We start from the raw sequence: 72,089 nt of genomic DNA on the forward strand, positions 1-72,089 counted from the left end.
AAAAGCTCCCAACAAGCAAAAGAAGAACGGGAAATATTTTTGGGTTTTCTTTTTAATTATTACTACTATAGCAGAAAAATAAACTACTACTATTTTTTTAGTTTTCTTAAGGTTTAACAAACACACAAGAAGAAAGCAGGAAAAAGAAAATAAACTAGCATGGATATTACAGTGAAAAAGTATGAGCACCGACATCTAGCAATGAGTGTGTGTGAATATAAATGTAATGTCGGTGAGAAATACGTACTCCCCCAAGCTTAGGCTTTTGGCCTAAGTTGGTCTATGGCCACGGTTGGCCTGGCGGATATCCATAATAATAGTTGTTGGGGTCGTACTGTGATGAGGAAGAATAGTTGGAATCATACTGATGTGCAGCGGTTATCGCCTGCTGAGCTGCAGCATGGAGTCGACCTGCCTCCGCTCTCCTCTCGTACTCTTCTACCTCCTCTCTGGTAATAACATATCTTCTTTTTGTCTGTGAATCAAAGAAGGCAGGAGCAGGGAGAGTAATACGGAAAACACGTCGTTTATAAAAAATTAAACGATATAAGAGAGGTGATTCAGGCCTCTCGACAAACTGGTGCGAAGCCATAGAGTCATAATCTAAATATGCAGGAGGCAAGTCCATATCACCCTCACGAATGTCTATCTCAAGAAAATGAGCTAAGCGGGTTGCATAAATTCTTCGAAAGAAATCTCCATTATGTCTATTATGATGCAACCTACGAGCTACAATGGCTCCCATATGATAAGATTGGTCTCCTAACACAGCACTCCTAAGAATGCTAAGATCAGGGACGCACATGTGACATGCTTCATCCTTAGCATTTATGCATCTACCGATGAAGAGAGAAAAATAATGTATATCAGGAAAGTGAATGTTCCCTATGGTAGCCTGCGTTATATCTCTAGATTCCCCCACAGTTATACTAGCAAGAAAGTTTCTAAATTCAGATTTAGGGGGATCCCTAACACTACCCATGATGGAAGTTTGCATGCAAGAGTGAAATCCTCTAGGTCCATAGTATAAGATTTGTCATAGAGATCAAACATGACTGAAGGAGAATTACGTGAAGATGAATGCCGGGGTACTGATCCACGGGCACCTATGGGACCGGCGGACCGGGTCCCTTTCGGGATACTAGGGTACTAGGGTACCCCTACTCTAGTACACCGTCAGGAGCCCCCGGGTCTGGGCCATACACGGTGCCGAGCGCTGTTGGGCCAGGCCCAAAACAGGGCACGGGCACGCGCGGCTTAGGTTTTCGCCGTATCTTACTCCGTATCCACCGCGCCCTCCCCGAACGGCACACGTTGAATGCGGCGTCGTGGGCGAGATCGTGGGTGGTTATTTTATTCGGAAATGCGGAACGTCCGCCCCCTCCCTCTTTATAAGCAGGAAAAACGGGGGCAGTTCGCACATTCGCCCGTTACTGCTTCCAATCTCAGAAATCTCTGCCGCTCCCTCGCCTTCCCAGAGCAGAGAGAGCAGCGCCCCGCCCCCCATCGCCGCCGGCATCACCAACGCCGCCGACCTCCTCCACTGCTTCCGCCATGGCTCCAAAAGCCGACAAGGGGAAGGCCGTGAAGTCGACCGAGGCGCAGCGGCTCGCGGTGCTGCGGAAGGAGCGGGCAGTTCCCCCCCCAAGCTTGCCGCGAAGGAGCTGAGGAAGAACTACTACCTCTTCTGGTCGGCGGAGAAATGAGCGCATCCGCGCACAAAGGTACTCCCCGCCGTCGCTTGGAAGAAGGCCCCGAATGGATACCCCTTCTTCGCTCTGTTCTTCTACTGCGGGCTCTGCCCGCCTTTCTCTGATTTCTTCTGCGACATCATGAATACCTATGGATTCCATCTCCTTGACTTCACCCCCAATGTCGTCCTGACCATGGCAGTTTTCGCACATCTCTGCGAAAACTTTGTCGGAGTCCTTCCCAACGTAGCCCTCTTCCGCCACTTCTTCATACCCCGAGTAGAGAGAGGAGAGCCTCTATCCGGCGGGATTGCCTGGATCTCAAGGGCCGACAAGAAGGAAACCTATCTGGAGGGAGAGTTCCACGGCAAGTGGGAGGAGTGGAGAGCAGATTGGTGCTGGATTGACGAAGAGAATCCGCAGCCATTCACCACCCGGCGCAAAACCCCAGTAGCACGCGGCAGCGACTGGAGCGACGTGGCCCCGGAAGACAACAGGCTGAGAATTGCCGTCACCAGGATCCTGCGCCTCAGGCTTGCCGGGCTTACTGTTGGCGCCGTTGGCGCAGACTTCCTTCGCCGCCGCATCGCCCCCCTGCAGGAACGGGGGAGGCCCACTTGGGAGTTCAAGAATGCGGCAGACATCATGAGGCTGCGGCCGGGCCTCAACCACAACTTCACAGTCTTGGAGCTGAACGCAATGCTGCAGGAGCTGTTCAAATATGACCCCCAACATCCCGAGGTGTTCAGGTTGCCGGGGGGCGTCGTCCCGTTGTGAAACAATTCCGCGCTCGACCGCATCCGTGCAATGATGCCGGAGTGCGACTCGCACGGGATTGTGCCAACTTGGCAGGAGCCTGCCGACGAGGTCGTGCAGCAGTTCTTCGATGACTTGGTGGAAGTGCCAGTCCGCCCCGACGAGAAGGACGGCCTCACCCGCGACACCACGGATGCGGAGTTGGCGCTCATCGCCACCAGGATGGAGGAGGCAGCGGCAGCCGCAGCCGCGGGCGAGTTCGGATTTACTGTGGAGGAGGCTGATGCAGCGGAAGCGGCAAGCCGTGCCGAGCGAGGGGAGGCCGCCGGCAAGAAGGAGCTTGCCGGGCGTGACGCCGAGCCGAGCGAGCCCGCCAAGGACACGAGCGGCTCGTTGGAAATCAACTCTTCTTCCTCCTCGTCTTCAGGCAGCTTGCCGCAAGCAGGGCCTCCATCCCCGCCAAGAAGGCGTCTCCTCAAGGCCTGTGACGTGGCGGAGCGGCAAGCGGGTCAACAGTCGCCGCGCCGCGTGACACGCTCTACCGCGGCAAACACCGTTGCCGTGGAAGCGCCTCATGCTGCGATGGCAACTGGAGCGGAGTCTTGCCGGACCACCGCTTCAGTCCCTGCCGCTACTCACGCCGCGCCGACAGCCGGAGCGGGGTCGTCTCAGCCTACCACCACCGCTCCCGCCAAGCGGCCAAGGGAAGCTACCCCTCCACCTCCTCACGCCGGGCGCGCGCTGGACTTCGACTTCTCCGCGTTCAGCTCCGGCGAGGAAGAAGAAGAAGAGTAAGCTTCTCTTGCGGTACTTATAGTTCTTCGATTCTTGCTGTTTTGTCTTGTTTCTCATTTGCTTTGCTTTGAATTTGTTCCTTCTCAGGATTCTGGCTCAGAGAGCAGCAAAGAGAGCCAAGGCCCCTGTGATCGTCATCGAGGATGAGCCCACTGCGACAGCAGGTGGCGTGCCCGAGACAAGCTTGCCGGACCCGGCGACTTTTCTCCAGGGCAGCCCCCAGCGTAAGTGTATGATTTACTTTCTGCTGCGAGGCGCGTTTGGGTACTTGTCTTTGCTGATATCTGCTTGTTGACTTGTGTAGGAGCCGAGCAGCCTCACCAAGAGCCAAGGGAGAATCCCCCGACAAGGGAGAATTCTCCGGCAAGGGAGGGCTTCCCGGTAAGGGAGAAGTCTCCGGCAAGGGAGGATTCTTCGACAAGGGAGAAGTCTCCGGCAAGGGAGGATTCTCCGGCAAGGGAGAAGTCTCCGGCAAGGGAGGGCACCAGCGGCCCCCCGACAGCGGAGACCTCAACTGCAGAACCTGGTGCAGGTACTCCTCTTGCTTCAAAACTTCCCTTGGGTTCTTCTTTTTCTGATCTTCTTGAGTTTTTGCTGGATTTTGCTTGACTCTTCCCCTCTTTCCGGCCATCAGATCCATCCGCTGCGGAGCAGATGGAAACCGAGGTCGCCGCCGATGAGGCAACCGGTGGTGGCGACGCAGCCGGCGCAGAGGCCGCCAAGGCAGACGCCGCGGCAACTGGCGAGGGGTCCGGCGATCGCACTGACGGCCCTGAGGCCGCAGGAGCGCCAGGCGCTACACCGACCGCCGACCCGTCCACCACTGCCGCAGCGCCAGGCTCCGGAGAGCCCCAGCCTGGCATCTACCTGAAGGCCAGCGACGATGTCTTCATCAATTTTCCCTGGGCATCAAGCTCCAGAGCGCCGGTCGAGGGGGAGATCTTCGACGGAGAAGTGCTTGCCTCCGCGGGGTTGACGCTGGTCGACGCACCAAGCAGCAGCAGCAACGAGCCCGAAGAAGAGCGGCTGCTGCGGAGGTTGATGTCGCTCTACCGCGCGCGACAAGCCAAGCTGGAGTCCCGCGAGGCGCTTGTCGCGAAGGCGGGGGCAGACATTGAAAAGCACGCGGAAGAGCTCGGGGGTTTCCACCGGGAAGCCCTCCGATCCCTGGCGGAGGAGCGGGAGCGGCTCGTTGAAGCACAGAAGGCCTTTCTCCTCGAGAAGGCCGAAGCCGAAGAGCGCCAGCGACTTGCCGCTGTGAAGCTAGCCACGGAGGAGGGCGAGCTGGCGCAGCGGAAGGTCAATCTTGACGCCCACGAGGAGGAGCTTGCCTCGCGTGAGGAGAAGCTTGGCGGAGCCCTCAAGCAAGCGGAGGACACTGCCGCCGCCGCTGAGGCCGCCAAGGAAGAGTTGAAGACGAAGGTGGCGCGGCTGGAGGCTGATCTCTCCGAGAAGGGCAAGGAGCTCAGCGCCGCCAAGGTCTCCAACGTGGATCTTGAGTTGAAGCTAACCACTTTGACCAAGACTCTGGACAACGCCAAGAAGCGGGAGGCGGCCTTGAAGGAGGAAATCAAGGCCGACAAGGCGCTGCTGGAGAGTGCTGCCACCGCCCAGAACGCCTTCAGGGAGACCATGACGCACTGGACGGAGAGCCTTGTGAACGCCGCCACGGATATCGACAAGGAGCTGGCGCAACTGGGGATGGAGGATCTCGGGTATCCCACCAACGACAACCTCCAACCCAGCGCCAAGCTCGTTCTGTTCTTCAAGGGCGTGGCGACGGCCCTTCAGCGACTCCGAGAGAGGATCCCCAAGCAACGGGCTGACGAATCGCGCAGGGTCTGCGCAGGGGCCCTCGAGAAAGTGTTAATGAAGGTGGCCTTCCGCAATCCTGGCCTCCGCCTCACCAACATCCTCAGGACCTTGCCGCCAGATGCTGATCTGGAGGAGCTCAAAGCCCTTGTCGCACCCATTGTGGACAAGGTGAGCGGGATCAAGAGGGTTGAAGGCGATCGCGTGGATTAGGCCGCCCATTTCTTCTTTCCTTGTCGCTGTTTATCATATTATGAAAACAGTCTGTTAGAGCTATGACAAGCTATTTTTGTAATATAACTTTGTTCTGGGTATTATTTGCAATGTCATTCCCTTTACTTGACTCTTTGCTTTGTATGCTTTTACCCTACGCTTTTAGGGAACTTGCCGGTGCAGGCACCTTGGCCGCGAGCGCTGAGTGCGGAAACGTCAACAGCCTGCTGGCGGTGCCGCTACCGGCAAGAAACCTTATCGCGACTAGTTGCAGCTCACTTAGGTTGTCGAGCGGACTCGAAACAAAGTAAGGGCGCTAGCAGCTCACTTAATTTGTTGAGCGGACTCGAAACAAAGTAAGGGCGCTAGCAGCTCACTTAATTTGTTGAGCGGACTCAAAACAAAGTAAGGGCGCAACTAGCTACGAGTTGGTTCCTCCGCGCACAGGTTTTCCATACAAAGTGCGGTCGTTCAAGGGAGATAACTCAAAAATTAAAAAATTTGATTGCTCAAACTTTGGCAACTTAGCTTTTCTGTTGTTTACTTCCCGGCAAGGCGAAACTCTCTTGAACGACGCCTGGTCCATACCATCATCTTCTCCTCTCCTCTCCCCCCCGGCAAACTTGTGGGCGAGGGGAACCTTCCTTTCAAAAGAAAGAAGAGATAATACAGATATGGAGCTTTACGGCTCATTAGTGCTTACCGTGGAGTAGGTGCTGCACAAATTGTCAGATCATATATGCCAAAAAATAGAAAGCATAAAATCGACAAAATGCGCAGGGCACTTGAGCTTTATTTATGCACGGGTTCTGCGCCCGGCTTTGTACAAAGGATTACATGCAACAGCGGCAAGACTTGTACAAAAGGTGGTTGCCGGAACAGGTTCCGGCAACCGCGCCTTACGGGTAAAACTTACGGAGATGCTCAATGTTCCAGGAGTTGCTCACCGGAATTCCATCTTCGGTCTCAAGGCGGACAGCACCAGGCCTAGTGACTCGTTTCACCCGGTAAGGGCCTTCCCACTTCGGCGTCAACTTGTTGGAATTCTAGGCGGACTGAACGCGCCGAAGAACAAGGTCGCCTTCCTCGAGACTTCTGGCATTAACTTTGCGGCTATGGTAGCGGCGCAAAGCTTGCTGGTAGCGAGCGGCTCGCACAGCAGCCTGAAGACGGTCTTCGTCAAGGAGCAGTGTGTCATCTTGTCACAGCTGCTCTTGCTCAAGCTCATCATAAGCGAGCACTCGAGGTGACCCGTATACGAGTTCCGTGGGGATAACTGCCTCTGCTCCATAGACTAGAGCGAAAGGTGTCTGGCCAGTGGCTCGATTTGGCGTCGTCCTGATCGACCAAAGAACCACCGGCAGCTCCTCGATCTAGTTTCTTCTGCACTTGTGCAGCCTGTCGAAAGTTCTGGTCTTGAGCCCGCGCAGCACTTCAGCATTTGCCCTCTCCGCTTGACCGTTGCTTCTCGGGTGAGCAACAGAAGCGAAGCAGACCTTGGCGCCAAGATCTTGGACGTACTGCATGAAGGTGCGGCTCGTGAATTGTGTACCGTTGTCGGTGATTATCCTGTTAGGGATCCCGAAGCGGCAAACAATCGACCTGAAGAACTTGACGGCTGACTGTGTGGTCACCTTCCTCACTGGTTCCACTTCCGGCCACTTTGTGAACTTGTCGATTGCAACGTACAAGTACTCAAAGCCCCCGACAGCTCAGGGAAAGGGGCCGAGGATGTCGAGCCCCCAGACCGAAAATGGCCAGGATAAAGGGATCGTCTGGAGAGCTTGAGCTGGTTGGTGTATCTGCTTGGAATGGAACTGGCACGCTTCACACTTGGTTACTTGTGTAGTTGCATCCTGGAGGGCTGTTGGCCAGAAGAAACCTTGCCGGAATGCTTTGCCGACAAGTACTCTTGTGCCAATGTGGTGACCACATATGCCTCCATGTATCTCTGCCAACAGCTTTTGTCCATCTTCCCGGTGAATACACTTCAATTTCACACCGTTCGGTCTTCTTCTGTATAGTGTCTTGTCGACAAACTGGTACATACTTGACTGCCGGGCCACTCTTTCCGCTTCTTCTTGCTCTTCGGGAAGTTCTCCTGTCTGAAGGAAACGGACAATCTGCTGCGCCCAAGCTGGAGCCTGCCGCTCGACGACAAGGACTAAAGGAAAATTTGCTGCTGCGGGAACATCCGCTTCTACGGCAAGAACCTGCGGCTCTGCCGGAGCTTGACATTCCCCGACAAGCTTGCCGGAGCAAAACTTGTCGGGAGCCTCTGCTTCAACGGAACAAGCCCTAGGGCTTGCCGGAGCATCTTGCTCCTCAGCACTCTTGGTGTTGGTCTCAGCTGCTGCGGGAACATCCGCTTCTACGGCGAGAAGCTGCGTCTCTGCCGGAGCTTGACGTTCCCCTACAAGCTTGCCGGAGCAAAACTTATCGGGAGCTTCTGCTTCAATGGAACAAACCCTAGAGCTTGCCGGAGCAGACTGCTCCTCAGCGCCTTCGGCGTTGATCTTAGGGACCTTCTTGGCGGCGGCTTCGGGAAGCTCTGCCGGCAAATAGTCACCAGAAATCAACTTCCTCTTCTTGCTCTGTCCAGTTGATGGTGTTACAGACGGTTGAGTCAGCTTGAGCACAAAGATCCCTAGTTCCACAGGTAGCTTAAGTGCGGCGCACTTTGACAGGCCATCAGCAATGGCGTTCTGAGCTCTTGGAACATGTTCCATTTGTAGGCCGTCAAAGCGCTCTTCTAGCTTTCTCACTTCGTCAACGTAAGCTTCCATCAACGGACTCTGATAATTCTTGTTTACTTGGCGGACGACAAGCTATGAGTCACCCCTGACGATGAGCTTCTTGATCCCAAGGTCTGCCGCGATCCTGAGACTGGCAAGCAATCCTTCATACTCTGCAGTATTGTTTGTTGCTTGCTCCTTGGGAAAGTGCATCTGGACTACGTACTTGAGGTGCTCTCCGGTGGGTGCGACAAGCAGCACACCAGCGCCGGTGCCTTGCAGCGAAAAGGCACCATCAAAGTACATCAGCCACTCTTTGCTTGCTTCCTTGACGGGGATGCTCGTTTCTGGAATTTCTTCATCTGGTGTTGGCGTCCATTCTGCTATAAATTCTGCCAATGCTCTGCTTTGGATAGTTGAAGTACTTTCAAACTTGAGGCCAAAGCTTGATAGTTCCAGCGCCCACTCAACAATCCTGCCTGTCGCTTTTGGATTCTGTAATATCCTCTTCAGCGGAAAGCAAGTGACAAATGTGATCTCATGTGCTTGGAAGTAATGGCGCAGCTTTCTTGAGGCCATGAGAAGGCCGAAAAGCAATTTCTGCACACCAGAATACCTTGACCTAGCCCCCTGCAGAAGGGAACTGACAAAGTAAACTGGGCGCTGCACCATTTTCTTCTGTATCTCCTCTCGCATCTGCGCAGATCCATCTTTGTCGGGACCAGAGCTTCTCGGGGAAGCCCTCTGCTTGTCGCTGGATGCGCTTGCCGTGGTTGCTGGCTCGTCATCTGCCTCCCTCTCTGCTACTAACGCAGCACTAACTACTTGATTGGTTGCCGCTATGTACAGCAGCAACTTCTCTTGTGGCCTAGGTGCGACAAGTATTGGAGGGGAGGACAGGTATCTCTTCAAGTCTTGCAGCGCAGCCTCCGCTTTCGGAGTCCATCTCATTGGGCCTGCCTTTTTCAATAATTTGAAAAACGGCAGGGCGCGCTCAGCAGACCGAGAGATAAACCTGCTGAGAGCAGCCACACAACCGGCAAGTCTTTGTACATCCTTGACGCGCTTGGGTGCTTCAATCTGCTCAATGGCCTTGATCTTGTCGGGATTGGCTTCAATTCCCCGATGAGACACGAAGAACCCGAGAAGCTTGCTGGAAGGAACTCCAAACGCACACTTCTTTGGGTTGAGCTTGAGGCTGATCTTGCGCAGATTTGCAAAGGTTTCATCCAAATCTTGAATCAGAGTTGCCCTGTCCTTGCTCTTGACCACTATATCATCCATGTAGGCTTCCACATTTCTGTGTATTTGCGGCTCGAGGGCGACATCGACTACTCTTGCAAATGTTGAACCAGCATTTTTTAATCCGAAAGGCATTCGTACGAAACAGTACGTGCCACATGGAGTAATAAATGCGGTCTTCTCCTCATCCTCTTCTGCCATGAAGATCTGATGATATCCTGAATATGCGTTAAGAAATGAAAGCAAATCACATCCGGCTGTGGAGTCAACAATCTGGTCAATGCGCGGCAAAGGAAATGGGTCTTTGGGACAAGCTTTGTTAACATCGGTAAAATCGATACAAAGTCTCCATTTCCCATTCGCCTTGCGCACGACTACAGGATTGGCCAACCACGTGGGATGGAGCACTCCTCTGACAAGGCCTGCTGCTTCCAATTTCTTGATCTCTTCTGCTATGAACTCTTGGCGCTCCACTGCTTGTTTCCTAACCTTTTGCTTGACGGGCCGCGCGTGAGGACAAACGGCAAGGTGGTGCTCAATCACCTTCCTGGGAACACCGGGGATGTCAGACGGTTGCCACGCAAACACGTCGACATTCGCCCGCAGGAAAGCAACGAGCGCGCTTTCCTATTTGGGGTCGAGAGTGGCACTGATGGTGAAGGTACCACCAGTGCCGTCCTCCTTGGTGGACACCTTTTTCGTCTCTGGCGGAGCTGCCATCGTCTTCTTACACTTGCCGGTGGAGCTCGATGGTGCATCCTCGACGGCAGCGCGGCACTCCGAAGAGGTGCGCTTGCCGGAGTGGGCATGAGATCTCTTGCCGGACTTGGTCTTCTTCCCCCCGGGAGCTTTAGCGGCAAGTGACTCGCGCTCTGATGCGGCTGCTGCTTCCCGGTAGATCTTGTCGGCACAGATAAGAGCATCTTTCTTGTCGCCAGGGACAGAGATGACGCTTATCGGGCCTGGCATCTTCAGCATGTTATATGCGTAGTGAGAGGCTGCCATGAACTTGGCGAGTGCTGGACGGCCCAGTATCCCATTGTAAGGCAATGGAATGTCGGCAACGTCAAATGTGACCCTCTCAGTCCTGAAGTTCAGCTCGCTGCCAAATGTTACCGGCAGCGTGACTTTTCCCTTCGGCTTGCTCCTTCCCGGATTGATTCCTTGGAATGTGCCGGTTTCTTCGAGCTCGCTGTCGGGGATTTGGAGTTTTTGGAGTACAGTGGAGGAGATCAGGTTCAAGCCGGCCCCGCCATCAACTAACATCTTAGTGACCTTGAGGTTGCGAATAGTTGGTGAAACCAACATCGGCAAGCACCCGACCACAGTTGTGCGATCAGGGTGGTCCTCAATGTCAAAGATGATAGGCGTGCTGGACCATTTCAGAAGCTTGCGTGACTCGACAGGTGGCTCTACTGCATTGACTTCCCACACCCACTGCTTGAGCTGGCGGTGTGAAGTGTGCAAAGAAGCACCGCCGTCAACGCACAAGACCTCTGTGGCTTTCGGAAACTCCTGCTCACTGGTCTCAACATCATCCATGTCTTCGTCGTCGTCGTCTTCATCGTTGTCGTGGCCGCGGCGTCCTCCCCGACCGGCGCGCTTCTTGCCGGATTCTCCAGCACCTCCTTGGGCCCTCTCCTTGTCTTGCCGCTCGTACTCAGCCTTTTGGTGCTGGACAAGCTGCTCGACCTTCTTGCAGCTCTGGAGGTCATGGCCCTTGGTGCGGTGAATCTTGCGGTATTGCTTGTCAGAGCCGTCCTGCTTGTCGGCGACTGCCACAGCCTGGCAGTAGGCGCACGCGGCAATCTCCTTGCCGGAACTAGCAACTTTGGCCTTCTTGGCGCCACCTTCGTTGCCGGACTGCTCAATGACTAGCACCTCTTTGCCTTTCTTCTTCCTGTTCTGCCGCCGGTTTTTCTTCGCTGGGGCGGCATCCTCACTGTCAGATCCTTCTGCTCCGGTCTTCTCTCCAGGGTGTTTCCTCCCTTCCTCAGCATGTGCACACTTGTCGGCCAGGGCATACAGCTCACTGACGTCTCTGATCCTGCGCATCACCATCTCCTCCCGCATCCTGCGGTTTCGCATGTTCTGATGGAACGCGCTGATGACCGCGGCGGGGTGGACGTCTGGGATGTTATACTGTACACGGCTGAACCTTTGAATGTACTTGCGCAGGGGTTCTCCTTCCCTCTGGGCGAGCAGATGAAGGTCACTCTCTTGGCCAGGAGGTTTGTGGCCGCCTGTAAAGGCGCCGACAAACTGATGGCATAGATCAGCCCAGGAAGATATGGAGTTGTCCGGCAAGTGCATGAGCCAGGACCTGACGTTGGGCTTGAGCACCAGCGGGAAGTAGTTGGCAAGGATCTTGTCGTCCCGCCCCCCGGCAGCCTGCACCGCGATGGTGTAGATGCTGAGGAACTCCGATGGATGCGTCTTGCCTCGTACTTCTCTGGTACATCTGGTTTGAAATTCTTCGTGCTGGGCCACTGGACTTGCCGCAGCTCACGAGTGAACGCAGGGCAACCTACCACGTACGGCAAGTCGCCCGGTTCCCCTGGGGCATGCATGTCAACAGAGGGCCCAGCGCGCTTGTCTGATTGACGCCGCGCTTCCCTTCGGCGCTCGATGCGAGTACGAGCATCTTCTTGTTGTCGTTCTTGAAGAACTTGGCACTGATCGCGACGAGCTCGCGGATCTGACGACGCGGTGGAGTCGCTGTCGAGGTGAACCCGGTGAGTCGGCGATCTCGGCCTTCGGGGAGGAGAGTGTACAGTAGTAGCACCCCCACCAGTCTTGTCGTCTGCAGCTCGCGCCTGGCTGGCTTGCCGCGGCTGCGACGTGCTCGGTTGCCGTGGAGTGTCGCCGTTGGCGAAGCCGATGGGACTCTGGATGGTTGCCCTCCAATCGTCGAACTTGTCCGCCGCTGGAGGGTAGTCTAGGAGCAGCTGAGCTCGCGCCAAAGCTTCTGCTGCAGTGGCGGGTGGTGGTGGCGAACGGTGCGAGGAGCGGGATATGCTCGGACTTCTAACCACGTTAGAAGGAGCAATATCCTGTCCAGGCGACCGTGCCTCGCTCGTGCCAGCATGTTGGCATGCATGGTGGTCCTGAGCACTCTGGGATCCACCAGCCCGATCTTGGTCTAGCAAACGCATGGTACCATGAGTACCATGATGCTGCCGGTCCCGGGCCTCCTGAGACAGGCGCGGTGCATGTACGGACGCCGAGGTCTTGGAGTGCGCCCGGTCGTTGTGGGAGCCGGCTACGCCGCCGATGGGCAGCGCAGCTTCGCCCTTGGATTTGGCAGCACCGTGAGCTCCCTCGTCTACGCCCGTTCTTCCGCCGGCGCCCTCCCCATCAGCCGTTTGTCCCGGTGGTGGTGGGTAAGGCGCGGACGGAGCAGCCTCCTCCAAAACCTTCTTCTTCGGCGGCATGTTGATGAAGATGATGAAGATCTATCTCGCGAGAACGCCGGATCTGGTTCACACAACCTTGACGCCCCCTACCTGGCGCGCCAAAGCTGCCGGGGTACTGATCCACGGGCACCTATGGGACCGGCGGACTGGGTCCCTTTCGGTTCGGCGGGGGCGGAGATCGTGCAAAGAGCGGATCGAGGCGATGCACGCGAGCGATTTACCCAGGTTCGGGCCACACGGATGCGTAAAACCCTACTCCTGCATTGTGGTTTGTATTGATTTCTTGCTCGGGAGCGCGGAGTGCTACAGTACACTTCAGCAGCTAGCAAGACCGAGCGTGAGAGTTCGAACTGGCTAACCCCCCTCTACGTTGCACACGGGCCTCCTTTTATATGCTCAAGGGGTTACCGACAGGTGGCAACGGAGGTAAAGGGCAAAAATGGAAAGGTGCTGTGGTAGGCACAGCTACCTGCTACAGTGTATCATACCTAACCCTGACGGCAGGGGACAAGGGCCTTAAATGCCCGTCTGTGTCGCCTAAACAGTGCGAAAAGGGACCGCCAGGGACGCCACCGTTCGCCACGATGGCGCTCTTGTCAGCGCCGCTTGCCACCGCACGCCGCTGGCTGCACAGCCTCCCGCCATGTATGCCTGGAAGGGCCCCAGAGCGACACGTTGGTGGATGTGCTGGAGCGCGGGTTTAGGGTTTAGGTTTAGGGTTTAGGTCCCCAGGGAGGTGGCTTGCCGTGGCAAGCGTCTTGCCGCTGTCGTTATCTTGTCGCGTCCGGGAGCTTGTCGCTCACCGGGCCTTGCCGGGGAGCGTGATGCGTCGCGGCAAGTTCCTTGCAATGCCTTGGGTGGTCTTCCCGGCAAGCTCCTCTTTCCGGGGTCTTGGGATGCTTTTGTTAGCCTTCCCAGCAAGCTCCTCTTGCCGGGGTCTTGTCTTCTTGGCTTGGACACTTTGTTCTTGAATGGCTCAAAAGGAACCACGGAGGACCTTGGCGGTCACCCGGCAAGCCTTGTCGCGGGATGCTGCGACTGCCCGTGCACAAGTTCGGGATACTAGGGTACCCCTACTCTAGTACACCGACATTGGAAGGTTATGTTTGGGCACCGGAAAGGTTTCAGATTAGTTCGGGCATTTTCCGGAGTATGGGGGGCTTAATGGGCCTACATGGGCTTTAGTGGAAGAGAGGAGGATCCGACCAAGAGGTATGGCGCGGCCCCAAGCCCAATCCTAATTGGGAAGGGGGGCGCCCCCCCTTTCCATTCTCTCCCTCTTCCCTTCCTTTCCCCTCCTAGTAGGACTAGGAAAGGGGGGAACCTACTCCAGCCGACCCCCTCCTCCACTCCTTTATATACGGGGGAGGGGGGCACCCTATAAACACACAAGTTGATCTCTTAACCGTGTGCTGATGACCCACGAGTGTAGGGGATCTATCATAGCCTTTTCGATAAGTAAGAGTGTCGAACCCAACGAGGAGTAGAAGGAAATGATAAGCGGTTTTCAACAAGGTATTTTCTGCAAGCACTAAAATTATCGGTAACAGATAGTTTTGTGATAAGGTAATTGGTTACGGGTAACAAATAGTAAAAATAAATAAGGTGCAGCAAGATGGCCCAATCCTTTTTGTAGCAAAGGACAAGCCTGGACAAACTCTTATATAAAGGAAAGCGCTCCCGAGGACACTTGGGAATTATCGTCAAGCTAGTTTTCATCACGTTCATATGATTCACGTTCGGTACTTTGATAATTTGATATGTGGGTGGATTGGTGCTTGGGTATTTTCCTTCCTTGGACAAGCATACCACGTATGATTAACCCCCATTGCAAGCATCCGCAACTACAACAGAAGTATTAAGGTAAACCTAACCATAGCATGAAACACATGGATCCAAATCAGCCCCTTAAGAAGCAACGCATAAACTAGGGTTTGAGCTTCTGTCACTCTAGCAACCCATCATCTACTTATTACTTCCCAATGCCTTCCTCTAGGCCCAAACAATGGTGAAGTGTCATGTAGTCAGCGTTCACATGACACCACTAGAGGAGAGACAACATACATCTCATCAAAATAAAGAACAAATACCAAATTCACATGACTACTTATAGCAAGACTTCTCCCATGTGCTCAGGAACAAACGTAACTACTCACAAAGCATATTAATGTTCATAATTAGAGGGGTATTAATATGCATAATGGATTTGAACATATGATCTTCCACCAAGTAAAGCAACTAGCATCAACTACAAGGAGTAATCAACACTACTAGCAACCCACAGGTACCAATCTGAGGCTTTGGGACAAAGATTGGATAAAAGAGATGATCTAGGGTTTGAGATGAGATGGTGCTGGTGAAGATGTTGATGGAGATTGACCCCCTCCCGATGAGAGGAACATTGGTGATGATTTCCCCCTCCCGGAGGGAAGTTTCCCCGGCAGAACAGCTCCACCGGAGCCCTAGATTGGTTTCGCCAAGGTTCCGCCTCGTGGCGACGGACTTTCGTCCCATGAGCTTTCTTATGATTTTTTCCTCAACGAAAGACTCCATATAGCCAAAGATGGGCATCAGAGGGCCACCAGGGGGCCCACGAGGCAGGGGTGCGTGCCCAGGTGGTTAGGGCACGCCCCCCCACCCTCGTGGACGGTGGGTGGCCTCCCTCCGGTACTTATTTCGCCCAATATTTTTTATATATTCTGAAACGTGCTCCCGTGAAGTTTCAGGATTTTTGGAATTGTGCAAAATAGGTCTCTAATATTTGCTCCTTTTCCAGCCCAGAATTCCAGCCATCGGCATTCTCCCTCTTCATGTAGACCTTTTACCTCAAGGGTAATGTCATATGATCTCTTATGCTTAAGTACCAATTCAATCACAATTTCAAGTATGAATCATAAACTTCATTGAGAACCAACAAACTCTAATCTCAGTCATTGAGGCAATTGTAATTTATCATAACATCGGAAAGAGTCAATAAGAGCTTTTTAGCAAGTCCACATACTCAAGCATCATTTAGTCTTTCACAATTGCTTACACTCACGTGATATTTATGGTTATGAAGTTTTAATCGGACAGAGAGGAAGATAGGGGCTTATAGTTTTGCCTTCCAACATTTTTCCTCAAGGGTAATGTCAACAATAATAGTTAATTAAAACTCACATCCAATTAGCTATATATATCAGGATCTTTCCAACACATTGTGCTTGCCAAAGAATAAAATGTAAAAAGGAAAGGTGAAGATCACCGTGACTCTTGCATGAAGTATAAGACAAGAATAAAAGATAGGCCCTTCGCAGAGGGAAGTAGAGGTTGTCACGTGCTTTTATGGTTGGATGCACAAAATCTTAATGCAAAAGAACTTCACTATATCTTTCCACTTGTGATATGGACCTTTATTATGCAGTCTGTCGCTTTTATTTCTTCCACATCACAAGATCGTATAAAGCTTATTTTCTCCGCACTAATATATCATACATATTTAGTGGGCAATTTTTATTGCTTGATACGGTGACAACTTACTTGAAGGATCTTACTCAATCCATAGGTAGATATGGTGGACTCTCATGGCAAAACTGGGTTTAAGGATATTTGGAAGCACAAGTAGTATCTCTACTTGGTGGAAAAAAATTGGCTAGCATGAGAGGGAAAGGCAAGCTCAACATGTTGGATGATCCATGACAATATAATTTATCTCAGATGTAAGAAAACATAACCCATTACGGTGTCTTGCTTGTCCAACGTCAACTCTTTAGCATGTCATATTTTAATGAGTGCTCACAATCATAAAATATGTCCAAGATAGTATATTTATATGTGAAAACCTCTCTTTCTTTATTACTTCCTATTAATTGCAACGATGACCAAAACTATGTTTGTCAACTTTCAACAACTTTTATTCATCATACTCTTTGTATGTGAAGTCATTACTCTCCATCAGATCCATATGATCTCTTTATTTCTTTTTATTCTTTCTCTTTTATTTTATTCCGTCGAGATCATAGCAAGATAATCAAGCCCTTGACTCAACACTAGTCTTTATTATATAAAGCTCACGGACTCGATTACATAGAAGGATCATAAAGCAAAACTCACCACTAGATCATACTAAAACTTTATTCTACTAGATCAAGATATTACCAAAAGGATCGAACTAAGAAAAATGGTAGAGATAAAAGTGATGGTGATAAGATATCGGGGCACTCCCCCAAGCTTGGCAGTTGCCAAGGGGAGTGCCCATACCCGATACATAGTTCTTCTTTCTTGGTGAAGAAGGTGTTGGTGATGATGGATAGTCGCACATCGAGCGTAGGAGATCCTCCAATTTGCGGATAATGCCCTTGAGTGCGATGATATGTTCCTTCAACAAAATATTTTCACTTGTGAGATACTTGTTTTGAATATGAGCGGACTCAATCATCTTGAAAGCCTCAATCTCCGTTGGGGTAAAGAGATTGTGGTGAGGTTGAAAGATGTCTTCTTCTGCTACTGCCGGAACTTGGTCCCCCATGGCCATCTTGATCCCACCATCCTTGTTGATCTCTATGGGCTCTTCTGTCTTCAGCTCTATCTTCATTAGCCAAGCATCGTTGCCCTTGTTGTTGGAGGAGGAGGGAGACGACATGATGCCTGGCCTTGACAACCCTGGCAGAAAACAGCTCGAAACAAAAACAAGAGATATTTGTGTGATACGGTGGTCAAAACCTTCAGGAGATTATATAATGAATTTTTGCCGACCAAAAGAAGTATCGTGCAAGAAAACGGAGTCCAGAGAGCACACGAGGTGCCCACGAGGCAGGGGGCGCGCACAGGGGGGTAGGGCGTGCCCTCCACCCTCATGGGAGCCTCGTGTCCTTTCCGGTCTACTTCTTATTTTCCTATTTTCTTAAATATTCCAAAACGGAGAAAAATTGCCATTAGAACTGTTTGGCAGTCGGTTTACTTACCGTACCACGTACCTATTCCTTTTTGAAGTTTGAAACATTCTGGAAGGTGTCCCTTATCTATTCCTCCGGGGTTACGGTTTCAATAACACTGGTTTCAACATTTATGGGATTACCTGAGATATAATGTTTGATTCTTTGACCGTTCACCACTCTCGGATTTGTGACTTCAAAATTGTTGATTTTTATGGCACCGGAACGATAGACCTCCTCGATAAAGTAAGGACCTTCCCATTTAAACAGGAGTTTTCCTGCAAAAAATCTTAAACGAGAGTTGTATAATAATACATAATCACCTATATTAAACTCACGTTTTTGTATTCTTTTGTCATGCCATCTTTTAACCTTTTCTTTAAACAGTTTGGCATTCTCATAAGCCTGGGTTCTTCATTCATCAAGTGAGCTAATGTCAAAAAGCCTCTTCTCACCGGCAAGTTTGACATCATAATTGAGCTCTTTAATGGACCAATATACCTTATGTTCTAGTTCAAGAGTTAAGTGACATGCTTTACCATAAACCATTTTATACGGAGACATATCCATAGGATTTTTATATGCAGTTCTATAAGCCCATAGTGCATCATCAAGTTTCTTGGACCAATTCTTTTTAGATCTATTAATAGTCTTTTGCAAAATTAACTTAAGCTCTCTATTACTCAATTCTACTTGACCACTAGACTGTGGGTGATAAGGAGATGCAATTCTATGATTAAAATCATACTTAGAAAGCATTTTATGAAAAGCACCATGAATAAAATGTGAACCACCATCAGTCATTAAATATCTAGGGACTCCAAACCTCGGAAAAATAACTTCTTTAAGCATATTAATAGAGGTGTTATGATCAGCACTACTAGTTGGAATAGCTTCTACCCAATTAGTAACGTAATCAACAACAACTAAAATATGTTTGTACCCATTAGAGGAAGGAAAAGGTCCCATATAATCAAAACCCCAAACATCAAATGGTTCAATAACAAGTGAATAATTCATAGGCATTTCTTAACGTCTACTGATATTACCAATTCTTTGACATTCATCACAAAGACAAAACAAACTTATGGGCATCCTTGAAGAGAGTAGGCCAATAAAAACAAAATTGCAATACCTTATGTGCAGTTCTATCTCCAGCATGGTGTCCTCCAAAAGCCTTGGAGTGACACTTGCGTAGGATCTGTTCCTGTTCATGCTCAGGTACACAACGTCTAGTAAGACCATCTACTCCTTCTTTATAGAGATGTGGGTCATCCCAGAAGTAATGTCTTAAATCATAGAAGAACTTTTTCTTTTGCTGGTATGTGAAACTAGGTGGTATAAACTTAGCAACAATATAATTAGCATAATCAGCATACCATGGAGTAGTACGAGAAGCATTTATAACAGCTAATTGTTCATCAGGAAAGCTATCATCAATAGGTAGTGGGTCATCAAGAACATTCTCTAACCTAGACAAGTTGTTTGCAATGGGGTTCTCAGCTCCCTTTCTATCAATAATATGCCAATCAAATTCTTGTAGCAAGAGAACCCATCTAATAAGTCTAGGTTTAGCATCTTTCTTTTCCATATATATTTAATAGTAGCATGATCAGTGTGAACAGTTACTTTAGAATCAAACAATATAATGTCCGAACTTATCACAAGCAAACACAACTGCAAAAAATTCTTTTTCAGTAGTAGCATAGTTTCTCTGAGCACTATCTACAGTTTTACTACCATATTGGATAACATTTAATTTCTTGTCAACTCTCTATCCTAGAACAGCCCCCACAGCATAATCACTAGCATCACACATGATTTCAAATGGTAAATTCCAATCAGGAGGCTGAACAATAGGTGCAGAAATCAATGCTTTCTTAAGTATTTCAAATGCTTCTACACGGTCATCATCAAAACCAAAAGGAACATCTTTTTGTAAGAGATTAGTCAGAGGCCGAGAAATTTTAGAGAAGTCCTTAATGAACCTCCTATAAAAACTGGCATGACTAAGGAAGCTTCTTATACCTTTAATGTCCTTGGGACACGGCATCTTTTCAATAGCATCAACTTTAGCTTTATCAACTTCAATACCTCTTTAAGAAATTTTATGCCCCAAGACAATACCTTCATTAAGCATAAAGTGGCACTTCTCCCAATTCAAGACAAGATTAGTTTCTTCACATCTCTGCAAGACTCGATCAAGGTTGCTTAAGCAACCATCAAAAGAAGTTCCATATACGGAGAAATCATCCATGAAAACCTGAACAATCTTTTCACAAAAGTCAGAGAATATATCAGTCATACATCTTTGAAAAGCAGAAGGTGCATTGCATAAACCAAAAGGCATACGTCTATAAGCAAAGGTACCGAAAGGGTAAGAAAAGGTTGTATTTTCTTGATCCTCTTTTGATACAGGTATTTGAGAGGAACCAGAATAACCATCTAGAAAGTAAAAATGTGTATGTTTGGATAATCTTTCTAGCATTTGATCAATAAAAGGTAAAGGGTAATGATCCTTTTTAGTAGATTTATTTAATTTTCGGAAATAAATTACCATTGTATAACCTATAACAATTCTTTGTGGGATCAATTCATCTTTATCATTAGGAACAACAGTAATACCTCCCTTCTTAGGGACACAATGGACAGGGCTTACCCACTGACTATCAGCAACGGGATAAATTATACCTGCCTCTAGAAGCTTCAATATTTCTTTTCTTACCACTTCTTTTATCTTAGGATTTAACAGTCGTTGGTGATCAACAAGCGGTTTCGCGTCTTTCTCCAATTTTATTTTGTGCTGGCAGAGAGTGGGACTAATTCCCTTAAGATCATCAAGAGTATATCCAATAGCAGCACAGTGCTTCTTCAAAGTTTTCAATAATTTCTTTTCTTCATGATCTGAAAGGTTAGCACTAATAATAACAGGATATATCTCTTTCTCATCAAGATAAGCATATTTAAGAGTATCAGGTAAAGGTTTAAGCTCAAACACGGGATCACACTTGGGTGGAGGAGGATCCCCTAGGATTTCAATAGGTAAGTTGTGTTTCAAAATAGGTCCATGTTTAAAGAATACTTCATCTATTTCCCTTCTTTCATTCATAAACATATCATTTTCATGGTCTAGCAAATATTTCTCTAAAGGATCATTAGGAGGCACGACAATAGAAGCAAGACCAATAATTTCATCTTTACTAGGAAATTCTTTATCATGGGGTTGTCTACGAAACTTAGCAAAATTAAACTCATGAGACATATCACCTAAACCAACAGAAACAATATCCTTATTGCAGTCTATCTTAGCATTAACAGTATTCAAGAAGGGTCTACCAAAAATAATAGGACAAAAGTCATCTTGTGGGGAACCGAGAACAAGAAAATCAGCAGGATATTTAACTTTCCCACACAAGACTTCAACATCTCTAACGATTCCAACGTGTGAAATAGTGTCTCTATTGGCAAGCTTAATTGTAACATCAATTTCTTCTAACTAGCACCCATATCACATAAGCCGTGATAGCAATGATCTCCTATTTTAACAGAAATAACAGGCATGCCTACAACAGGTCTATGTTTATTTTTAGTATCAGGTCTAACAATTCTAGCAACTTCATTACAGAAGTAAATAACATGCCCATCAATATTATCGGCCAAGAGATCTTTAACCATAGCAACACTAGGTTCAACTTTAATTTTCTCAGAGGGAGTAGGTGTTCTAGTATTGCTCTTACGAACCAGAGTTGAAGTTTTAGCATCATCCTTTATTCTAACAGGGAAAGGTGGTTTCTCAATTTAAGAAGTGGGAAGAACAGGATCATTATAAGTGATAGTCTTTTCTTCAACTTTAATAGGTGCAACTACTTTTACTTCAATGGGAGGATTATATTTAAACCACTTCTCCTAAGGGATATCAACAGGAGTAGCAAAGGATTCACAGAAAGAAGCTACTATCTCAGAGTCAAGTCCATATTTTGTGCTAAATTCATGGAAAGCATCGGTATCCATAAAAGATTTAACACAATCAAACTTTGGTGTTATACCTGACTCCTTAGCTTCGTCGAGGTCCCAATCTTCAGAGTTGCGTTTAATTCTTTCCAATAAATCCCATTTGAATTCAATAGTCTTCATCATAAAAGATCCAGTACAAGAAGTACCAAGCATGGAGCGATTACTAAGAGAAAGTCGAGCATAAAATTTTTGAACAATCATTTCTTTTGAGAGCTCATGATTGGGGCATGAATATAACATTGACTTAAGCCTCCCCTAACCTTGAGAGATGCTTTCTCCTTCAATGCCAAAAATTATATATATATAATTACGATCACAATGAACAAGATGCATAGGATAAAACCTCTGATAAAATTCCAATTTCAATCGGTTGTAGTTCCATGATCCCATATCATCACATACCCTAAACCATGTCAATGCCTCTCCCTTCAAAGATAAAGGGAAGACCTTCTTCTTGATAACATCCTCGGGCAAACCTGCAAGCTTAAATAATCCACAAACTTCATCCACATAGATTAGGTGCAAATCGGGATGTAATGTTCCATCACCTGTGAAAGGATTAGCTAGCAGATTCTCTATCATACCCGAAGGAATTTCAAAGTAAACATATTCAGTAGGTTCAGTAGGTTGAGGAACAACTCTTTGCTCTACTGGTCGGGGTGAAGATACCCCAAACAAGCCCCTCAAAGGATTATGTTTCATAGTAACAAGTGACAGTAAATTTCAGCACACTATATAAAATTTTCCTTACGAAATTCCACCTACCAAAGGCGCTTCACTCCCCGGCAACGGTGCCAGAAAAGAGTCTTGATGACCCACAAGTGAAGGGGATCTATCGTATCCTTTTCGATAAGTAGAGCGTCGAACCCAACGAGGAGCAGAAGGAAATGATAAAAGGTTTTCAACAAGGTATTTTTTGCAAGCACTCAAATTACCGGTAACAGATAGTTTTGTGATAAGGAAATTGTTAACGGGTAACAAATAGTAAAAGTAAATAAGGTGCAGCAAGATGGCCCAACTTTTTTGTAGCAAAGGACAAGCCTGCACAAACTCGTATATAAAGGAAAGCGCTCCCGAGGACACATGGGAATCCCGTCATATGATTCGCGTTCGGTACTTTGATAATTTGATATGTGGGTGGACCGGTGCTTGGGTACTGTCCTTCCTTGGACAAGCATCCCACTTATGCTTAACCCCATTTCAAGCATCTGCAACTACAGCAGAAGTATTAAGATAAACCTAACCATAGCATTAAACATATGGATCCAAATCAGCCCCTTACGAAGCAACGCATAAACTAGGGTTTAAGCTTATGTCACTCTAGCAACCCATTATCTACTTATTACTTCCCAATGCCTTCCTCTAGGCCCAAACAATGGTGAAGTGTCATGTAGTCAACGTTCACATGACACCACTAGAGGAAAGACAACATACATCTCATCCAAAATATTGAACGAATACCAAATTCACATGACTACTTATAGCATGACTTCTCCCATGTCCTCAGGAACAAACGTAACTACTGACAAAGCATATTCATGTTCATAATCAGAGGGTATTAATATGCATAATGGATCTGAACATATGATCTTCCACTAAGTAAACCAACTAGCATCAACTACAAGGAGTAATCAACACTACTAGCAACCCACAGGTACCAATCTGAGGCTTTGGGAAAAAGATTGGATACAAGAGATGAACTAGGATTTGAGATGAGATGGTGCTGGTGAAGATGTTGATGGAGATTGACCCCCTCCCGATGAGAGGATCGTTGGTGATGATGATGGTGATGATTTCCCCCTCCCGGAGGGAAGTTTCCCCGGCAGAACAGCTCCGCCAGAGCCCTAAATTGGTTCTGCCAAGGTCCACCTCATGGCGGCGGAGTTTCGTCCCGTGAGCTTCCTTATGATTTTTTCCTCAACGAAAGACTCCATATAGACAAAGATGGGCATCATAGGGCCACCACGGGGCCCACGAGGCAGGGGGGCGCGCCCAGGGGGTAGGGCGCGCCCCCACCCTCCTGGATGGTGGGTGGCCTCCCTCTGGTACTTCTTTCGCCCAATATTTTATATATATTCTAAAACATGCTGTCGTGAAGTTTCAGGACTTTTGGAGTTGTGCAGAATAGGTATCTAATATTTGCTCCTTTTCCAGCCCAGAATTCCAGCTGCCGGCATTCTCCCTCTTCATGTAAACTTTGTAAAATAAGATAGAATAGGCATTAGTATTGTGACATAATGTGTAATAACAGCCCATAATTCACTAAATATCAATATAAAAGCATGATGCAAAATGGATGTATCATGTGCTTAAGCGAATCCCTGCGTCGGTAACTTCATCATCACCGTCACGACGCCGTCGTGCTGACGAAACTCTCCCTCGGCCTCAGCTGGATCTAGAGTTCGAGGGATGTCACCGAGCTGAACGTGTGCAGATCACGGAGGTGCCGTGCGTTCGGTACTTGATCGGTTGGATCGCGAAGACGTTCGACTACATCAACCGCGTTACTTAACGCTTCCGCTTTTGGTCTACGATGGTACGTGGACACACTCTCCCCGCTCGTTGTTATGCTTCTCCTAGATAGATCTTGCGTGATCGTAGGAATTTTTTTAAATACTACGTTACCCAACAGAAACATCCCCATCATCTGAATCATCTTGCATCTCATCATCAACATGCAAGAACCCCTCCAAATATTCATCACCACCAACAGAAAAATTGCCTTGGACATAGCTCTCTTCCCCTTCGGTTTCAGCTTCCTACAACATAGGTTCTGTGAAATAGTCAGTTTATCTCTCCATGGAATCAACAAGGTATTAACGACCTGTTCGGAATCGCACCGCTCCATAACTCCTCTCCCGGAGCGGGTGGAGCTGCAGTTGAAAATCACGGAGCTGCAGTTTCCCTGCTTCACAGATTCCAGGAGTGGGTGGATTGTCGAACGGGGCTTAAATCAATAGAAACTTTACATTTTATTTTTGTCATTTTATCTCTCCATGGAATCAATAAGATAGCTAATCAACACAGTTTCTGTATTTTTTCTGGTTACACTTGCAAGGAATTCAGAAACACTTGTAGACAATGAAATCATGTTTCAGAACATACAATCAAGCTAGACTGTGGGATGTGATGATTCATGTTTTCAAAGATAGCTATGTTTTCTACATAGGGCTTCATGTTCTTATAGAGTGAAACAAAGACCATGTTTCAGGAAACACCACCGAGGGGGTTTGTGAACCAAGAGGAAACTCCAACACACGGCGGCCCCCCGGCGGTGCTTGGAGCTGAGAACGATGGCCGCGCCTGCTCTCGAAGCAGGGCCCCTCGGTGAGCTTCATCTGCGTCAGATCCAGCCATCTGAAGCGCAATATGGTGATCCAACACACGGCAGCGGGCTGGTTTTGCGGTGGGTTGGCGGCTGCATCATGCAGGGCCAACTCTATCGGGGCCGGGGGAAAGAGTGTTATTGTTATTGCAACAGAGCGGTTGTTGCGGAAAATAACGAGTGAGCATACAGGGTGCGGACACTAGATCGGAAGGCTATCAGGTCGGGCATCCAACGGCCGTTGAGGCGACGGATAAAATCAGAAAATCGACCGGCGGACGCGTAGCGTCACCAAAAAAAACCTAAAGTCATAGTACTTTATTGTATTTGGGCTGGATACTACGACTCTCTTGTGCTGTGGGCCTGTGGCGATCCAAGGAAAAAAAGAGATCGATTTCCGTCTCTGCTGGACGACGACGCCCGCTGCGCGCAGCCGCGCACCGCCGTCACCCAAGTTGTCGCCGGTGTCCTCACCTCGCCCCGCCTAGGTTGCGTTCGTGTATGCTCTCTCCTCGCCGTCGCCCATTGCGCCGACGCTGTCTATCATTCCCACTCCAAGGGGCAAATAGCTCCCATGCGACGTTGTTGGTGTGAATTGTCTCTCATGCGATGTCGTTGGCTGTAATAGCTCTCATGCGACATCTGCGTTGGAAAAAATAGCTCCCATGCGACAAAATATTTACGCGGCTAGTTGGGTGTTAGTTAGGCTGAAGTTTGGTTAGGACACTGGGGGTTATGTGCTCTGACTGGTGGGGTCAACCTATGGCCACGTAGTCAAGAGTCAACCGTCCATGACTCGACCGGTGACTGTGTGACCGTGCTCGACTCGCCCGTGTTGGACGGGCTCGTGCTGGACTGGGCGAGCGGCGCCGCCGTAAGCATCTTCTCTGGCAGCGGTTTCTTCTCCGCTGTGGTGGAGCGCATTTCTCGGCAGCGGCAGAGCTATTGCGAGGTGAGCCTGAAACCCTAGTCCCACTCCCCAGAATTTTGGGGGATCTGTGGCCTCATGCTGCCCTCTGTTTCTTGGCGATTTAGAATCGGGCTCCATTGGATCCGGGGGTTGTTTCTTCTCCGCGGCCCGGTGGTGGAGCGCCTTTCTCTGCAGCGGCTATTGCGAGTGAGTATTTTCCAAACACTACTCCCATTCCACTGAATTTTGGATAAATCTGTGGCCTCATGCTGCCCCTGTTTCTTGGCATTTTAGAATCTCGATTGGATAGGAGATGGAGCGAGGGCTGGACGAGATGGAGCGAGGAGACAGTGCTTAAAATCGGTAATGCCACCCACTTTTCTTGGCGATTTAGAATCGAATTCGATTTGGTAGTGACTGTCGCCGCTGCCTGCCATTGACAAAAGAGGGGAGGTTCAGGTTCTGCCACCACATTCGCAATTATAGTGGAATTTTTTCCCTGTAAAGCCAAGCTCAGTGATGGCAGTGTCCAAGACATTGATAGAGATACCACCGTGAGGTTGGATGTCGAATTTGCATATGTTGATCCCCAGGAATTGGAGAGCATGAAGGAGAAGGCCGTGGGCAATTTGGTGGAGAGAATTGGGGAGAGTATTGTTTGGGGTCCAAAACAAGAGGTATCTCTGCAATGTTTCGATAACTATAATGGTGAATATGTGAGAATTGAAGATGGAGAATCCATGGTTGCTGAAATTGATCAGCAAGAAGGGTAGGCAAGAAAACAAGTAACATTTTATGCAGAGCCAATTGATCTGCAAACTCATTCCAGAGTTGGTTATGTGCCATCAAAGATGGCTGCACAGATGGAAGATGATGAGTGGGTTTCACAAAAGAAGATGTTGGCATTGTTGACTGAACCGACTGTAGTAGCTGAAGATACAGGGATTGATGCAAATGGAGAGGAGGGAACCCATGGTGCTAGGAAGATTGTTGTTGACTGGAATGTAGTAGAGTTGAATGAAAAAACAGATTTGGTCATTACACCAATATCTGACATTGATATGGCCGAAATGTTTGGCATTCAAGTTGATGACAAAGATAAGGATAAGGATGACAGTTCTTTGCCTGCTGAAGGTAATACAGGCCCTAGAAATGCAAATGAGGATGAATAACAGCTGATGAGAGAGGCTGCAGATGATGTGGATGATGCAGATGATAATGAGCTGGTTTGTTTGTATGACAAAGAGAACCCAGTTATTGAGGTGGGAAAGTTGTGGCCAAGCATGAAGGAGTTTAGGATTTCTTTGAGGACCTATGCAGTGAAAAAAGAGTTTGATGCCAAGACTATGTGGACTGATCGAAAGAAATTTTATGCTCGGTGCAAAGGTTATGATGGTGGTGGCAATCCTTGCAAATGGTACTTGTCTGCCAGACTACAACCTGATGGAAGTACAGTAAGGGTAAATCAAATACCACACCAGCATACATGTATGACCACTTCACAGAGAGTTTCAAAGATGACATCACAGCTTTGGGTTACAGAGAAGATTACTCCTATTTTAGCCAGGACTCCAAACACTACTGCAAAGAGGCTTAAAGTTGACATGGAGAAGCTGTACCCCAAAGCTGCAATATACCACAGTCTGGAAAGCAAAACAAAGGGACATGAAATCATTGTATGGTGACTGGGCAAATACATTTAGGATGTTGTATAGTTTTAAAGCAGAGGTGGAGAAGAGGTCACCTGGGAGTGTGGTGGAGATAGATACAGAGGTAACAGAGGATGGCAAGGTTTTATTCAGCAAGTTTTTTATGTGTGTTAAAGCCATGCATAGATGGATTCAAAGCAGGTTGTCGTCCATATTTGAGCATAGACTCATCTTTTTTGACTGGAAAGTGGAATGGTCAGTTGGCTGCATGCAATGCTCTAGATGGACACAACTGGATGTTCCCAATTGCAATAGGAATGTTTCAATCAGAGACAGAGGCATCATGGATATGGTCCATGATGCAACTAAAAAGATGCATAGGACCAGTTTCTCATTTGGCCATCCACACAGATGCATGTAAAGGGTTGGAAAATGCAGTAAAAAATGTTTTCCGCCATGCTGAGCAGAGGGAGTGCTTTGGACATATGTGGATGAATCTGATAAAAAAATTCAAAGGAGATGAATTTGGGCGCATGTGGCCAACAGCAAGATCCTATACCAGACAGACACATTCCTATCACCTTGGTAAGATATTGGCATCATGTAGTGATAATGAATTTGCTTCATGGTTGAACACCCACCATTCTCTGTTGTGGTATAGATTAGGTTTTAATACTGCCATAAAATGTGATCATATCAATAACAACTTCGCAGAAAGTTTTAACAACAAAGTGAAGGATTTGAAAGACTTGCCTGTGCATGACATGGTGGACCAAATAAGGATCATGATCATGCGTTTGTGGGAGTTGAGAGGAAAAATTGCTAATATTTTGGAAGGGGACAAGCTTCCAGAAGTGGTACAACAGGTGGTCAACAGGAGTAGAAATCTGTTGAGAAATCTTCCCTCTGGGGTGCTGCAGTTAGAGATACAAATAGTGGCAAGAGGCATGTGGTAAATACTGAGTTGCATGAGTGCACTTGCCAGGAGTGGCAACACACTGGAAAACCATGTGAGCATTCCATACTTTTTTTGGCATCTAAACCCAGGTTAAATATGCACCCATATTTGCATGAGTATTATTCAGTACCAAAATTGAAAGCTGCATATGCAAGTCCAATTCCTACACTGACTGACCAATCTCAGTGGCCTGAGGTGGAAATAGAATTTACCTTGTGTCCCCCTGTCACTAGAAGAAAGGCTGGGAGGCCTAAACAGAGCAGATTCAAAGCTTGGTTTGAGAAAGGTGGTTGTAGTAAGAAGGGGAAAAAGGAAAAGAATGATAAGCCCAAAAGGCCTCAAAAAGGTAACAAAAATAGGTGCAAGTTGTGTGAGGTACTTGGGCACAGAATTGGTTCATCCAAGTGCATCTACACTCCTCAGAGGCCAAAGTATGTTTATGTTACTGTTTTTGCAAGTTTTTGATTTTGCTACTTGTTCTAGTATCTAACCAAGTCAAATGCTTTATTTTTTAGGAGGAAGCATGCAGAAAAAGCCCCACCTCTTGTTGTTGAACAATGTTGGCCAGTGAAAAAAAACAAGACTCAATGGATTTAGAAGGAAGAGCACTAAGTAGATAATGTTTGGTGACAAAGATATGGAGCTAACTGAAACTGTTACTGTTGAACATGAGCTAAGTGTTTCTGTTTTGGACGATGTGATGCATACTGAATCTGTTTTGCAGGCACTAGGGCTATCTGAAACTGTTGCAGATGAAGCAACTCTTGTGCTGCCATGCGAATCTGCTTTGACAACTGTGTTGCCATGTTTGGAGGTTGTGCTGCCAAGTGTTGAGTTGCAAACTAAAGTAGTTGAACAATGTGTGCCATCTACTCAATCTGCAGAAGTGCAAACTGAAGAAGTGGTACATGGTCAGGTGCAAAAGTTGAGGGGGCCTAGTGGAGTTGGCAAGAAAACCAAGGGGCCAAAAAGCAAGAGCATCAGCATCAACAAACTATGCACCGTGGAACCAAACGGTGGAAAAAGGAGAAGAAATCGAGTGGTAGAAAGAAGCAAAAGAAATAGAGTCGAAATCATTCAAATTTGATGTGAAAACTTAAGTTTGTTGTCATTTGATGTGAAAACTTATGTTCTTTCATGTGAAAACTTATGTGCTATGATGTTGATTTGACTTGAAATAAAATTCAAATTTGAACCGACATTCAAATTTGAACCTATCTCCAATATTTTTGAGTTCATTTGTTTGTTCTGTGATGTTGCATCGTTTTATGTACTACTATGCACTTTAGTTCATAAATCCAACCCTTTTTGTGAAGTCCAACTCATAGTCACTGAAAATGTTGTCCAAACAGGCTCCAAAGTAAGGGAAAACGGCCCCATTTCTAAGCAAGTTTTTCTTGACCTTCTCAAAATCACCCAAAAAAGATTTTCTTAGCTTATATTATACCTATATAGGATCAATACGAAGTCTCACCTTTTTTGAATAAGTATTCATATTATTTAATTTATTTTTGAAAAAACACCCTTTAATACAAAGTCAGCAATAAAACAAGTTTAAAGATTTTAAATGCAAAAATAACTTCAGATCCTCCTTAGTCACTCTAAAATGAAGCTAAGGTGATGTTTTTGATTTTTTTTTTGCATTTTCAAAACCTCAAACCCTCTTTTCACTCCTTTGAACTCTATGCAACCTCAGTCGAGATATTCCAATTTGTGAAGGTTTTTTCATGCAAAGATCATTAGATCAAGTTTATCATTTTATATCATAACTATGTAACATAAAAAGGCTATATGCACAGGTTTTTCATTTTTTGATTTTTTTTGAATTAGTTATACACATTTGAATGTTCGGTCAAACCTTCCAAAACCCCGTTGACTGCCTCCAAAACCCATGTAACCCTAGCACCAAACGTCCACCGTCGATCTAACCCTAACGCCAAACTACGGCCGTCGGATAGGCCTTCTAGAAGGATTCCGCGGGGGCGATCCGTGGGAGCCCTGATTCTCCAATCTGATTGACCATCGTTTTTTCTCTCTGACGAACAGATAACGTTGAGCGGGGGAGCATCTAAGTGACCATTGGGCCGAGCGGATCGGGCCCGGCAGAGCCTGGCGTGCGTGCGCATGGCCGTCAAGAGGGGGGGTGGGCTGCATGGGAGAGGTTCAATGACATGTGGGCCATCCCTGTCCCATGCATGCCATGCAACGTCGCAGCCTAGCTATTTCGTGCTCGTGTGACACAGCCTAGCCATTTGCATGCGGGCTTGCATGCACGCATCGACGCAGTAAAGCACGACAGGGGCGCAGCGTATAGGTCCGTCGCATCTAAGCTATTTTAACAAATGCATGCTTGAACGAGACGGACGCGTCGGTGGTGCATCTCCTTTTTCAGTGTCACGCGTGGATGAACGGGCATGTGCCTCTTTGGATGCTCTGCCCGCCGTTTTTTGAATTAATGCCCACAATTACTTATGCCAGTGCGAACGGAGAAGAGAAAACGATCGAGAAGGCACCGTGTACACATTGACCACGGCTGCAGCGCGGCTATAAAAGGGCACCATTTCGTCATCCTCTCACACTCATCTCTCAAGCCTCCTCCCCTTCTTCTTTTCGAGCCAAATCCACCACTCGAGCCACCATGCAGTTCAACGGCCCTACCTACCATCGCCCTCGCACCGTGCCGGAGAGGCAGTATCCGGCCGGAGTCGTCGTCGAGAATAGCCTAAGGGTGTGGGCCATCTCAAGGTGGAGGGGCCCTATAGAGTTGGCTCACTTCTTCCTCCAAGCCGGCTACCGCCACCTCCCTCCGGACACTCCGCCCATGTTCCACCTCCACAAGCAGTACGATGGCAATGCCAACGGCTTTGTCATCGGCCTCTACGTCACGTTCACCAACCCCTACGACGCTCACCACCTCCTCGGCGAGGTGTTCTGGTATGGATGCGAGTTTGTCGCGTTCACAACCTACAAAATCTTCACCAACTTCCACCACATCTTCCCTCACCCCAACGGCATGCACACCCTCCCCTACCAGATGCCGGAGAACGACGAGTGAGGGGCGCCGGCTAAGGAGGAGGGGCCCAAGGAGGAGGGGCCCAAGGAGGAGGGGCCAAGGAGTTGTTCAAGTGCGAGTATTCTATCTATCTAGTTTGTGTTTGTGTTGGTTCGGGCGTGTGTGCCCGTGTCTTCTATCTATCTAGTTTTAATTATTTTCCTTTCATGTTTTATGAACTATATGTAGTGGGGGATGCCCCTCTATATGTTCTATCTATCTATGCTACTAGGGTACCCGATGCCCCTCTATCTATCTATATGTTTTTTCAGTCCTAAAGTTTCTCCATTGCATTTTATTTATGTGGCCATGTGTACTAAAAATGCACTAAAACATGATCCAATCATATAAGTTGTTGTTAGCACGTGTCTAGTTAATTATCTTCCTTTTATGTTTTATGCACTATATGTTGTAAGGGGATGCCCCTCTATGTTGTAAGGAGATGCTACTAGGGGCACACTAGATGTCTTCTTTTTTTGAGAGGGGCACAACCTTTTTCGTTTGAAACACACGAGTAAAAAGTTTGAAAACACCATAGCACAAGTCAAAAAAATTTAAAAAAATGGTGCTTGGTTGAAATAAACTAGAACCAAACAATTCCAACTTTTTTGGTTCACAAAGACTGCAAGTTAGGATGCTAACTAGAACCAACCTTTTGTTTTAGCCGAAACAACACGGGACCCTACCATCGGACACGATAGCTTATGCATAAAAGTAGCTCAAATATTTATCAGATGAGTTATCTCAAAAAAGGTGACTGCAGGAAACTTAAAATTTGTGAAATAACCTAAAGCCGAAAAGATATATCGATGTCAATGACCATGTGCACTTTTTTTTGCACTAGCTACACTTCTTTTATCAATGGGCCTGGATATGTTCTATTCGGCCCTGCCTAACTTCTATATGGGCTTGGCCTTTTCGGGCAACTGTGGACGAACCTTTTTTTCCTTTTCTCCCTCTATCACTGAAACTGAAACTGATGACGAACTGAAGAACTAAAAAAACGGAGCCGAAACAGAGTGGAGAGGACATGCTGAATTCGTACAGCGCAACACTTTTATTCAAATATACATATCATTACGATTACAAATGATGCCCAATCTATTCACTTACGACTAATTATCATCACATAAACAAATGCGAGAGCAATTACACAAACATAAAAAAGTCTGGCCATCAGCCCCATCAAATTGCCCTGCTTCTGCAATTCGATGAGTTTCTTCATCTGCTTGTTCATCTTCTTCAGCTCTGCCGTCGCTACTACATCCCCCACAGTAGCCCCAATGGAATGGGCAGATCCAGGGGCCCCAGATCCAGACGCGCCCGATCCAAACTTGCCCAACTTCTCTGCCTCCAACGGTAAATCGAGCTCCCCTGATGCACCCTCCAGTTGAATCCGCTCTATGTACTCATCTAGCCACTCAAAATGGGTGCATTACTTCAATTTCTGATATTGGAAAGATGAACCCTAAATCCCAAATCCGATGAAAAATGGGGGAAAGTGGGCAAATATGAAATTGGGAGAGAAAAACCAAAATTGGCATATTGAGAAGTAAAATCTCACCTTTCCCTACTCTGGTTTGCTCTCGCATTTCATGAATTCCCGCCCAAGGTTGCCATTCTTGTCGGTCGTTGTGACTAGCCGCTTCAGGGGTGCGATACGTGGGCATGCAGGGCACCTTGTCATGGGCACTGCGCCATAGCGCGGCCATGAGCGGTAGGAGGCTGAAGCGGAGCTCGACATTGCTAGGTCGCGGCCCAGAACGGCGTTGCTGCGCGTCGTCGCGGGAGAAGAAGAAGAACAACGGTCGGGGAGGGGGAGGGGGAGGATGGGCTCGGGTGCTGCACGGCTCGGGGCACGGCTCGGTGTCCTCTTGTACCAATGCTGACCTGGATAAGTTAGTGGGTCCCACGCTGTGGGTCCCGCTCACCTGACCAATGTTGACCTGGATAAGTTAGTGGGTCCCACGCTGTGGGTCCCGCTCACCTGACCAATGTTGAGTTGGATAAGTTAGTGGGTCCCACGCTGTGGGTCCCGCTCACCTAATTCGAGTTTTAAATATGTGTCTTTGGATTAGGCAGCAGTGTCATATGGGAACTATTTTTTCCAACGCAGATGTTGCATGAGAGATATTATAGCCAACGACGTCGCATAAGAGACAATTCGCACCAACGACATCGCATGGGAGCTATTTGCCCCACTCCAAGCGGGCCATTCCCCTCCTCGCCGCGCATGGCTGGCTTCCGAACGCCCCGCCCACATCCCGGCAGCCTCGGCGCCCGCGTATGCCAAATCACGGCGGCACCAGCACCCCGGCGGTGCGGCCCTCGGGCCACGCTCCGGCAGCCAAGACTGCCCGCGCTGGCCACATATACTGGTGCTCCGTATCAGGGCAGGGCGGGCGGAATGGATGCGAACCCAAGCTTCTGCTTCTACTCCTACGCAAAAAAAAATGATAGAAACATCAAAAAATAAAATCATTGGAGATGTAGTAATGTTACTACATCTACTAGTTACAAAAATTAAAAAGCATAAATTTCGACATGTTTTGCAAAAAAAGTGTTATGAAAAAGTAAAATAGCTATATCTTTTGCATACGATGTCGAAAAAAGGTATAATATACCAAAATGTTTAGCACGAAAATCCAGTTCCGATTTCGACGGCCGTAGGCTATTTTGCAAATTTGTAGAATCCTCAAATTCTGAAAGGAAAAAATTATCCTCAAATTTATGTTTTTTTTAGTTTTTAGTCTAACTATGGTCAAACTACTTATTCAAGAAATATTAGTGTTACTAATTAATTATTGTTTTTTAGAATAATAGTTTCAAACTCAAACGGTGCTTCATGCTCAAGTTCAACTCCTAAGGGTTAATAGGATTGACAACTTACTATTGTCAGGAAAACAGCTAGTGCAGACTTGGAAACTAGGAAGAATAGAACTCCGAAGTTAAGTGTGCTTAGACTAGGGTAGTGAGAGGATGGGTCACCGGCCGAAAAGTTAGACGGTTTGGAATGAGTGGTACATACTTGAGTAGTGATGAGGGGTGATTAGAGATTAAATTGTCAACTAATTCAGAAATTTGAAAACCAAAAAAAATTCGAAAAAAATAAAAAAAACTCAAAAAAAATCAGAAAAAACAATTTTTGCAAAAAAAAAATTCCCCACCAACCGGAACTAAAGGTGGAGCTCGAGAAACCGGCCACGTGGAGCTCCTTTAGTCCCGGTTCGTAAGCAAACCGTGACTACAGGGTTTGGGCTTTAGTCCCAACCCTTTAGTCCCGGTTCCGGAACCGGAACTAAAGGCCCGTTTTCTACTAGTGGTGGTTGATGGAGATTAGAGCGGGTGGAGAAAATATGGACAAGATGTACAAGGTAGGTTTTTCACCCGTTCCTTCAAAGTACTTAATAACATGAGAATTATACATTGTATGTCCATCTTCTTACCGGTATTAAGTTTTCTAGACATGTTTTTGTCAATAGGAAAACTATTGGCCGTGTAGTATAAGAAATAGAGGTCGATAATAATATACGGATGAAATCATTTGTTGCTCCGAGTCACTAATTCACTGGTGACTAACGGTCACATGGAAAAAATATTGATATGATTGATATCCAAACAGATACGCAAGTGTTAAATGGGCCCAAAAAAGCCTCATTTATATGTAATGATTTTAAAATTGTGGCCAACTGTTGATATATGATAAGTTATATTAGTTTCTTAAATATTAGGAATTCCAAATATTCTTTAATGCTCACAACCATTATAATTTTCATGATAAATCCTTAGTTCTGTCATGGATTACATATGAACACGTTTCAAAGACATATCTCTCAGATTAGTTTATTTGGTTTGAGATGTAGTCTCTCTCTCTCTCTCTCTCTGTGTGTGTGTAAGGTAACTTCGCACACGTGTGTAAAACTATTATTTATCACAATTCGCACATGTGTGTAAGCTGGCGGCAACCCCGATATGTTATCAACCAAGCTACAATTAGAGTTGGCTACCTTCATTAGCCCTAGAAAACACGAGTTATATAAAATATGAAAGATATATTTACTCATGTCAAGAAATAACTTTAAATTTGTATTGTTTCTATTTTGCAGTTTAATGTATAGCCGGCACTGCGAGTACGAGCATTTGCTAAAGAAGACGTTCTACTCTATGTTAACGAAATGAAGATCACCAAATTTGATACAAATGGACAATGCGACACAAGCTCTCGGGATAATGTGTGTTTGTTGCTATCACTACAAAAATAATTAGTTATGTCTGCAATGATTTGACTTTCCAAAGCTAACACGTTTCCTGGTTTTGTACATCCTTGAAGAAGTGGAGTTCAACCCATCTGGGCTGCCACATGGATGGGTGAAAGAAATGGTATACAGAAAAACATCGAAATGAACAAGGAAAGACCCGGTAAATATAAATAAATAAAACAAAACCACTCCATTGTTCTTTGTTCAAATATTTTCATACTCCTAATCACTATTAATTATGCAGTACTACACAGACCCTGTTAGCCGTTATGTATTCAGGACATTGGCGTCCGCAGTTCGCTATCTTCAAACGGGAAACATTACAAAATGTTCGTTTATTCAAAGGACAAGTGTACATCAATTTTAAAATTTTGAGAAGTCTGTTGATCTGGTAACTGAGCATTTCAATATATTTTTTATTATCAGTGACTGTCATACATCGTTGCCTCTTATCAAAGTTATGTTGCATTCTAAGAACTTCACTTTTCTAGGACGAACATGCATTTGTATAGCTATTAAAAATTATACTCTTAAAATCTAATATATATTTTGGGCATGTATCATGTTACAACCAACTAGCATATAAATTGTTCTTGAAATAACTAGACTAGTTATATATAAATAATTAGACCACTTAGATAGGATTTCCCGATATAGTTTCCATATAATTTGATTTTGTGTTATTCATGAAATAATTCGACTCTTTTGAGTAGCTTAAATAAGACTGTGGGATCTTTATAGGATTCATATCATTTGATTTCTATAATCGAAGTAGGATCATAGGGACAATGCTATGTAATTTATGTCGATTCCATCCTTCTGCTTCTCATTATTCAGGAAGTTATTTGATCACTATAATTCCCCTTCTGATTTACTCGTGCAAGATTAATCTATGATTACTGTAATTTTCATATGCTATCCATGTGGTATGTCCAAATGATTGTAGTTGCATTATTTTCCTTTGCTTTGCAGTCCTCGATTTTGGACTTGCCTTCCCATTATATAAATGTGTACTTACCTCAACTATTTTTCTGTAATTCTTTTGTATGAACGTAGTATGTTGTAAGGTCTATCGCAGGTTTAGGTCATGACCACAATAAAAATGGATCATTTTGCTTGTAACGTACCTTTGGGTATACCTTATCATTTTTCATAATTTTTTATTCCTTGGCTGCGTGCTGAACTAAACTTACATTTTTATGTATATTAGAAACACATTTTTAACAAAAATAAAGGCATGCATTTGCTCTAGATATAAGTTAGACCGTACTTGGAATGAGCATTGTTTGGTTTCTTTCACAAGTGTGTCAATTTTCTTCGGCAATTTTGAAGAGCATACTAACTTATTATAAGACCCAACATAACTTGCCAATGGGATATCATAACGTGATTGCCTAAAATAGTACAATTTTTGAAAGAAAATGTATCTTATATAGTTTGTAGTTATGATCTTGTGTATTTCAAATCTAATTAGTTGAAAAATGTGTTCAACTATTTGAAATGTTATCTTTATAAACAAAAGGATTGCATTCGCCTTATTAAACTTGTAAAGTTCTTATACATAAATAAATTATATTTATGGATATTCGGTATTTATATTTAATTGTTTCCTTTTGCGGCATGAGAGTTTGCGCAAAAGACTGACAAAAAATGTGAGGAATGATAAAACCCATGCAATCCCTTCAAGACCTAGAAGATCAAAAAAGGGGGAAACAAAATATCAATGAGCAAAATTTAGGTATTCGTAAGTTCCTCCAGCCATCGCTACTATGGCATTTACTTATACTTCCCCCGTCCCAAAATTCTTGTCTTAGATTTGTCTAGATACGGATGTATCAAGTCACGTTTTAGTATTAGATACATCCATATCTACACAAATCTAAGACAAAAAATTTGGGACGGAGGGAGTACTTGCATGTCTCATCCAAATTGTTTTCCTTAGGTTCTCCCATCCAATCTAGTCAATTACCATATATACTTTACTCGTGTATTGAGGAGAAACGGAAATAGCATGTGCTTCTAGAAAATATGTTACTACACAAGAATGCAACGAGGAAAATAAATACTCATGCATACTACTACATAATCTTGTGGGAAAATAAATTTGGTTGTACGCTTATATGTATTCTCATGTTTATGTAAATTCGAGCTTTTTCAAGTTGCTTAAGGTTTTTATACGTCATTTCACTGAGTTATGGAAAGCGTTCAAGATACTTTGAATTAGTTAACTAAATAAATATATGATATAATAGATTATCTTCATGTCAGATTTACAAACTGAAGACTAACAACTGAATCAAACATGGATCTTCCAATCAATTTGTCACTTTTGCACATGAGCATTCAAGTATACTTGGAAGCAATTTTGTAATTAGTTTTGAGTAGCAGTAAAGCCTGCATGTTATCTCTCTAAAACCATATTGATTAAATATTTAGAACTTTAACGAACATATTATGATATTTGTAATACTGCCTCTCCGCCCGTAATATACATCGCATTCGAAAAATTATATGTAGCTAGTCTAAGGATGCATTCGTATTTCCTTCCAAATAATTTCTATTTTATTTGTTATAGATGAGGATGTCAACACCTCTACAGACTTAGTTCCTCCCAATGAGCACCAAGAAATCAAGAAGAAAAACATGAAGGCTGAAGGGAAAGAGGCATACTCTAAAACTATCAAGCGTCCAAGAGGGAGACCACCCAAAGTAGCGAGGCTAACTGAGGGAGATATATCTAAGAAAGAAGAATAGGTGGTGGAATCAAAAATGCCAGGTCTAATCAAAAGGAAAACAAACATGGCACAAGGTAACGAAGAAAGGGTTGCTACATGAAACCGTGACATAAACTATGGAACGCACAATTGGAAGTGACAAGAAATATTTGGCCAAGATTTGGTAATGTTTTTTGTTTGATTTGTTAGTACAACTTTTACCGTGTTTCTTGAATAATGGGGAAATGTCCCCCTAGACTTAATTGGGTCGAATGAGGCTCGAACACCTCAAAAAATAAACCCTAGATTTATGTGCTGATATTTTTCTTCAATGAGGGGTTTTATTAACTCCATCATTGGGTACTCGGCTTGATCAAATGTGCATTACTTTCTTATCAAATTTCTTTCGATATAGAAAAGTTTGGAGGCTAATACAAAAGATAAAATTGAAACCTACAAGCATGCATAACATATTCATAGTTACACACATGCAAGCATGTCTGATATAATATATTTTCTAACATTTTCATTGATACATTGTAACATATAGCACTCATAACATTCGTAGCAACAAAAGTAGATGCATTGCAGAATTATAATTACCTTATTTTTAAAAATACATTCAAAGAAACAAAATAAACTATAAAGCTCATACTACATTTATGACTGAATCATCCATAACCTGCATATCTTTCTTATATTTACTAATTGGAAGCACCGTTTGAACCTCCATGTTAATCATAGAAAACTATCTACAAATAACCATTAGATCTCAATTCTACGTGTGCTATTAAACAACATTGGGAATTCTATTCTATCTGTTGTTTAGGAGTGCTGATGTTTCTTAAGGAAGCAGTCCATGTGTGTTACACTAGCTAACGTGGAAAGTAAGATCACCTAGAAAAATACAGTTTTTTTTTCTGTCAACGTACTACACATCTGTGTGTGACACAGCTATGTCAAATAGATCCCTAAGTGTGTTGTACTTATATCTGGATAGGTGAACTAATTTTTCTCATCCAAAAATAACAAAACACACTACCGGAATGCATATATGTGTATACTATAACAATCATGTCCATAGAATCATAATCATCCGCCTTAGGGTTAGAACACGACTAAAATCTCGAGGTAGATCCACTCTGTATTCGGTACATCACCCCCACTATAATTGGAAGCAAGAGTAGGATTTTACGTCTTTGAGAGGGTCCGAACCTGGGTAAACACCATGTCTTTTGTCTCCTGTTACCCATCAATCCAAGATCTACAGCTCAGAACCCCCTAACCGAGATCAGCCGGTTTTAGTACCGACAAGGAGGAAACAAAAGAAGGCCGATTATGCAACCAAGTTGGATGGTGGTGGCCAGAAAGTGGCTGATGTAAAGACCGGTAGTGGCAGCCCTAGACAGTACCAGTTTGTGGTCCATTACGCTGGCAGACCAATGGTCCCGGAAGCTATTTACGAAAGCATGGGGTTCGCCATGAGATCTCTTCATGGAGATGTTCTCTAGAAAGAGTGGGCGGCTGAGGTCACGTTTCAAACTTCGGTTGAACAGGTCCTTGTATACATGGTGAAGGTGCCAAAGGGTCTAGGCTCCGTCAACAATTTCCTGGCAAACATTTGCCACATTGACTTCAGGCATATCTTCAATATTTTCCACCTACAGCAGCTAGATGAAACCAACATAGTCAGGCTATGGGCGCTGCACCTGGCCCGTAAGGTCAAGAACGACAGGATAACTAAGATTGCAGACCCTTGTTGCATGGCGAGCGCAACCCTTCAACCCAAAGAGGGCTGGAACACAATTATCAAGTTCCTAGGCAAATTATTTGTTGATAATAAGAACGCAGACCACCACCTAGTGCCCTTCCATACGAGGTAAGTGTTCTCGTCCGCCGGCGATCGAATAAATTTCGGCATATTTCTATTATCCTTCCATCGTACAAAGGCTGAACATAACTTGTGTGTTGTACTATTTGCGTAGCGACTTCCACTGGATTCTCATTGTTCTATCCCCAAAGACCGCCTATTTGATTTTCTTGGATTAGAATAGAAAAGTGAAAATAAACTACAATAATGTGAAGAATGTTTTAGATGAAGCTCTAAACATTTACGGTGGCATGAAATGTTATTTTAAGAAAGGGTGTAAAAAGGCAGACAGCAAAGGCATTGTGTGTTTCGGCCATGACACATCTTTTTGTTGCATTCAACAACCTGAAGGCGCAAGGACCTCCCCTTGGTACGTCATGTACCACATGAATTATTTCACGGGGCAACATAGAACCTTCCAACAGAAGGATGACGTCACCAAGTGAGGGTGAAGCCCATGCCACTGTCGCACCTGCTAACGACTCTAGAGTCGACTTTAGAGGGATCCATAAGACACTAGTCCAAGTCATCAACAAGGAAGTACGTTTTGAAACAGGTATCTTCAGGAGTACCATCGTCGCTACATGTCGTCGCAGACGCAGTGAACACATGATGTTGTGTTTAAAAACAATTTTCACTTTTCAAAACGTTGCTCATAACTTGACCGTTTGCCTTCTATGTAGCTGGACATACCGTACCTTTCATGTGATTGCTACATTTAAAACTTTAAGATGCATATGCTGGAGGTTGCTATATATGCTTGATACGAGTGATCAATCGAAGCTGATCTTTGTTCTTTAGTTAATTGCTTTATTTAATTAATGTTTACTTTTCATATGATATACAACCTTTATAGACAAATATATGACGTTTTAGAATTCTCTAAAACACCTTATATTGTTTACAGAGGGAGCATGTAACAAAAAAATGTGCAAATGCTGCCATAGTGGCAACCGTTGCCGTGGCAAAGCTAACAAGCTTCCAACATAGAGACATACAACATGACAGCACACGGCTAATTAGGAACATACTTGCCGCTTTTGCACGTGCCGAACACCTCTAGTTCTTGAGGTAATGGAAGCGTTTGCGGCCAAATGCAGTGTGTCCATCATCGGTAGCGTTTCCCTAAAGGCGTTGCTGGTATCATGTTACCAGCCGCGTCATAGTAGTAGCGTTCTACCCGGACGCTGCTAGAAGGCGCTTCGGATCACTGCTAAAGAGGGATCATGTACTAGTGACAAATTCAAAGCGGACATCTGAAATCTTGAAGCCAAGGTGATGTCAAATTGGGGGCATGATATGAGGTCAATGAATATTGGTGTCCACTACCGAGGAAGCCATTGTTACTCGGAGAAGAGGAAGAGCTGGGAAAATGAAGGCGCCAAGTAAATGTCGCGGGCAGACCAAACCCCTACAAGCACTTCACAAACGGCCGCCATAACTATTTCGTCCGCTCTTGGGATAGTTGGGATCCCATGAATAAGTGGTATGTCTTGTTGGACGAGAAAACAAAACAAAGGAAGGGCGTCATGGTAATTAATTAACCCGTAGGTTTTATGTTACCCTAATGAAGTACAGACGTCATGGTAGTTAATTAACCCATATGTTTTATGTTATCCTAATGAAGTACATTTCTTTATAGTTAGTCACGTTTCTAAATGGACACCTCCATTAGAGACACAATATTACACGGAATGTCAAACCTCCCAGGAGTTGTCTGCAAGGTGAGAAAACCCTCTGAAGAAGGCTTGCAACATGGTCAATGGCAAGGACCCGCCGACGAAATGGCCTACTATTCATGTGACCAACATGGGCTATCATGAAAGTTGGAGCAAATAAGGAAAACCAACCGGGAATCTCTAGAGACCAAAATGGGCAGAATGAAAAAATAATTGGAAAAGTATTTCAAGGCCAAAGCAGAAGCCATGCCAAAAGCCCAAATGGAGAAAATGTGTCCTAGTCTAGTTGACGCCAAGAAGGTCAGTATAGCGACGGTGCAGACAATTCCACTACCAACCCAGATCTTGTGGGCGCTGACCAATGTTAATTTGGATACATATCCACGGCACGATGCATCACCTCATAGCAGCCCATCTGTCTCTTTCGCGGGATAGAGGACGTCACCAGCCTATATTGAGGCCCTTATGGTAATTATCGCCGCTTGAAAATGTGCCTTCTTCCATGGTAAGGTCTCGTTATTAGAAACTCTCACATCAATAAGGCATACATGTTGCGCCTGTGGCGGACATGGCGACGGACAAGTCCGAGGGTGAAAGAGCCTCGAAGTGGGCGTGAAAGAAAGACAAGATGACTTGCTATCGCTATGGTGTGACCGGTCACTTCGTGGCTAACTGTACGACGGAGCTTTGTGACTTATGTCTTAAGCCGGTGCATGTATCTGGAGGGTGCCCCCTTATGCTGGGTCCGAAGCCAGGGGTGACTATTTATGGGGTTTGCTGCCAAGAGCTTATGTTCTTTGAGTCACCTGGCTCCACCACAATCACCCATACGACAAAGAGTTCGACTACAGGTCTCGTCAAAGTAACTAATGGCTCATCGGCGGAGGCGAAAATTGTGCAGCGCCTTAGCGAGTTAGCTCCAAGGAACTTTCACGGGGCTCCTATCAAGCTTGAGGATCACATCTATAAGGTTGATTTCCCTTCTGAGGGAAGACTTGAACTGGCTCCTTAAGATTGGTATGTGCACGGTGCCTAGCACTAATTGTATCCTGGGGTTTGATGAGTGGAAACAGCAGGAGCCAAAGGGTATGCCTCTACCCAAGATTTGGGTTCATTTTTTGGGGGGACCGCCTAAGCCTCTCAATAATTTTCGGGTGACCTGGAGTCTTGGCTCTCTCATTGGTGTGACGAAACGTGTGGATATGCCGTTCACCCAAGCACATGGCGTTGTTAGACTGCTCGTCAGTGTGGTAGATATTGTTGGGTCTAACCCTAGATAGCACGAACTGGTTTTCGGGGACAGAGGTAGAAGAAGAAGTAAACGCATAGGTGTTTTGCGGCGACAAACGCCTCGCTGACGAACAGCGTTTTTCTTCAGCTCAAACTGTAAACAAATCACGAGCTACATAGACCTATATAGGCAGACGCATGCCACCGACGCTACAAAACCGCCAACAACCTGGACGCACCACACATCTCGTAACAAACACGAGATCAGCCAGCTTTTTAGCTAACAGAAACGCAGCGCTCACAGAGCCTCCCTAGCGATCCGGTCTTGCATCGATCGTGAGCCAAGCTTGCTCGTCCGCCCGACCTGGCACCAGGTTCCTCCCGTTGCACCTGCTGCATGCTATTTCGATCGCCATACGATCGCCACAAACCGGCTAGACTCGACCTAAACACACGCGCACACATACGCTGGTGACCATGGACAGGAACGCGCACACACACGTGACGCGCATCCGCACACACACGGTTTATTCCTAACAATCTCCCGCTAAACCATGACCTACAAGAGGCCAGGTTCTTCGTCGACGTCGGCGAGGAGCGCCTTCTCCTTCTTCGGCTGCCGGCAGTCACGGGAGAAGTGGCCACGAACGCCACAGTTGTAGCACTTCCCGCGCCGCCGTCTCGTGCCCGAGGCCACGCTGCTCGCACCGTCATCGTGGTCGAGGCCGCCGCCGCGCTGACGTTGCCGTGCCTCCCACTGGGCCGCTGTGAACATCAGCTGATCGCTGCCTCGTCCGCCGTTGTCCTGTGTGCGCCGACGTAAGCGTTCGTCGAACGCCTTGAGCCTACTCAACGCCTCCTCGAACGCCATCATCTCCACGTCGCAGAACTGCTCGATCCCGGCCACCGCGGCATACAACCGATCAGGCACCGTGTCGAGCAGTTTTTTCACCATGGCGGCGTCACCGAGCGTCGAGCCGAGGCCAGCATACCTTGCTGCCATGCCGCCGATTTTGCCGGCGTACGTGTCCAGCGCCTCCCCTCCTCCATGCGCAGGTTGTCAAACTCGCCACGGAGAGTGGAGAGCCGCGCCGCCTGGACCCGATCAGCGCCGACGAACCTCGTCTTCAAGCTGGCCCACACCTCAGCCGCCGTCTTCTTCGTCGATACCTGCATCAACAAGTCTTCTGAGAGTGCACCGAACAGCACCGCCCTCGCCGTCTTGTTTTTCCCCGCGTCGACCGCCGCGTCGCCGGCCGGCGACACCGCTTCCCAGAGGTTCTGGGCATCGAGGATGGCTTCGGCCTTGATCGCCCATACCGTGTAGTTGTCCGGTGTGAGCATCGGCATCGCCATGGACACCGTGCTCCCCCCGGCGCCGTGCGGGACGATCGCCATGGCCACGAGCAGAGGAACAAACGAGGCTCTGTATATCAATTGTTGGGTCTAACCCTAGATAGCACGAACTGGTTTTCGGGGACAGAGGTAGAAGAAGAAGTAAACGCATAGGTGTTTTGCGGCGACAAACGCCTCGCTGACGAACAGCGTTTTTCTCCAGCTCAAACTGTAAACAAATCACGAGCTACATAGACCTATATAGGCAGACGCACGCCACCGACGCTACAAAACCGCCAACAACCTGGACGCACCACACATCTCGTAACAAACACGAGATCAGCCAGCTTTTTAGCTAACAGAAATGCAGCGCTCACGGAGCCTCCCTAGCGATCCGGTCTTGCATCGATCGTGAGCCAGGCTTGCTCGTCCGCCCGACCTGGCACCAGGTTCCTCCCGTTGCACCTGCTGCACGCTATTTCGATCGCCATACGATCGCCACAAACCGGCTAGACTCGACCTAAACACACGCGCACACATACGCTGGTGACCATGGACAGGAACGCGCACACACACGCGACGCGCATCCGCACACACACGGTTTATTCCTAACAGATATTGAGATGATCCCGGATGTCGTGAGATGGACGCATGCGGGCATGATGTATAATCTACACATTGAGCTGGAGGACACTCCTATGTTTCAAGAAGTGAACAGAGTTGTTGATACGGATATGGCTGAGGTTGATGATGGCTCGGGGAACAGAGAGAAGGGAGATGAGCGCACTTCGCGTGATGAATCTCACAAGTCTGGGGGGGGAGTCTACGCCGGCACCTGAGCCGGCAAAGGGAGGGCCACAACCTTCCAATCCCATGACTACTTTGAGATTTGGTTCATTTGGTCCTTCGTCATCTCCCAGTCGCCTTTGGGGTGATAGGGTCGAGCGTGATGATCCTTCAGAGCGGGAGTTACTGCAAATCTTGTAGGCAGGACTCTCTCGGACACGACATGCTGAGATGACCTGGGGTGAGATGGGCGTAAGTCCAGGACAGGCGGACTCCGGGCAACACTCTGCATCGCCCACACTAAGGGCGGCAACCCCGGCTGCGGTCGGGGAGGAGGGGCGTCGTGGGCAGGAGGCCCTATGCCCTCCTCCTCCATCGCGGATCTCTACTCCACTGAGTAGATCGCCCTCTCCACGGGTGGTGTCTCCACCGGAGGTTGTGGGGGAGGGGCGTTGTGGGCAGGAGGCCCTTTGTTCCTCTCCTACACCGTAGGTCTCTTCTTCGCTGAGGAGGACACCTTCTCCAGCTTGGCACAATGTTAAGTGTGTGACTAAGGGTCTTGGGGAGGACCTGGCTACCCCGGAGGGGGGAAACCAGCAGCCCGCCTAGCAGCCCTCTTCCCCGACATCGATAGTGCGCCCTATAGGGTGCCCGACGGAGGTTGTGATGCGCTCGGAGAGGACGTTGGAGGAGGTGATTGCATTTGGAGGGATTCAAGACCCGGCTTCCGGTGACAGGTGCGATAGTCACAGGATTCAGGACTAGCCGGACGCAGATGACCTACAGTTGGGGCGTGCCAGACGGGTGGCCAAACTTCGTGATATCTAAGTGACTACAGGTATGTCTGTTAATACGAGTTGTTCCATTCTTCATTTTCCTGAACAAGTTATTGTTGACAATGCGAGCAACCTAGGTATTTCTCTCAGGACTAATGTAAAAGATATTGCAAAATCCGTTAATGAGTTGTTCGATCTAGAAGCTGAGAGAGCATTAGATTTGATTCGTAACATGGCGGCTCTAAAGCCTATGAATGATGATGAGATTAAAAACTTAGGAATTAATGCTCTTGAGAGTCTCTGCGAGGATCTTGTGCTCGATTCGGGACAAGAAGATGGGATAGATGAATCGGGGCACGAGGAGCATATGGCTCCCTTGCAGCTGAATAGCTCTTCTCAAATTGTGTTAGATTTTTTGAGCACTAGCGTGGGGCAGGACAAACCAAAACGTTCTTGGAAGAGGAAGGTTTATCCTACTTCGGCAGTGTGTAGAAGCACGAGAGTGAGAGTCAAGGAAAAATTCCATGATGACAAATGAAAGGAATATTTTGGAATAGCGGAGGTCTAACTGACTTGGCTAAAGAAGGTTTCTTGCGGAAGCGTCACTTGAGCACAAACTTGACTTTGTTGCGTTAATGGAAACTAGTAGGGACAACTTTACTTCTCAGTTTCTAGGCACATTGTCATGTGGTGTCGATTTTGATTGGCACTTTTGGCCCCCACGAGGACGATCCGAAGGGATCTTAGTTGGGGTTAAATGCGAGACTTTAGAGGTCTTGAACGTTGTTCAAGAAGATTTTACAGTCAAGTTTAGAGTCCGATCAAAACTTGATGGGTTTCGATGGGCCTTAGTTGTTGTTTATGGAGCGGCGCAAGCAGAACATAAACCTGATTTCCTAGTGGACCACGTAAGGGTCTGCGGGGTTGAGAGGCTCCCGATCCTAGTGGGAGGGGATTTCAATATAATCAGGAGAAGGGAAGAAAAAAATAATGACAACTTCGATGGAAAGTGATCATTTATGTTTAATACAATTATTGAGAGTCTGGATTTGAGAGAGATTGAACTTACAGGTAAACAGTTCATGTGGGCAAACACGCTACCAAATTAGACCTATGAGAAGTTTGATCCTATCCTTACCAGTGTAGACTCGGAAACAAAGTTCCCTCTTGTAACTGTGCGGGCATTGAACGCGCTATCTTAGATCTTACGCCTTTATTCGTCAATTCAGGTGATCCAAAACATGTAAGCAATAATAATACCTTCTCCTTCGAACTTAGTTGGTTCGAGAGGGAAGATTTCTTAGGCATCATCGCAGGAGAGTGGTCCAAGGAGGTTAGCGGACACTCTCCTGTCGAGCAATGGCCGAATAAAATTAGAAATGCAAGCGGGATTTACAAGCGTGAAAAGGAGAGACTTATTCAGCTGATCAATGATCTTGACTTGAAAGCTGAATCGACATTGCTCAATTTCACTGAGCATGATGCGAAAATTGAGGCTGAACAAAAACTCTGGGTTCTTCTTAGAGAAGAGGAAATGAAATGGGCCCTAAGAGATAAGGTGCTTCAAGTGGTCCAAGGGGATGACAATACTCAGTTTTTTCACTTGATAGCTAATGGCAAACATAGAAAGAAAAAAATCATTGAGCAAGAACAAGATGAAGGTACGGTAGTTGGGCATGATAACCTGAAGCTGTACATTTCAAATTTTTACAAAACCCTCTTCAGGCCTCCCGAGGACAACTTCGTGTCGCTCGATGAGCTCGTGGTTGGGGACATACCCCAACTTCAGATGGATGAAATAAGATTTTTATCTGCACCATTTAACTGAGAAAGAGATGTTTGAGATGGTTTCACAAATAAAGCACAATAAGGCACCCGGCCCAGATGGATTCTGATATGTCTCCAAGGTATCTATAATTTTTGATTTCTCCATGCTATATTATCTACTGTTTTAGACATTATTGGGCTTTATTATCCACTTTTATATTATTTTTGGGACTAACCTATTAACCGGAGGCCCAGCCCAGAATTGCTGTTTTTGCCTGTTTTAGGGTTTTGAAAAAAAGGAATATCAAACGGAGTCCAAACGGAATGAAACCTTCGGAAACGTGATTTTCTCATCGGATAAGATCCAGGAGACTTGGACCCTCCGTCAAGAAAGCCACGAGGTGGTCACGAGGGTAGGGGGTGCCCCCCCTAGGGCGTGCCCCCTACCTCATGGGCCCTTCGAAGCTCCACCGACGTACTTCTTCCTCCTATATATATGTGACGCCCCAAGCCCGGAGCTTCAGACGCCTTCCATGTTGTTCGAGTCTCGTCATGTGAGTTGTTGGTTTGTTGCATTCATCTTTGCATATTTTGCATTGCATCATGTCATCATGTATCATATCATTAGTTCTTTTGCAACTCAACTAAATAAATCGTATGGATCTTCGGTCCATTTAAATCGTGGGATATTCACAATGGTGATTTCTCTTTAGAACATATACTCCCAATATTATTAGGGAGCTATAATTAATATTCCATTCTTATGTAACCAACCAAACACAACTACATCTTTCTCTTGCCACCAAATCCCCCTTCAAGTTGAAACCCTATCACTAGCTTCTTTCTTTCAAATACAACCATCCATTGCAAGTGACATTTTTCTATTGCATAAAAATGTTCACCTTTTCTCTATAAATCATACCCCGTGCATACCACCTCCGTGTCAAATTTTAGCTCATTTGGGTTTGGTTTGGTTGGATTCAAAAATGGCTCAAGTTTGAATCTAATTCAAACTTGAATTATTTTTCTATCTCTAAAATAATGCCAAACCATTTTATTCTATTTGTGCAAAGTTCCGCGCTCCAAGAATATTTTATTTTCTGAATTATTCTTTCCCTAACCCTCTCTTTATTTTTTCCTTCTCTCTATTTGTTTTTCTGTTAAAGAAAATTAGAGAGGAATGAAAGAGAGGGGTTCAGCCTAGCCCAGCAGCAAGGCCCATCCTTTACCCATGCGCCGGCCCATCCATCCTAGGCCCAACTAGCCGCCCGTCTCCCTAGGACAGTCTCCACCGCGCTGACCCTTTTGGCCACCTGCAGGCCCCCCGCAGCCCAGCCTTGCCTCTAGGGCCTCCTGTAGCCGCAGGCCACCTAGGCCAAGGCCCAGCCGGCGCCCTGCTTGACCTAGCCGACCCGAGGCCTAGTCGCTACACCCCCTCACCTGTCGATCTCTTCCTCATTTCCCTACCGCCGCCAACCTCTGTCCCAATCTGGATCATCCCCGATCCCATCTCTCTCCCTCGCGCAACAACCTCCCGATCCCATCGCTCCCTCACCCCTCGCTCCCTTTCCCTGATCCAGCGCCGCGCCCTCGTCCCGTTCCCCTCTGCCTCCTCCTCACCGCCGGCAGCCACCCCGGCCAGCCTCCGGCCACCTGCAGGCCGACCCCCGTGCCCTCAAGTGCCTCGCCGCCCGGACCCGTCGTCCTTAACGCCGCCTCTCCTGCTCGTTGACCGCGCTGCCAGAGCCCTGCACCATGCCAAGCGTCGCCGGCTCCCCCAAGTCCGCGTCGCCAAGTTCCTCGACCTCGCCGGAGCACAGGACCTCCTCGGCCGCCGCTTCGTGAGGGACGTCGGGCGCCACCAGCAGCAGTTCTGCACCAAGTCCCCATCGCCGAGTCCCTCGCCATGACCCATAAAGCCGTCGTTCTGTCAATCCGCGGGAGACCTTCGCTGCACCAAGTCCATCCAGCCGCCGCTGCATGTGCCCTCGCCTCTACCGCGCCTCCTTCTTCTTCTTCTGCTGCAGTGCAGGCCACCGCAGTACCGCCCCAACCTCCATGACCAGCGCCATGAACCGCAGCTCGTTGTACCGGCTTCCGAACTGCAAGACCAAGTATATCCACCGACCTGAGCGTTCCCTGGACACGTCAAGGTCGAATCCATCGCAAAGAACGACTACGCGGATTGTACCAAGTACCCCTTCATTTCGAAGAGACCAACAAGTCCGAAGAACTCCAAGTTCGACGACGCTCTCCGCCCGAACGACTACCACCGACGCGTACCTCTCAGTCGCCGTGGGTTTCGTCAATTTCAACAGTGAACCCCGAAACCCTCGGATTCGTCAAGTCCAAAGATGCAAGTACCACTCCGAACCATGTATGATGACCATCGCCGAAGACCAGTGTAACGCAAACGTCAAGTTCAACTACCGTCGCGAGAACCGCTACTTCCCACGACGACCCCGTGAACAAATACTTCCCCTTCGATACGTGTACCCCTACCGCCGTACTCGATCCCTTTCGATAATGCACGCTTCGAAGGTATAACCATCGAGACGACGCCCGTGAATGAACGCATGTGTGTTGCATGTAATGCTCGTGTTTGCATCGTGTCCAAGTTGTCTCTTGCTCGGTCCTCCTCGTTTGCCGCTAACCGTGGGAACCCAGTAACCGGGAGCACCCGACCGTTTATCGCATGACCCGCATCCGCACACTTCTCCTTTGCATCGGTATCTCAATCGAGTTACCGGGAACCGAAACGTTGACGTGGCACCGTTTCGTTATCGTTGCCGTGGCACCCCTTTTGTTTCCGCCACGATGACAAATGCTTCTCAATGCTCTTGTCAACTTTTAATAAAAATTGCATAAACTTGAACATGTCATCCGCATCATGTTAACAACTTTAAGATGTTTAAAATTGTTGTTGTTTGCTTTAAATTGCTAATGCATATGGGGATTTACCGGATTTGTTGTTTGTTATATCCGGCCCCATTTCAATTGTCTAGATGGTGTAGTTTTGTTATGCCTCACCTCTTGCCATGTTAACCAACATGTAATATTGTTGAGTGCATAACCGAGAGAGAACTAAATAATTGATGTGGTGTTCCGTCATTATGCAACTCGTTGCATATTGAGCTCCACTTAATTTGTAGTATTGTTTGTGCACTTTGAGCTCCACTTAATTTGTAGTATTGTTTGTGCACTTTGCCATGCCATGCCGCATTAAACCGGACATGCATCATACTTGATTGTGCATCATGCCATGTTTATGTGATGGTTGTTTACTTTGTTGTTTGCTTCTTTCTAGTGTTGCTTCTTCAGGTTGGTTCCGATAACGTCGCGTTTGTGAGGATTCGTTCGACTGCGTCCATTTATCTTTTTCCTTGCGGGATTTCAGGCAAGATGACCATCCCCTCGAAATCACTTCTATCTTTGCTTGCTAGATGCTCGCTCTTTTGCTATGCCTATGCTGCGATACCTACCACTTTCTTATCATGCCTCCCATATTGTTGAGCCAAGCCTCTAACCCACCTTGTCCTAGCAAACCGTTGTTTGGCTATGTTACCGCTTTGCTCAGCCCCTCTTATAGTGTTGTTAGTTGCAGGTGAAGATTGGAGTTTGTTCCTTGTTGGAACATGGATATTTTGTTGGGATATCACAATATCTCTTATTTAATTAATGCATCTATATACTTGGTAAAGGGTGGAAGGTTCGGCCTTATGCCTGGTGTTTTGTTCCACTCTTGCCGCCCTAGTGTCCGTCATATCGGTGTTATGTTTCCAGATTTTGCGTTCCTAACATGGTTGGGTTATAATGGGAACCCCTTGACAGTTCGCCTTCAATAAAACTCCTCCAGCAATGCCCAACATTGGTTTTACCATTCGCCACCTAGCCTCTTTTTCCCTTGGGTTCTGCAGACTCAAGGGTCATCTTTTTTTTAACCCCCCCCCCCCCCGGGCCAGTGCTTCTCTAAGTGTTGGTTCGAACTGAGCTGCCTGCGGGGCCATCTCGGGGAAACTCGAGGGTTGGTTTTACTCGTAGCTAGTCTCATCTGAGTGTGCCCTGAGAACGAGATATGTGCAGCTCCTATCGGGATTTGTCAGCACATTCGGGCGATGTTGCTGGACTTGTTTTACCATTGTCGAGGATGTCTTGTAACCGGGATGCCGAGTCTGATTGGATTGTCTTGGGAGAAGGAATATCCTTCGTTGACCGTGAGAGCTTGTGATGGGCTAAGTTGGGACACCCCTGTAGGGATTTGAACTTTCGAAAGTCGTGCCCACGGTTATGGGCAGATGGGAATTTGTTAATGTCCGGTTGTAGAAAACCTGAAGTTGATCATAATTAAAATACATCAACCGCGTGCGTAACCGTGATGATCTCTTCTCGGCGGAGTCCGGGAAGTGAACACGGTGTTGGAGTAATGCTTGACGTAGGTTGTTCTAGGATCACTTCTTGATCATAGCTGTTCGACCGTGCTTTTGCCTTCTCTTCTCGCTCTCTTTTGCTAATATGTTACCACCATATATGCTAGTCGCTTGCTGCAGCTCCACATCATACCTTTACCTTACCTATAAGCTTAAATAGTCTTGATCACGAGGGTGTGAGATTGCTGAGTCTCCGTGACTCACAGATACTTCCAAAATCTAGTTTGTAGGTGCCGATGTTACCTAGCAGGTGACGCAACCAAGCTCAAGGAGGAGCTCGATGAAGATCTTGTCCTTTGTGTTGTTTCATTCTAGTTGATTAGTAGTGGAGCCCAGTTGGGGTCTATCGGGGATCTGTGTAGCATTGGGGTAGTTTTCTTTTATTTTGGTTCCGTAGTCGGACCTTGAGTATATTTGGATGAATGTAATGTTATTTTTGTATTTGTGTGACGTGGCGAGTGTAAACCAACTATGTACCTTTCCCCTTTATTTATTTACGTGGGTTGTTGTGAAGATTACCTCACTTGCGACATTGCTTTCAATGCGGTTATGCCTCTAAGTCGTGCTTCGACACGTAGGAGATATAGCCGCATCGAGGGCGTTACAATATATCCACGTACCCCCAAACGATCAGGGACGGAGCCAAAAACCTAATTCCACTGCTGCAACTCTGTGTATCCACGAGATCCCATCTTGGGGCCTGTTTCGGAGCTCCGCCGGAGGGAGCATCGATCATGGAGGGCTTCTACATCATGATCCAAGCCCCTCCGATGAAGTGTGAGTAGTTTACTTCAGACCTACGGGTCCATAGCTAGTAGCTAGATGGCTTCTTCTCTCTTTTTGGATCTCAATACAATGTTCTCCCCCTCTCTCGTGGAGATCTATTCGATGTAATCTTCTTTTTGCGGTGTGTTTGTTGAGACCGATGAATTGTGGGTTTATGATCAAGTCTATCTATGAATAATATTTGAATCTTATCTGAATTCTTTTAGTATGATTGGTTATCTTTGCAAGTCTCTTCGAATTATCAGTTTGGTTTGGCCTAGTAGATTGGTTGTTCTTGCCATGGGAGAAACGGTTAGCTTTGGGTTCGATCTTGCGGTGTCCTTTCTCAATGACAGAAGGGGCAGCAAGGCACGTATTGTATCGTTGCCATCGAGGATAACAAGATGGGGTTTTTTATCATATTGCATGAAACTATCCCTCTACATCATGTCATCTTGCTTAAGGCGTTACTCTGTTTTTAACTTAATACTCTAGATGCATGCTGGATAGCGGTCGATGAGTGAAGTAATAGTAGTAGATGCAGAATCGTTTCGGTCTACTTGTCTCGAACGTGATGCCTATATACATGATCATACCTAGATATTCTCATAACTATGCTAAATTCTGTCAATTGCTCAACAGTAATTTGTTCACCCACCATAGAATACTTATGCTCTTGAGAGAAGCCACTAGTGAAACCTATGGCCCCCGGGTCTCTTTCTCATCATATCAATCTCCATTACTTTATTATTGCTTTGCTTTTATTTTGCTTTTACTTTATTTTCTTTGCATCTCTATACCAAAAATACCAAAAATATTACTTATCATCTCTATCAGATCTCACTTTCGTAAGTGACCGTGAATGGATTGACAACCCCTAAGCGCGTTGGTTGCGTTGAGCTATTGTTTTTGTGTAGGTACGAGGGACTCGAGCATAGCCTCCTACTGGATTGATACCTTGGTTGTCAAAAACTGAGGGAAATACTTACGCTACTTTGCTGCATCATCCCTTCCTCTTCGGGGAAATCCAACGCAGTGCTCAAGAGGTAGCAGGTTCCCAATAGAATTCTGTAAGAATTGTTGGCACACTATTAAGGGTGACCTCTTACCAATGTTCCATGATTTGTTCAATGGTCATCTCCAGCTTTTTCACATTAACTTCGGTATGATTACGCTGTTACCAAAGAAGGAGGAAGCAGTGCGCATCGAGCAGTTTAGGCCTATTTGTCCTTTGAGTGTAAGTTTCCAAATTTTCACTAAAGTCGACACAAATAGGCTGACGCAGATTGCCATTCGGTGGTGCATCCAAGTCAGACTGCCTTCATGCCCGGGAGACACATCCTAGAGGGGGTTGTTGTCTTTGAAGGAAATATGCTGTAGAGGCAATAATAAAGTTACTATTTATTTCCTTATATCATGATAAATGTTTATTATTCATGCTAGAATTGTATTAACCAGAAACATAATACATGTGTGAATACATAGACAAACAGAGTGTCACTAGTATGCCTCTACTTGACTAGCTCGTTAATCAAAGATGGTTATGTTTCCTAACCATGGACAAAGAGTTGTTATTTGATTAACGGGATCACATCATTAGGTGAATGATCTGATTGACATGACCCATTCCATTAGCTTAGCACCCTATTGTTTAGTATGTTGCTATTGCTTTCTTCATGACTTATACATGTTCCTATGACTATGAGATTATGCAACTCCCGTTTGCCGGAGGAACACTTTGTTTGCTACCAAACGTCACAACGTAACTGGGTGATTATAAAGGTGCTCTACAGGTGTCTCCAAAGGTACATGTTGGGTTGGCGTATTTCGAGATTAGGATTTGTCACTCCGATTGTCGGAGAGGTATCTCTGGGCCCTCTCGGTAATGCACATCACATAAAGCCTTGCAAGCATTGCAACTAATGATTTAGTTGTGAGATGATGTATTACGGAACGAGTAAAGAGACTTGCCGGTAACGAGATTGAACTAGGTATTGAGAGACCGACGATCGAATCTCGGGCAAGTAACATACCGATGACAAAGGGAACAACGTATGTTGTTATGCGGTCTGACCGATAAAGATCTTCGTAGAATATGTAGGAGCCAATATGAGCATCCAGGTTCCGCTATTGGTTATTGACCGGAGACATGTCTCGGTCATGTCTACATTGTTCTCGAACCGTAGGATCCGCACGCTTAAGGTTTCAATGACAGTTATATTATGAGTTTATGAGTTTTGATGTACCGAAGGAGTTCGGAGTCCCGGATGAGATCAGGGACATGATGAGGAGTCTCGAAATGGTCGAGACGTAAAGATCGATATATTGGGCGACTATATTCGGACATCGGAAAGGTTCCGAGTGATTCGGGTATTTTTCGGAGTACCGGAGAGTTACGGGAATTCGCCGGGGAGTATATGGGCCTTATTGGGCCATACGGGAATAGAGGAGAGAGGCCAAAAGGAAGGAGGCCTGCGCCCCCCCCCCTCTGGTCCGAATTGGACAAGGGGCGCAGCCCCCTTTTCCTTTTTCCTCTCCCCCTCTTTCCCCTTCTCCTACTCCAACAAGGAAGGAAGGAGTCCTACTCCCAGTGGGAGTAGGACTCCCCTTGGCGCGCCCCCTTCTAGGCCGGCCGCCCCCTCCCCCTTGCTCCTTTATATACGGGGGCAGGGGGGCACCTCTAGACACACAAGTTGATCTTCGTGATCGTTCCTTAGCCGTGTGCGGTTCCCCCCTCCACCATATTCCACCTCGGTCATATTGTAGCGGTGCTTAGGCGAAGCCCTGCGACGGTAGAACATCAAAATCGTCACCACGCCGTCGGGCTGACGGAACTCCTCCCCGACGCTTTGCTGGATCGGAGCTCGGGGATCGTCATCGAGCTGAACGTGTGCCAAGAACTCGGAGGTGCCGGAGTAACGGTGCTTGGATCGGTCGGATTGTGAAGACGTATGACTACATCAACCGCGTTGTCACAACGCTTCCGCTGTCCGTCTACAAGGGTACGTAGATCACACTCTCCCCTCTCGTTGCTATGCATCACCATGATCTTGCGTGTGCATAGGAAATTTTTTGAAATTACTACGTTCCCCATCAGTCTTACACCAAACACTGCATGAAATCCATTCCAAGAAGCTAGATGGGGTTATGTTCAAGGTGGATTTCGAAAAATCCTATGATAAGGTCAAATGGCCCTTTCTCCAACAGGCTATGCGAATGAAGGGGTTTTTTGAATCCTCGCGGAGACAAGTAGACTCCTTCATTCAAAAAGGTAACGTGGGGAACAAATTGAATGATTACATAGGCCATTATTTCCAAACGTACAAAGGCTTAAGACAAGGGGATCCGATGTCTCCGGTCTTGTTCCACATTGTGGCAGATATGTTGGCAATCCTAATAGGTAGGGCCAGGAGTTTAGGGCAGGTAGGTGGACTCGTCCCTCATCTAGTTGATGGGGGAGTAACCATTTTATAGTACGCCGATGACACTATCATCTTCATGGAGCATGACCTAGCAAAGGCTAGGAATATGAAATTGATCCTTTACCTTTTCAAACAATTCTCAAGTCTAAAAATGAATGTTCATAAGAGTGAATTGTACTCCTTTGGACGAGCTAAAGAGGAACAAGATGCTTATAGACAATTGTTCGGTTGTGAAATGGGCCCTTTGCCATTTTGATACCTAGGGATTCTGAATCACCATCGGTAGCTTTCCAATAAATAATGGAAATGTACTGAGGATCGTTTTGAAAAAAACTAAGCTGCTGGAAGGGCAAGATTATGTCTTACGGAGGTCGGCTTGTGTTAATAAACTAGGTATTAACTAGTATGCCTAGGTTCCTTCTATCTTTCTTTGAAGTGCCTGTAGGGGTACGGAAAAGGCTCGATTTTTGTCGATCCTGATTCTTCTGGCAAAGCGATGAGGCTAAAATGAAGTATAGATTAACGAGGTGGGACATCAATTTCTAGGCCCAAAGACCAAGGTGGGCTAGGGATTGAGCATTTGGAAATCAAAAAATCAAATGCTTACTTAGCAAATGGTTATTTAGGCTATCTACCGAAGAGGATGGTATGTGCGCACCGATCCTTCGCAAAAAAATACCTCCAAACTAAATCCCTAGCTCAGGTCATCGTTAGGCGTACCGACTCGCCATTCTGGAAAGGGCTAATGAGAATGAAAGACACTTTTTTCCGCAGAGCGAAATTTGTTGTTGGATGATAATTCTCCAACGTATCTACAATTTTTTATTGTTCCATGTTGTTATATTATCATTCTTGGATGTTTTGCAATCATTTTATAGCAACTTTATATCATTTTTTGGGACAAACCTATTGACATACTGCCTAGTGCCCGTTGTTGTTTTTTGATAGTTTTTTACTTCGCACAATATCCCTATCAAAAAGAGTCCAAACACAGCGCAACTTTTTGGAGATTTTTTTTGGACCAGGAGACAACTTGGGGCCAAGAAAGGACCAGAGGGGAGGCCTGTGGGGACCACAAGACACCAGGGCACGCCCTGGTGGGTTGTGGGGCCCATGAGGGTCTCTTGCACCACCTCTTCGCCTTATAAATTCCCAAACATTCCAGAAACCCTAGAGGAGTAAAGGAAACACAATTCCAGCCACCACAAGTTCCAGAACCACGAGATCCAATCTAACACCATCACAGAGGGGTTCATCATCCTCACTGGTGCCTCTCCATGAAGCGTGAGTAATCCACCATAGACCTATGGGTCTGTAGGCAGTATCTAGATGGCTTCTTCTCTCTTTTTGATTCTCAATACAATGGTCTCTTGGAGATCTATTTGATGTAAACCTTTTTACGATGTGTTTGTTGGGATCCGATGAAATTTGAGTTTATGATTAGATATATATCCATGAATATCATTTGAGTCTTCTTTGATCTCTTATATGCATGATTATTTATAGCCTCATATTTCTTCTTTGAATCTTTGGTTTAGTTAGGCCAACTAGATCGATTGTTTGCCATGGGAAGAGGTGCTTTGTGATCGGTTCGATCTTACGGTGTCCTCACCCAGTGATAGAAGGGGTAGCGAGGCACGTATGTATCGTTGCTATTAAGGATAACAAGATGGGGTCTATTCCTACATCAATAGATATTGTCTACATCATGCCATCGTTCTTATGACATTACTCCATTTCACCATGAACTGAATACACTAGATGCATATTGGATAGCAGTCGATGTGTGGAGTAATAGTAGTAGATGCAGGCAAGAGTCGGTCTACTAATCTTGGACGTGATTCCTATATATTGATCATTGCCTTGGATATCGTCATAACTATTTGATTTTCTATCAATTGCCCAACAATAATTTGTTTACCCACCGTATGTTATTTTCTCGAGAGAAGCCACTAGTAAAATCTACGGCCCCCAGGTCTATCTTTTATCATATTGCTTCCAGTTCTATTTTTCATCGCATTTGTTTGCAGATCTATTATTCCAAAAAAAATACTTTTATGTACTTTTTAATTGCATATTGTATCTCGCATTTTATTCAAATATATTTATCCAAACACATATAAACTGATCTATCTTTTAACCGAGGAGGGATTGACAACCCATCTTATGCGTTGGGTTGCGAGGATTTGTTCTCTGTGTGCAAGTACCGTTCATATAGTGTTGTTTAGTTCTCTTACTGGCACTACAAGAAATATGTCAACTTGTGACCACCACTATTGGTCACTGAATGGTCACAAATTTCCATTTGTGACCTTTTTGTGACCAAAAACATAAGGTCAAAAGCTGGCCGTCATAAACTGACTATAGCGACCTTTCTTCTGGAATGGTCGAAGATGTTTATGACTAAAATACGTCTACTATGGCGTTTTGGTCACTAGCTACCTCCCCAGGCCACGTAGGCATCCAGCGTGGCAATCTGACGTGGCACAAGATTCAGCCCGGTCCAATTCGATTTTCTACATGAGCCTAGCCCAACAATTCGGTCTTTTTACTGTATTTTTTTTCTTGTTAATTTTTGCTAGCTACATGGGCTTGGGCCATTAATTCGGCCTTTTTTCTAAGATGCAGCCTTTTACAGTCTATTGATATTTTATTTTCGTCCTTTTTTTGCCACTGGTCCCACCAATCAGATTGGTCCCACTTGTCATGCTTATCATAAAATTGATCCCACACATCAAAAATTTCAAAATCTGTCAAACAACTATTATAACTTGGACCCCCTTGTCAGGTTTCCATTTGACAGGTATTCAATACACAATCATTATTTCAAACAATCCAAATAGCAAATGAAATTCGTCCAAAACAACACGGCATTAGTCTATTACAAACATTACAGTATACTACAGCCCAGATAAGCCTACTACTGCCTACATTTACAACACATAATATGCTAGTCTTTGTTGATATGCTTCACAGCTTCGAACTTGGATTTGCACTTCACCTGTGCAAAAAACAAGAATGAACATATAAGAATAAGAATTTGTATAGAATATCAAACAGTAGCCAATGAGGGATCCAATAACTTATAAGCAAGAATTGACAACAAACATGTACTGATACCTAGTGTTGACTGTATCTGCATCTAAACTGAATGTTGATCCAAAGTGTTGACTAAATCTGCATCTAAACTAAATACTCTTAACTGAACATAGACAAGTGATATGCTAATCATGTGTCAGAATGATATCTGATTCAACAAGGTTAACCAAATTTCCCACATAGTTTTGGGGAAATTCTATTTATCTACAGTGATTGGTAGCTATTGATGGCAATGTGACAGTACAGACAGACTTTTGGCTGCTCATTTGTATTCAGGTAACTATGGCAGTGACGCAAATAGACTTGTGGTTGCTCATTCACTAGCTATGGCAATGATGCAAACAGACTTGTGGCTACTCATTCACATTCACAGCAACACTTCATCATTCATCTACAAGCAACTATTGACCATCATATCAGACAGGATAGGAAGGGTCACCTGACATATTGAACTCGATGCTGCAGAAGGCCGATGGTGTGGTGGTACAGAGCAGGCCCTTTGTGGCTGGCTAGATGCGTCCCTCCTCCTCCTGCTCCTCGAGCAGGACAAGGACGGCGGCCGCTAGGCTCGTTGAGATCGGGATGCTGGGGGAGGCGAGCACGCCGTGAGGTACTCCATGGCGTCGGGCGCATCATGTGCGGCATGATGCCGATCGCCAGGTTGACGGCGATCACGAACAGCAGCGTCACCAGCACCGCCGCCTACACGCATTCCAGCCATGTTGACAGTGTCAGAAACTCGGCGGATTTTCAAAACGAAGTACTGCTGGTGCTGCTACCGCTGCAGAATTGGTTGGAGATGCACCCACCTTGTTGGTGTAGATGGTCCAGTTGGTGAAGAGCTCTGACAGCATGGCTCCGAGCTGCCCAAAGAGCGCACGGAGGCGCCCACGGAGATGTTATCTCTGATGAACAGGGTACGTTGAGATTGCAAAGCAGTCCTCCCCTCTTGTCGCAGACACTGCAAGACATCACATCTTTCAAAAAAATTTAACCAGTCTCAAGTTAACTTGTGCAGTAAAAGTTACCCTACACCTACAAAACACAACCATGCATGTACAGGCACTATACGTACACAGCAAGACATATCAACAGAGACCATAAATGTTCAGGGTTATGCAGGATGGATGTTGAGCACTTTTGTTGCTTATTCAGAGTAAAACAGGGTACCCCAGAAAATTTAAACATATTCTGCTACACGGAACCATGAGCTACCCATTTAGCAAGAACGGTACAGGAACAAACCATGAGCTATCTATCCAGCATATTATGCGCACGCGTGAGAATACTCGGGTATACTTAACTTGGGTTTAGTACCCAGGTACAGTTTAAAAGCATATCAGATTAGGTATACAATCATGCACCTGGGTTTAACTTATCAGGTTTCTTCACTTTCAATTTACACAGCAGAGCAGCTAAATTGATTACCCAAAACATGCATGCTAGTGGTCTACTGGAAGCATCACAAAGTTAATGTTTTGCTTACCACACTGCTATCAAGAACCTCCCTACTTCAAAAAGAAAAAGAACAGATACTTCCAGTTTGTATAATCTGAAATTGAACACTGAAATTTAAGAATGAAAATATGATTGAACACTGTAAGAGGTTAGCAAGTTAATTGTTTGTTTCATCACAAGTACCAGGACAGGTGTTGCAACAGCCAACAGAATTAAAAAAATCTATAGACATGCACAGACCACAACACATTTACCGACATTGATGGACGAGCCTAACACATTTACCAAGTCTGGATTTGCATGAACAAGATGACCAGTTTCACATCGGATTTGCATGAACATGTAAAACCTAGCAAGTATTTGCATGAACAAGATAATGATGTCCATCCAACAGAGACAATAAACCAGCTTATCACCAGCATGATGCTGGACTCCATTGCCGGAATCTACAGCTAGGCACTCAAGCTTAAAGGGATTCTCATGTGGATCGAGCCTGCATGTTAATCTTTACACTAGCAGGGCCATTTCTGCAGGGACAACAAAGAAGAAGTGAAAGCTTATGCTGGTATATGAATTCTGAACCACACATTCGTACTGTCAGACTTTGGGTCGTTTCTGCAACTACACAGTCACTAATCTCCATGTTTGGACGGGACAAAATCATAACTCAGTTGATAGGTCCCAATTCCCATTACTTACAAAACAGATTCTCTATGGGTTTTCCTTCTTCGCCATCGACAATTGGACATGGATCGACTGAACTGATCCAGCAGAAAAAAGTACTCACAATTCGCTTAGACGGCGTGGGAGCAGCAGACGGCGGGCTGGAGAGTTAGGAGGTGGTGCAGGTCGACCGTGAGCAGCGTCCACCACGCCGGCTACTGGGAGTCGCGCCTGGAGAAGACACCGACCTCGCCCTTGCGCTGCCACATCTGCAAGGCAAGGCAGCAAACTGGGAGAATCAGAGGTGGCCGAGCCAGTATGAAGAATTTGAGGCATGAAAGGAGCCGGAGTGTGCGCGCCGCATGGACTCCACCGCCGGCTTGACGGGGGAGCAGGTGGCGGACATGGTCGGGCACAACACCACGCCCAAGCTGCTGCCGGCTTGACGGGGGAGCAGGGTCGGACTTGGTCGGGCACAGCACCTCGCCCACGCCGCCGACGAGCCACTGGTCCAGCTGGTGGTGGTGGTGCATGATGGCGGCGCCCTGGACCAGATCGATCAGATCTCCCCCGCGAGGATGGATTTGAATCGGATCGTGAGGGCGGAGGGAGGCAGCGTAGGGGAAGGGAGGGAGGAGGCGGACGACGCAGGGAGGGGAGGGAGGATCGCGTGGACGTCGTCGACGGCGCATCCGGTGCTGCACCTCCAGCCCGCGGATCCAGAGCTCGGTCGCCATGGCTGCGCCGCGGGCTAGGGTTTTGGACGCTTGGGAAAGAAGGAGAAGGTGGGGGCGCCAGCGGTGGTGGGGTAGAGGAGGGGCTGGGGGACTCCGGCGATCTTGGAGGAGGTGAGGGCGCGGGCGTGCGGCGCAGGGGAGGGGAGATACGAAGGAGAAGAGAGCGAGGGGAGAAAGAAAGGAGGCGGGCGGGGGGTGGACAGAAAAAGTCCAGGAGGACTCAGGAGAGTTAGGGTTTTGGCTTAGGTGGGCTTGGGGTGAGGACTGCCGTTGGATCCACGAGCATCCAACGGTGTTCCATTCATGATCCGCGTGAAACGTCCACGGACCAATCAAAATGCAGTACACGTGTATGATGTCATGACCAACTAAATTGGTCGTAGTTAACTAAAAAATTGGTCGTAGTTGACTAAATATTCATTTTTCATTTTGCAAATGCTCAAAATGAGTTTTTTTATGAAGGACCTACAATAGATATGTTGTAAAATTGGACCAAATCAATTTTATAAAAACTTAGGACATATTTAATGCATAATTGACCAAATTGTTGGGTCTGAAAAGTTTTTGATTCACCTCTCATGAAAAAGACAAATTTCCGCCGATCCAGCTGAAAACGGATCAAATTTGAACTGCACCTACCTCATACTTTGCTCTTTATTTTTTCCAAAAATCATTTCTAGGTACATAAGTATCTATTTAATCATAGAAACACCAAAAAAATTCCAAGATTCAACCACTAGCTAGGAACGGTCATTCCCGCCGTTTTGGCCGCATTTTGAAACGGGCATAAAAAATTCAAAAAAATCAAAAAATTGGGAAACCTTCGCATTGTGTCATTATATGTGGCCAAGTTCCTAGGAAAAATAACAAACTTGTAATACGGCAATTATTTTTAAAAAGTGTTCTCAGAAACGAGCTATCACGTGTGGAGATCAATGGCTTTCAAGCCAAATGATCAATCTTATGGCCACATCCATGGCATAGTTTGTTCAAATGATCTCATATTGTGCACAAGGGTGCATATTGGAATGGAAAACAATGTTGCATAAGGAAGTTTTCATTTTCTTTTTGACGAAAAAACCATTTTCCATTTTCTAGTGCCCAAAAGGAGGTTTTTTGTGAAGGACCTACCAAATAATTGTTGCAAAATTGGACCAAATCATTTTTCTAAAATACTAGGCCATATTTAATGCACAATTGACCAAATGGTTGCGTGTTAACAGTTTTTATCCACCTCTAGTGAAAAAGACAAATTCCCGTCGATTCAGTAGGAAGCGAGTCAAATTTGAACTGTAGCTGCCTCGTAGTTTGCTCTTTATTTTTTCCAAAAATCATTTCTAGGTACATAAGTATCTATTTAATCAGAGAAACACCAAAAAAAATTCCAAGATTCAACCACTAGCTAGGAACGGTCATTCCCGCCGTTTTGACCGCATTATGAAACGGGCATAAAAATTTCAAAAAAAATCAAAAAATTGGGAAACCTTCGCATTGTGTCATTATATGTGACCAAGTTCCCAGGAAAAATAATAAACTTGTAATACGCCAATTATTTTAAAAAAGTGTTCTCAGAAACGAGCTATCATGTGTGGAGATCAATGTCTTTCAAGCCAAATGATCAATCTTATGGCCACATCCATGGCATAGTTTGTTCAAATGATCTCATATTGTGCACAAGGGTGCATATTGGAATGGAAAACAATGTTGCATAAGGAAGTTTTCATTTTCTTTGGACGAAAAAACCATTTTCCATTTTTTAGTGCCCAAAAGGAGGTTTCTTGTGAAGGACCTACCAAATAATTGTTGCAAAATTGGACCAAATCATTTTTCTAAAATACTAGGCCATATTTAATGCACAATTGACCAAATGGTTGGGTGTAAACAGTTTTTATCCACCTCTGGTGAAAAAGACAAATTCCCGTCGATTCAGTAGGAAGCGGGTCAAATTTGAACTGTAGTTGCCTCATAGTTTGCTCTTTATTTTTTCCAAAAATCATTTATAGGTACATAAGTATCTATTTAATCAGAGAAACACCAAAAAAATTCCAAGATTCAACCGCTACCTAGGAACAGTCAAGCCCGCCGTTTTGACCACATTTTGAAACGGGCATAAAAAATTAAAATAAATCAAAAAATTGGAAAACCTTCGCATTGTCTCATTATATGTGATTAAGTTTCCGGGAAAAATAATAAACTTGTAATACGATAATTATTTTAAAGAAGTGTTCTCAGAAATGAGCTATCATGTGTGAAGGTCAATGGCTTTCAAGCCAAATGATCAATCTTATGGCCACATTCATGGCATAGTTTGTTAAAATGATCTCATATTGTGCACAAGGGTGCATATTGGAATGGCAAACAATGTTGCCTAAGGAAGTTTTCATTTTCGTTGGACGAAAAAACCATTTTCCATTTTTCGAGTGCCCAAAAGGAGGTTTTTTTGTGAAGGAACTACCAAATAATTGTTGCAAAATTGGACCAAATCATTTTTATAAAATACTAGGCCATATTTAATGCACAATTGACAAAATGGTTGGGTGTAAATTTTTTTGATCCACCTCTCATGAAAAAGACAAATTTCCACCGATTCAGTAGGAAGCGGGTCAAATTTGAACTGCAGTTGCCTCATAGTTTGCTATTTATTTTTTACAAAAATCATTTCTAGTTACAGGACCTATTTAATCATAAATACATGGTTTGGTGGCGATACGTAAAGGTTTGGGCAGTGGCCGAGGGCCCCAACTCTAGAGCGCGTAAACTCGCATGCCTGCCACGTGGTCACTGCGTGACCGTGGTGTTGCCATGCGTTCTGGGCGGCCTAGGCATGTCTAGTGGGTTGGGCACTCCCCAGGTTGGTGCTAGGAAGAAAATTACAACATAAGATTCTCACGAGGAGACCGATCGATGCTCAAACATGAATTAACAGCCAAGTGTTTGATTAGTGGTACGGGAAATGTACATGGCTAATGGGCGTGAGTTTTGGCTGAGGATGATCAGTTACTAAGAAGACCGTCTTCACAAATTTTCAGCTCAAAAGGAGGAGCCTAGGTGGTACTTGCTTTGCGAACTACCACACTGGACATAACTACGAATGTTGAAGCTCGGCTCAAAATAATGAACGGATTGAGCTGGCATTAGGTGGAGGATGGTTATTTGGGCATAGGAAACCACTGTAGAAAATGGATACTATTTGGAAATGCCAAAGTGGTACTTCCTTCACAATTCTCTTCTATGGACAGAAACTTGGGAAAACTAGTGAGAGAGATTGGATGAATGAAATGAGCTAAAAATTGGTGTAGGTAAGTTACATAAGTATGGTCATGCGCTGGTAAATTTTCAGATCATTTGGGTAGGCCTAGCTAGTACTTACTTCACAAAGCTTCTCTCGAGGTAGAAACTTTGAAAATTTCCTGAGAAAGATTTACTAGGAAAATTGAGCTGAATATTATCATGTGGCAATGATTTGGGTATGGAAGAGTGCCCGAAAAGTTTGAGGGTAATAGGAGGGGTCTAGATAACACTTGCTTTGCAACGTGCCAATTTGGCCATAAAATATAAATTGAACCTGGGCTCACATAGATGATTTGACTGAGCTGCAATTTGGAGGAGGGTGATAATTTGGGCATATGAAGGAACTGTATAAATTTCATGTCATTTCGATATATAAAAAAGGTACTTCCTTCACAATGCTTCTAGGTGGACAAAAACTTTGGAAATTTGCCAAGGAAGATTTGCTAGGCAAGTGGAGCTGAATTTTGTCATGTGGTAATGATTTGGATAGGAAAGAGTGCCCAAAATTTCCAAGGGCAATCAAGAATATATAAATAGCACTTCCTTCATAAAGTGTTGTCGTGAACAGAAAATGAAAATGAATATTGTTGAATTAGTTTTGAACTAGGCAAGGAAGGATTTTTACATATTTGATGAAGATATGCCCCAAAGAATTTATGAGATTCTTTTGGGAATTTTGGGAATGATAGAAATATAGGTTGCTTCACAACCTAGGGCAAAAACTGCCACATGGACATGACACATAGGCAAAACTGATGAGATGGCGCCTAGTCATCACAACCCACCACAATCTACAAGGCTATGACCATCTATATTGGTCATTAACAACTAGAAATAAGGCAGCGGACTAGCACTGTTTGCTTTGTGACCATTTCGTGTAAGGAAATTACTACCTTTCTGACCAAAATGGTCGCAATGGTTTAGGGTTTGGAGCCCCTTGAACAGCTTTTCACCAATTGGTCTAAAATGGTCATAAATTTATGACCAATTCTTCGAGGGTCACTGACAGAAGGTCATAAGTTGACATATTTCTTGTAGTGTGGATTGATACCTTGGTTTCATAACAGAGGAAAATACCTACCATAGTTGTACTACATCATCCCTTCCTCTTTAGGGAAATACGGACGCAGTTTCAAGCCGCATCATTGGAGACGGTAGAACTACCAGATTCTGGGATGATACTTGGATAGGAGATGTGCGTCTAGCACTTCAGTATCCCACGTTATATAATATTGTGCAACGTAAGAAGGCTTATATTGCTACAGTATTATAGTCGTCTCCGTTGAATATTCAATTCAGTAGGTCCCTTGTGGGGTAACGCTAGACCTCCTAGTTGAATCTGGTGCGAAGGTTGATGGATGTTCAACTTTTCGACCAGCCAGACGTATTTCAATGGAAGTTAACTAAGAAGGGTGTGTTTACGGTTAAATCTATGTACATGGATTTAATTAACTCTGGCCCAATCTCAAGATCAAACCATATATGGAAAATTAAAGTGCCGCCGAGAATAAAGATTTTCATGTGGTTTGTACACAAGGAAGTGATTCTCACTAAGGATAATCTTTTGAAGCGAAGATGGGTCGGCAGCCCTCCATGTTGTTTTTGTGCCCAGGATGAGACAATACAACATCTCCTCCTTGAGTGCCCCCTAGCCAAGATCCTATGGCGCTCGATTCATATAGGCTTTAATATTAACCCTCCCACTAGCATTGCAATGTTGTTTGGGACATGGCTAACTGGTGTGGAGCCAATTATTGCGGGATGTATTCAGATAGGAATATGTGCATTACTCTGGGCTATATGGAACTGCAGAAATGATATGATCTTTAATAGATAAAACTTCATTAACTTTTTGCAGGTCATCTTCAGAGCTACTACTTGGGTTCGTACGTGGTCGTTACTCACTCATACGGACTGCAGGGAGTTTTTGGTTACCGGATGCAACTGGTGGGAGACGCTAGCACGGGATATTTTCAACCGGTTTGGATGGCACTCCACTAATAGGACAGGTGTTTAGTCACTGAGTCCTATGATTTGCCGATTGTGGGTTGCTCTTTTTCAGTTTTGTGGCTGGTTTATTGCTCCTTTTATGAGTTGTACTAAACTGTAGACTTGATTGTACTTTATTTCATTTTAATAAAATGGTTGTATGCGTCTTATTGATGCATAGGCCAGGGTTATCATCCTTTTTTTAAAAAATAAGGCATACATGTTTCGTAGGAGAATGCCCCGTAACTCTCGAACCCATGGCAAATGGCCAATTGAAGGAGGTGGCAGCAAGTATTGTCATCTCGCCAAACAGAAACTGATGCATGATATTGCGTTGTCAACCGACCTGGCTAGGCTGAAAGTGTGTATATTGTTTAACGGTTTAGAAGATGTGGACCCTCGTGAACAATCTCATAGATTGCTCATAGATTGCTTGGCTTGGCCCATCAGTTGGCCTAAGACGCAAATCCTTTTGGGGACACACTCCCCACAGCGAACACCCCCGCCGCTACTTACGAACGTCCCTACACTGGGACCATGTCCTTTGGGTCTGTGCATAACCAAATGACCTAATAAGGACAAAGTGGTTGCTAACGATGAAGCCGCTGATGAAGATGAGGCTGCCGACAGAAATGAGGCCTCGGACAAATATGATCATTGAGAGGAGGGTGTTAATATGTACTCCCTCTGTCCCATAATGTAAGACGTTTTTGGGAGTATCTATTATACCTAGAAATTCATCTTCATTGTAGGATTTATCTCAACATGCAGAGCAGCCACGTGATCACACGTGCCACCTCAGCAATTCTGTTGCATCGCCATCATTTTCTGCCACTATCACTTGACGATGAAGGAGGAGTTGCTACATTCCCTAACCAAATTTCCCACATCGTCTATACAAATACTGACCAAATCATCTCTTGAATTAACTCCCTCGCCCATCTAGGACATACTCCCCCGTCCCTTGATTTCCATAACTGGATCCTATTCATCTTCTCTGCCTAAATGCAGGAGTAACAACTGGAGTGACTCTCCCATGTAAACTTCTATCTTCATTAGAGCTTGTTCTCCCCTTTAAGTTTCCATCCACACCACATCAATTACTCAGATCATTAGATTTCTCCCTAAGCATGCCGGAGACTGTTAGGTATTCCAAACGTATGTCTCAAGTTAGATGAGTCATTGTGTTAGACAGTTAGATAGCCCAAGGTCGGCAAGTACTAGCTCGTATTTGTGTTGGAGTCTATGTAATCATGTGATATAAATAAAGCAGAAAAGCCCCAGGGAAGCTACGGCAGAGGGGGGAAAGAATACAATCTCGTGTGCGTGAGTTTTCTGTGCGCCGTCCAAGGTATCCAATTGCTAGTTTAGCAAGCTACCTCCCCAACGTGAACTCCAAACATCAATCCAGTAGCTTGGTTTGGCCAAAGCATTGTACGTGTGCGTACCCGCTGGAAGAACTCATTAGCGGACTACGTCATGAAGGTCGAGGTTGCGCAAACAATTGGTATCAGAGCCAAGTTCTACATCGTCAAGTGGGTGATGCATCTGCGTGGAGCGACGCTCAAGATCATGGCGGAAAAAGGAGGAAGCGTGTTTGTCACATAGCCGATGTTGACGAAGATCAACTACTCGCTTTGGGCGATCAAGATGAAGTCGTTCATGCATATACAAGGAGTTTGGGATGCTGCGGAGCCCGCCGCTACCGGCAAGGTGGGCGACACGATGGATCAAAAGGCGTTGACGACTATCTATCAAAGTATCCCGGATGATGTGTTTGCTTTCATCGCTCAGAAGGAGACGTTGATACTTCTCCGTTGTATCTACTTTTCCAAACATTTTTGCCCTTGTTCTGGACTCTAACTTGCATGATTAGAATGGAACTAACCCGGACTGACGCCGTTTTCAGCAGAATTACCATTTGTTATTTATGTGCAGAAACAAAATTTCTCGGAATGACCTGAAACTTCACGGAACATCTTTTTGGAAATAATAAAAAAAATCCTTGCAAAAGATGTTCCAAGGCTCCCCCCTACCTCGTGGGCCCCCTGTTGCGTCTCCGACTCCAACTCCAACTCCATATATTGAGTTTCGATGAGAAAAAAAACAGAGAGAAGAAATCATCGTGTTTTACGATACAGAGCCGCCGCCAAGCCCTAAAACCTCTCGGGAGGGCTGATCTGGAGTCGGTTTGGGGCTCCGAAGATGGGGATTCGTCGCCGTCGTCATCATCAACCATCCTCCATCACCAATTTCATGATGCTCACCGCCGTGCGTGTGTAATTGCATCGTAGGCTTGCTGGACGGTGATGGGTTGGATGAGATTTATCATGTAATCGAGTTAGTTTTGTTAGGGTTTGATCCCTAGTATCCATTATGTTCTGAGATTGATGTTGCTATGACTTTGCTATGCTTAATGCTTGTCACTAGGGCCCGAGTGCCATGATTTCAGATCTGAACCTATTATGTTTTCATGAATATATGTGAATTCTTGATCCTATCTTGCAAGTCTATAGTCAACTACTATGTGTTATGATCCGGCAACCCCGAAGTGACAATAATCGGGACCACTCCCGGTGATGACCATAGTTTGAGGAGTTCATGTATTCACTATGTGCTAATGCTTTGTTCCGGTTCTCTATTAAAAGGAGGCCTTAATATCCCTTAGTTTCCAATAGGACCCCGCTGCCACGGGAGGGTAGGACAAAATATTTCATGCAAGTTATTTTCCATAAGCACGTATGACTATATACGGAATACATGCCTACATTACATTGATGAATTGGAGCTAGTTCTGTGTCACCCTATGTTATGACTGTTACATAATGAACCGCATCCGGCATAATTATCCATCACTGATCCGGTGCCTACAAGTTTTCCATATACTGATTCTCGCTTATTTACTTTCCCGCTGCTACTGTTACAATCACTACAAAATACCAAAAATATTACTTTTGCTGTCTTTACTTTTGTTGCTACTACCACCACTATCATATTACTGTGCTACTAAACACTTTGCTGCAGATACTAAGTTTCCAGGTGTGGTTGAATTGACAACTCAGCTGCTAATACTTGAGAATATTCTTTGGCTCCCCTTGTGTCGAATCAATAAATTTGGGTTGAATACTCTACCCTCGAAAGCTATTGCGATCTCCTATACTTGTGGGTTATCAAGACTAACTTCTGGCGCCGTTGCCGGGGACCATAGCTCTATTCTTTGAGTCACTTGGGATTTATATCTGCTGGACACTATGAAGAACTTGAGAGATCCAAAAACCAAGATCCATCCCTCAACTACAAGGGGGGGGGGGTAAGGAACTGCCATCTAGCTCTGCACTTGATTCACCTTCTGTTATGAGTAAGTTTGCGACACCTACATCTGCTTCTGCTATTTGTTCCGATATGTCGCATGTTATTGATGATGCCACTTCTGCTATGCATGATACTTATGATGAAACTGCTTCTATGCCTAATACTACTGTGCCCCTTAGTGAATTTCTTGGTGAACAAATTGCTAGGGCTAGAGAAAAAGAAATTATTGAATCTGAATACGATGATGATAGTGATGATGAAAATATGCCTGTTATTCTTGAGGGTTATCTTTTTGATATGGAATCTTCTGCCGCTATTTTTGCTTGCAAAGATAGATATGAGCTTAAGAGGTTATTAATTAAATGGAACAAAGAATCACTTAGAGATAAAATGAGACCCGATCCTGCTTTTGACACTTCACCTATATGTGTTCCTGATAAAGATTATGAATTCTCTGTTGATCCTGATATAATTACTTTGGTTGAATCTAATCCGTTTTATGGCTATGAATCTGAAACTGTTGTGGCACATCTTACTAAGTTAAATGATATAGCTGACCTATTCACTAATGATGAGAGATCGCGTTACTTCTATATACTCAAAATAGTTCCGCTCTCATTAAAGGGTGATGCTAAGATATGGTTTAATTCTCTTTATCCTGGTTGTGTGCGTAGTCCCCAGGATATGATTTATTACTTCTCTCCTAAATATTTCCCTGCTCATAAGAAACAAGCTGCTTTGAGGGAAATATACAACTTTGTGCAAATTAAAGAAGAAAGTCTCCCACAAGCTTGGGGGAGGCTTCTCAAGTTACTTAATGCTTTGCCTGATCATCCTCTTAAGAAACCTGAAATACTTGATATCTTTTATAATGGACTAACCAATGCTTCCAGAGATTACCTGGATAGTTGTGCTGGTTCTCTTTTCAGGGAAAGAACACCGGATGAAGCTGAAATTCTATTGAATAATATGTTGACAAATGAAAATAATTGGGCAGCTCCTGAGCCAACTCCCGCTCCAATTACTGAA

This window comes from Triticum urartu, chromosome 7 (assembly GCF_003073215.2).
Source record: "Triticum urartu cultivar G1812 chromosome 7, Tu2.1, whole genome shotgun sequence".
Taxonomy (NCBI): domain Eukaryota; kingdom Viridiplantae; phylum Streptophyta; class Magnoliopsida; order Poales; family Poaceae; genus Triticum; species Triticum urartu.